The sequence below is a fragment of the Eurosta solidaginis genome, chromosome 1, assembly GCF_040869045.1.
Source record: "Eurosta solidaginis isolate ZX-2024a chromosome 1, ASM4086904v1, whole genome shotgun sequence".
In the NCBI taxonomy this organism is placed as follows: Eukaryota; Metazoa; Arthropoda; class Insecta; order Diptera; family Tephritidae; genus Eurosta; species Eurosta solidaginis.
The window spans coordinates 382382156-382433046 of record NC_090319.1 but is presented as its reverse complement, the minus strand read 5'-3'; the positions used below and the strand labels follow the sequence as shown (position 1 = coordinate 382433046).

Below are 50891 nucleotides of genomic sequence, written 5' to 3'. Positions count from 1 at the left end.
TTTCAAAAGCTTTGATGGGAGTGGAGAGAATGGCATCGCTGGTAAGCATTGCTGCCATCCTTTGCTCTTGTTAGATTCGATATCGAGTGCCGTCCACCATACGGTGACGGCGTAGAAGAGTATGGGTCTCAGCACTGCCGTGTAGATCCAATGGGTGGCTGGATATCCCACCTTTTTCCTGTTGCCGACTTACAAGCGTAGAGAGCCATTGTGGCTTTCGTGGATCGTTTCTCCACATTTCGCTTCCTGTCTCGAATAACTCCCATATATTTCACCTCGGTAGAGAGTTTGATTTCCCTCCCATTTAGGGACGGGAGGGTAAATTCCCGTATAATGCGTTTGCGGGTAAAAATCGGCCTAAATCTCCTCTTCTTCTTGGGGGACAACAATAGTTTTGCTGTGGGAAATATTTGGGTAGTTCACAAGGTTTCCTATTCGCCGTATTTGCTATATTTTAATCAAACTTTATATTGGAACCATAGAAACAACGCAAATCTTAAAGTTTTGCATGAATACGACACCTCTCTGAACTGCCCATTTTTTTCAAAAATGGACGTATGTGTGTCCAATTGGCCTCCAAAATACCCCTCTTATTTATCCAAAGCATTTTAAATTTCAGTTTGACAACAATCCGAGTCCGTTTGCCTCAAACTATTTACAATATATTGTTACGAATATTAACAAAACTAAAGGGTGCTGCTATCTCTAAGCCGATGCTAAACAGTTATATCATGCACATCCATAGATCAATCATTATGTATCTAAATAAACGAAACAATAATTGCGTCTTCACATATGTACCATATACGTATACGAGCAGCGGAGAATCAATGCACAAACACATGCATATATCTGAGATACTCCTGAAAGTATGCAATGAGAGAAGCTATAAAATCGGGCAATTGTAGTTACAGCTGAGAAGTTTGAGAGCTGATGGAAACTAGTACATTCTGGAAGAGCCTAGAAGATACGAACGTTGAAATCAGAGAGTATAAAAAGCAGCAAATGTAGAGGCGCTGGAAGTCAGTTTCATTTAAGCTATCAGTTTGGTTATTAAGCCAGCTAGTTGCAAAGTATAAGTGTTATTGTGAAGTACTTTAATAAAGGCCATTTTTCCAGAATTCAATATTGGAGTTATTTATTCAACAGTTTATTGATACGAACTTAGCAAAAGGGCAAATAAGAGGATTTGCAAGTAAATTAGTTACAATATATAAACTCTTTAAATAAGTTTGTATATATTTTTTAAATGTGGGCGGTGTTACGCCCCCCCCCCCCCCCATTTTTTAAATTTTTATTCGCAATTTCTGAGTAAGTATTTTAAGTAGGAATATATTTTTTGATACAGAGATTCCACAAATAGGGAAATTGATGTGGGTTAAGTAGAGGAAGTGGGAGTACATAGGTGTGGGATTGGGAGGTGAGAAGGAAATGAGGATATAAAGAATAACAGACTTGAGTACTATGGAGAAATGGAGGACAAAGTAACGAGGATGGCACTTACTCTGAATGAAAAATGGAACAGAAAGTCGTTTAGGGGAAGGAGGAAAAAATGCTTATTGAAACCTATACATATAAAAAGCAATTTCTGACGGAAACAGTAAACTGAGGACAATTCACATGGTCCATATCCAGCTCATCCTAGCTTAATTTTAAAAAGATTTACAAGTATCATGGCTTTTACCTGACCTCGCAAGCTAGGCGCAGACATCTTGCCTAGAGAGTTTTAGATGTGCGCACGATTTGAGATTATTTCGGCGGAGCCAAAGCACGCGCACACCTGCTTACCAAAAAGTTTTGCGGAAGACGGAAGGTTTTAATACCGTTGCGAATTTCTGTAAGAACAAAGACTTTTCTCCCTCTTAAGAGGAAGCAGCGACGAAGCACACATATTTTAATGCGTCATCCTGCTCCTTGACTATGACGAGTTACGAAGAGCAACAAGAAGCCGCGTTTGCGATGAATGGGGGTTGCAAAGCTATTCAAATACGGCGACGAGGAGCTGGTAAATCACATGAATCAATTTCTATGCTGAATACCTGTCTTGCTGTTGCAATATAAATGTGATTTGCCGAGTCTGCAAATCAGCCTTTCTAATATCGCATATAAGGTCCTGTGAAGCACATTATGCGTATTGTGACAAATATTAGCAACACTAAGGGATACTATCATCTCTAAGCCGATACTAAGCAGTGACTCGTATGCACATCAACAAATCAATCATTATGTCTACCCATATGTCCATACAAGCAGCGGAGAGTAACGCAGAAACACATGCATATATCTGAGATACTCCCAAAAGTATGCAATCATTTGTACAAGTATCATTCACATATACACGCGCATGGGCTATGAGAGAAGTTATAAAATCGTGCATCTGTAGTTATAGCTGGGAAATTTATAGCTGATAACTGACTATTAAATTCTAGAAATAGAAGCGCCTAGAAATATGTCAACGAGGAAACCAAACAGTATAAAAGGCGGCAACAGTTGAGGCAAGACAATCAGTTTGATTTAAGCAAGCTAGCACTTGCGAATTATAAGTGTTATTGTGAAGTACTTTAATAAAGGCCATTTTGCATTATTGAATAGTGGGGTTATTTATTCAACAGTTTAGTGACTCGAACGTTAATAGAAGGTTGCAAATAAGAGGAATTGCACTAAATTCGTTACAGTATGTTTGACGCCCGTCGTCGACCAAAAACTCCTGCCCGAGTAGTTCGAAACTGTGCCGCGTTTCAGAATGCTAGAAAAAGAATTTAACCGCTTTAAAACAATGAGAGTGTATCGGCAAACTGGAAAATGAGTAGCGAGGGATGGAATTGATGATGAATTAGGAAACGAAGTGCCTACTGTCACTGAAAGGTGAAGCAGTGATATACCTCCAAGAAAATGTTGGCTAAGCTTCCCTTCTAAAATTTAGCGGGACGGTACCATCCGACTTCGAATAGCATTCGCAAAACAAAGTTAATTTGCTGAGAAGCTTTTAATGGCAGAAATACTCTCGCAGGACTTGCCAAACCACTACCGAGGGGCAAGTCCATTTTAGAAAAATAGTCGTAAGTATTTGATTTCACTTTAGTCCAGGTGTTCATCATTCTAATAGTTAGAAGCTGGTGCTTAGACTTTTGTTAAATTTTAGACTTTACGGGTAGAGTAACACAAATATCAAGAAGAACTTGAATCTGGAACCAACGATATAACAGACAAACATACTACCCCCCCTATACCACTGCGGCCACCAATATTGCCGCGGCACGCATACAAATTAATACGGGTGTCATGTAAAAGTGATAACAAAACATCTAATGGTGGACCTATCAGCCTGTAAAAATGGTTGAAATCGTCCTAACATTTACACCTACATATTAACAACAAACAAACATATAATCTATTGAAATAATTAAGAATTGTGGCTTTGAGAGTACTAGTTTTTGTGACTACAAATCTACCAATAAGGTGTGGCTTGACGTGGCGTGTCTATTGGGCTGCCGGTTAAAATGACGACTGCTTACAAATAAATAAACAAATTAAAAGTCATAGCGTGAACATATGGCAGAACGTCCATCAGTATAACGCGTGCTAAAGTAATTTGAACGCAATCGTGAGCAAATCGTTAGCAGCATTGCTATGAAATAGAGTGGATCGTAAAATGAAATACTTAAACACTTGCAGACCTACATATGTATGTATATAAAGAGAATTTGTAAAGCCAAATAATGGTAAAACAAATTACAATAACTAAATGCCATATGAATTTGTAAATGAAGGATGTATAAACTGGTTTTGTGACTGAATAAGGGCGGACCAAATGTCCCATTTCGAAATGAAAGGATCAGAGAAGAATTTTATAAGATGACGATAAATTATTAAACAGCGAAACTTTTTTCTTAAAGAAAACTTGGGTTAAGACAAGGAGATAAGGTTGAGAAAGAAAGAGTGCCCTATAACAATATCTGGCAGCGCAAAGGGTTGTCGACCGTAGATCGATCCAACGGCGGGCAATTGGCATGAAACCGTAGGACCGTGGGAGCAGGACATCAAGGCCTATCTGTCCGGTCAGACGATGCAAACCTAGAAATCATCAACATCTTCATCCCCCCTGCCACCTGTTGCCCCGGTGGATACCGCCCTAATATCAGAGCCTTACTCACTGGAAACAATCGCATTATTTTAGGCGACTTCAATGCCCATCACGATCTATGGCATTCAAATTTGCGGGCGGACAGTAGGGGCGAGATGTTGGCGGATCAAATAGAAGAAACGACGTTCTGCACAATAAACGGAGACGCCCCCACACGTATGGTAGGAAGCTGTCACAGTTCGCCAGATATCTCAATCGTGAGCGCAGAACTCGTAAACTGCGTCAACTGGCAGCCGATGGTATCATTGGCATCCGACCACCTGCCTATACTTGTTTCGCTCGAGCGTACCGCCGACTTCATCGTCACCGAAAAACGCACTTTCATAAACTTTAAAAAAGGAAAGTGGGAAGAATATAAATCCTTTACAGACAACCTCTTTGCTGCCCTCCCTATCCCGACTGATGCCCGCCAAGGGGAGCGTGCCTTCCGCAAGGTGCGAAGCACTGCTACAACAACAACAACAACAACCGTGGAAGCAGGTCGCAAGCGGTTCACTGGGGATCTTACCCAGAGCGAAAAGAAGAGGTAACCTTATAGAAACAGGAACCAAAGGGAGGTAGCACGATGATTCCGGTATTTCCCACAGGGTTGAGGACATGATGAACCAGTCCCTGACTGTGATCTTGGAACAAAAGTCCATGTCACCCATTGGGTAAATATCTGTAAAAAGGGATTTGATTAGTGGCATGGTCAGGACGATGCCGAACGAAAGGGGTAAATCAATTCCAGTCTTACATTCATCGTGATGGCAAAATGGAGTCAAACTGATACGTGAAATAATTTTGCGACATTACAATGGCTGGAAGGATTTATACCAAACCTCCAAATGCAAGACCCAAAGGCACTGTTTGAGGTTGTGGATAGAAGGCTGATATCGCAATGTGAACGCGCTGCTTCTTTGGTACCGCCAGAACCCCAATACGACGACAAGAGATTGGAAGGTACTGCGCGTATCTTAACCTTCGTAGGAGAATCATTATGACATCCTTCAAAAACTAGAAGACTGAAGGAGTGACATAGGTTGAACTGGCCGGTCAGCAAAGACCTCACATATACTGAATGTGTCCATTGTGGTAAGGGAGTATCTTAACCCAAGTAAAAAACTTAGAGTTATACCACTTGTCACCAAATGTTCGTCTTGTTGGGCTTAAGAGAGACACTATCCCAATTGGGAATTATGGCATATCCTAAGCAATGACATAGTCCTAATTTAAAAACATAGGGTTAGGTCACAGCATGAAAAATACTTGGTATTATGTCATGGTCCCGCTCCCAAATGAATACAACCTAATATTTACTTACACATTGTACATTAATTCATGACTCAAGGATCCTTAATAAACAATTCTTCTCACATCATGAATTTATTAGCGTTGCCCTAAGGATGATTTAAATGGGCAAAGCCTTTAGAAAGCCCAAAGAAAGGACGGTCTCAAATTCCAGAAATTTCTAGATAAAAAACTCAGACAGCCCAATGAGAATACCACTGAGGTATTGTCAAAGTAATTCACGAACATCATCACAAAGGCGTTAGTAAATACGTCAATGTATCTTGCACTCTAAGGAGATTCGCTGGCAAAATAAAGCTGCCTTGTTGTAAAAGTCTGGGGAATCCCAGACAATTCGGAGGCAATTATGTAGTATTTAAGTCATCAAAAGTGATTTAATGCGAGATGTACAGAGACGATCTGTGGAGGATATACAAAACGTAGAAAATCAGAGCAACGCGAGCCTCCTGAAAATCTTTCGAGCATCCCTAATATCAGGATATATGTGTGGCTAAGACAGTATGAACTGCAAAGTACCGTAAATAAAGGTAACAGAAAATATTCGTATGAATATAATAGTAAAGTAAAACCAGATAAGAAAGTTCAAATAAAATAAATACAAAAGAGATTTTGAAACCGCCGACCAGGCCCAAAAAGCAGTGCTGGCTGGAGAAGAAATATAACAAGGCCGAATAAAAGAAAAGGGATTAGCATTTTTGGTCAAATAAAAGTTAATAAGTCACTGTGACACAAGCCAAATTGCCTTGTTAGGAAAGCTTTTTCAAAGATGTATGTGCGTGTGAGAAAAAGAAAGAAATTCGTTTAACAAATTAGCATAATTGTTTAATACACAAAACTCAACTTACGTACATGCGAAATGGAATTTGTCAATTCGATTCTAGGTTGGGTGGCGCTATGAATGGTTGACGCGAATTACGTTTCAGACGCCAATCGTAATTTTTCAGGAAAGAAAACTTGTATTATGAAATACACATCAGTGAATTCGGCAGTATTGGTATTTGAACAATGAAAGCGAGACATATTAAAGGGAGCTTACAAAATGTCATTTTGAGCAGAAATTGGCTTTCACAACCTTTTTCGCGTCAGGCATTAAAATTTAAGTAGTAAGTATTTAAACAGTTAGATATGCGTAAATAGTATGACTGCTTTTTCACTTAAATAAAATAGTGTCCACTTTTTGTTGTCCCATTGAGAAAATTAGTTTGTTTTCACTAATTGCCACTTGGCATGCTTCACGACAATAATGGGCTCGGCGGCTAGAAAAAAGTTAGGAGAATTGTTTTGACTTTAGATAAGCGTCTTGGACGATGATAGAAATGTGCCAAAATAGAAGTAAAATGTACAAAGGTTAAGCAAAATGTGAAAAATTATATGACGATTAAATTCATTAGACGTACTTAAGTGAAGTGTAGATGCAAATATTCAAACCAACATGGAAAGGCTGAAGGGAATTGAGAGCTTACAGATTTCCGACAGAAAAAAAAAAGAAAATATAGCTTTTAACGCAAAGTAGCACCTTATGCTGTTGAGAAAAAAAAACTTAACCTTTCGTTCTTCAAGTGGCGCTTAAGGTCAGAAATTCCTCTGGTTAATATTAAAGATGATACCAGCGATTTATGGTCCTGGCCGTGATGCGAACGGTCGAGTATTGAAGGAGGTATACGCGCTGTATGAGCTTTACGCAGATATGACGATAATGCAGCGAATAAAAATCAAAAGTCTGGCTAGGACATGCTATGCGAATGGAAAAAGACTCTCGGCAAAGAAAGTATTTTAGTTGACTCCGCCCTTTGGATGCAAATGAAGGGCTCCTCCATTTGATTTGACCCACCTTGTCGCTCCAATTGGCGTCAGTTATCGCTGAAAAGAGTATAGCTGGCGTAACTTGTTACGAAACGGCCATAATCGCTTAGGCGGTTAAGCGCCATGAATTGATGTTGATAATACTCTCAATACCCTTAGTATACTTTCGTTCCCAATAAAATGCCAAATTTTTTTTTGGAGATGGGGACCTAATGCAAAACGCCCTTGATGGAGCTCATTAGACGCCTCACCCATTTTATCTGTTATTATTAGGAAAGCGATATAAAAAAATAACAGACCTTATTTCTTTGTGGCATACGCTGTGGTCATGCCTACGATTACTCACTTTTATGTGTAACATACGACGACAATGCTCACCATATTCCAAGAACAGTACGAAGCTGACCGCAAAAACTGCGGTTTGGATAAATGAGTTTTCGGTTTATTATAATGTGTGTTATCGACGAGGTATAAACGGGTTATCGATTAGATATAGAAGTGTTACAAGTTTTATATCGATAATAAAGGCTGTGATTATTTATCGACGAGTTATCGGTTTATTAGCGGAATGTTGTAGATTATTTGTGAAAAATTTATCGGTATGTTATCAAAAAAACTACTCATATGTTAACAAAAAAACTATCGTAAAGTTATCAGTTTATAGTCAAAAAAGTATCGAAATGTTGTCCATTATTTATCAAAAATTTATTGATGAGTTATCAAAAGGCTATCGATTTGTCATCAACAATTTACCAATTTCGTTCGCAATGTTTTATCAGCGTGTTATCGACAATTTTTCGAAAAGTTATCAAATTGTTATCAAAAAGATATCGACTTGTTATGAAAAAGTTATCGACATGTTAACGGAGCGTTACCAATACTCACGTCTTTTTTTATGTGATCGATGTTAAAAGAAACTCAGCTTCTATTCATACAATTATATTTACATATATTTGCAGAAACCTGATATCTGTTAGATCCCTAGAGTGGGTCCAAATAAAAAGTTGCAAAAGTTCGCCCCTAAAGTACTAAGAATCATAAAAGTTGTTTAGGTCCTTGAAAATAGATTTTCTTGCAACTTGGTTATTTGTTAGCCGATAGATACCAAAAATTTATACATACTGTATATGTCATTATATTTGTCTTGCTAAGCTCTATAATTGCTACTGGTGCCCTTTTGATCTTTGAAGATGTTTCATTACAGTTTTGCCTACTAAACCAGTTATAGGCCCCTAAAGTATAATTTTCTTTACATCAAACTATGAAAAAATAGCTACGTGAAAACGCTAGTAGAGTTAGGACATTAGAAGAATATATGGACGACCGTCGCAAAGTAAAAATAATCTAATATTCTAATATCTAATGTAATATCTAATATCTAACTAATTTAATCTAATCTAATATATATTATAAATAGGAAAGTTTGGATGTTTGAATGCTTGGATGTTTGGATGTTTGTGTTTCCAGACATTTGTCTTTGTAACTCAATCACGCAAGTACGGCTGGACGGATTTGGATGAAATTTGGCACGCATATAGCCAATAGTCTAGAAGGACTTACTAGCTATATTTTTTGAAAAGGGGGGGGGGGTTCTCGGCCCCTAGAAACAGTTATAATTTATTTATTATATTTTTTCGTCTCTGTGACTGAATCACGCCAGAACGGCTACACGGATTTTGATGAAAATAGGGACAGAGACAATAGTCTACTGGCGAAATTTTTTTCCAACGGGGAAAGGGGGGGAGTGGATCCCACGACCCCTTCGAATAATTACTTTTTAACAATTTTTACACATTATAACGAGTATTGCTTATGCGTTTGTGCCCTGTTTCTCAAAATCATATAAAGCGTCTTGAGTCAGTTCAAAAGCAATTTTTGATATTCGCATTACGTGGCCATAACTGGGACTCAAGTCTCCACCTTCCACCATACAGAAATAGACTTCTTCTTATTAGCTTACCCATCTGGAACACCGGAGAATATTACTGGGGGTATTGTTCATCCAAATGCTCATTATTGGAGAAATTGATTCTGTTGACCTTCTCAGCCGATTGTTTTTTGCAGTTCCTCCCAGGGTTTCCAGACACTACGTTCCTTTTTATTTACCCCTTTGTCGTCGAAACTGTGCTAAAAATAATCCTCTGCTTATCTGGTGCTAGCACTATAATGACTTGTATAGCTGTATAAGTCTTGAATGTACTTTTGCCACTATACGTAATGCAATACTCGCCTATCTAAACTAAGAGATACAAGTTAATTTATCTTTTAAAAGCTGGAATTATTATTTCTTCCGTAGAAAAGAGGCACGATATCGTATAAGGATGGATTGGATACATCGGTACTTCAACCAGTTTGCGCGTTCCCCCTACTGGGCATCCGGCTCCTTTATGAGCACGTCGCGTCAGCCCCCTTATGGGCACCAAGCTACTTTCTGAGCACCTCGCGTAAGCTCCCTTCTGAGCTCCTCACGATGACCCGCCACTGGGGACACATATTAATCCTTAATAACATTACTTTCTGTATAATAGAAATTGTAATGCCTATAATTATATATAATTTACCTTAAATTTTTAGCAGTCGACCGCTTTGTTTTTGAGTCGACTATAATTTTAAATAAATAAATAAATAAATAAATAACTTTACGTATACTGACCTTCACCAATATTACAAACTCAATGGGTGAAATAAGTCGAGGGCTTACAAAGTGAGCAGAGACACCCTCCATCCCCACCCAACCCCCGCCCCCCTCCCCAACCACACTGGTGCACAATCTATAAATTGTTATAACTCAATGTAAATTTTCTCCTAAATCAATAATATTTGGTATCTGGCTCATACAGATCGAGATCCAAACAATTTTGAAAAAACCATCAGTTGTGCTCTCCTTCTCCTCCCGCTATCCGCCCTCCTTCAATTGTTTTTATTAGCACGCTTTTATTAGCTTTACTTGTATGTTTCTATGCAACTCTTCATTCGCTCCAACGCGCCTGCTGCCTTAACAACATGGTTTTATAATTAGCTTCAACTTATTTGTAATCCCGTCAGGGTCATTTCGAGACCATTCCGGGATCTTTTCACGATGGTCTTCGGCATCCGTCCGGGATACCGTCGGGGTCATTTCGGGATCCTTACGGGACTTTTTCGGGATCACTTTGGGACTCTTCTGGGATAATTTCTGAATGGTTTTCGGGATCCGTCCGGTGTCCCGTCGGGGTCAATTCGGGACTTTTCCGTGACTATTTCGGGATCATTTCGGGAACATTTTGGGACTCTTCCGGAATCATTTCTATAGTTTTCTGGATCCGTCCGGGATCCCGTCGGGGTTATTTTGGGACTTTTTCGGGATGATTTTGGAACCCTTCCGGCGTAATTTCTGGATGATTTTCGCGATCCGTCCGAGATCCCGCCAGGGTCATTTTGGGACTTTTTCCGGACTATCTCGGGATCATTTGCGGACCCTTCAGAGATAAATTCTGGATGGTCTTCGGGATCCGTCTGGGATCCCGTCAGGGTAATTTCAGGGCTATTTCGGGACCCCTCCTGGATAATTTCTGGATGATTTTCGGGATCCCGTATGCGTAATTTCGGGACTTTTTCGGGATGATGTTGGTACCCTTCCGGCATCATTTCTGGATGATTTTGGCGATCCGTCCGGGATCCCGCCAGGGTCATTTCGGGACTTTTTCGGGATAGTTTTTGGGATCCATCTGGGATCCCGTCGTTTCGGTATTGTTCCGGGATCATTTCTGGATCCCCTCAGGGTCCTTTCGGGACTATTTCGGGATCATTTGGGGACCCTTACGGCATCTTTTTCGGGACTGTTGGGGATCCTTCCGGGATAATTTCTGGATTATTTTCGGGATCCCGTCAGTGTAATTTCGGGACTTTTTCAAAACTATTTCGGGGTCATTTGTTTGTTTTGTTTGTTTATTCATTATTTTCTTATAATAGTTAACAATTTTCATAATGATATCTCATTATCTCTCATCATTTCGAGACTATTTCGGGATAATTTGGGGTACCTTCCGGCATCACTTCTAGATGGTTTTCGAGATCCGTCAGGGATCCCGTTGGGGTCATTTCCGGGCTTCATTTGGGGATCCTATCGCCATCATTTCTGGATGGTTTTCGGTATCCGTCCGGAATCATGTCGGCGTCATTTCGGGACTATTTCGGGATCATTTGGTGTATCTTCCGGCACCATTTCTAGATGGTTTTCGGTATCCCTCGGGATCCCGTCGGGGTCATTTCGGTACTTTTTCTCAACTAATACGGTATCATTTGGGGACCCTTTCGGCATCATTTCTAGATGGTTTTCGGGATTCGTCCGGGATCCCGTCGGGGTGATTTCGGGAATATTATGGGATCATTTGAGAACCTTTCCGGCATCATATCTGGATGGTTTTCGGTATCCGTCCGGTATCCCGTCGGGGTCATTTCGGGACTTTTTCGGGATCATTTGGGGTCCCTTCCGGAATCTTTTCTGGATGTTTTTCAGGATCCGTTGGAGATCCTGTCGGAGTCATTTCAGGACTTTTTCGGGATCATTTGTGGTACCTTCCGGCATCATTTCTAGATGAGTTTCGGGATTCGTACGAGATCCCGTCGGGGTTACTTCGGGACTTTTCCGCGACTAATACGGGATCATTTGGGAACCCTTTCGGCATCATTTCTGGATAATTTTCGGGTTCCGTCCGGGATCCCGACGGGGTAATTTCGAGACTATTTCGGGATCATTTGGGGTACGGCATCATTTCTGGATGGTTTTCGGTATTCGTCCGGGATCCCGTCGGAGTCATTTCGGGACTATTTCGGGATCATTTTGGGTATTTTCCGGCATCATTTCTGTATGGTTTTCGGGATCCGTCCGAGATCCCGTCGGGGTCATTTCGTGATTTTTTCGGTATCATTTGGGGTCCCTTCCGGCATAATTTCTGGATGGTTTTCGGGATGCATCAGGAATCTCGTCGTGGTCATTTCGGGACTTTTTTGGGAGTAATACGTAATTTGGTAAGCCTTTCGGCATCATTTATGGATGGTCCGGGATCCCGTCGGGGTCATTTCGTGATTTTTGCGGGATCATTTGAGGTCCCTTCGGGCATAATTTCTTGTTAATTTTCGGGATCCGTTCGGGATCCCGTCGGGGTCATTTCGGCACTTTTTTGGGACTATTCCGGGAACTTTTGGAGACCCTTCCGGAGCATTTCTTGATGGTTTTCGGGATCCGTCCGTGATAGCGTAGGGGTCATTTCGTGGCTTCTTCTGGATAATTTCTGGATCATTTGGGGATCCTATCAGGTTATCAGCTCATTTAGTTCTTTTTTTACTCAATTACAAAAAAATGATAAGTAGGCTAACGTGTATAGCCTATATATTTCATTTTCTCCTTGCGTGCGGTTCCACGCGTAAAGGCTAGTGATCTATAAATTTTAAAAATGGGGTGCTAAATAACCAAGTTACAACGAAGAAAATTCGGCCATATTTTTTTTTTTTTTTTAATTTTAACCCAATCCGGTCTTTAGGTCATTTGGTAACGATAAATAAACTTTGTGCCAAAGATCCTTTGGTGGTTATTAATAGTTGCCACAGACGCACATACCTTTGTAACAATATATTACAGTTAAGCAAAAGCGAAAATTCAGGCTATGGAACTTTTATTCATCTTCAAATATTGTAACTTAAATCGGATATTTCCATGAGTTGTAAAAAATATGTAGGTACCTTACGGGTTTATCGATTTTCTCAAAAATTTGTTTACAAAGTATACTTCAATTCATCCACGTTTGCAATTATTGTTAAAAAGATCCGAACACACACACTTTCTTCAAAGAATTTCAGGTTTTTTTATTTCAGAGTGGGTATACATATGTAAATATATGTCAGCAGTATAAAAATATATATAACACACCAGCGCATTCTATTGGAAACGAGATAGATTTAGTAGAAATCTATTTTTCGAAGATAACCTACAGAAAGTTCAAAAATATAAATAAAACGAGTAAGGACGGGACTGTCTTCGGCTGTGAAAAAGACTTCACCTTTCATGTACGAGGCTGATCACTAATCTTATCCCATTCGTAATATCCAAATAATCGGCTGTATAAGATATGAAATATATAGTGAACAGATGTGCATACCTAAGCAATTTTTAAGATAAATACAAAATAAACAAGTAAGGAAGGCTAAGTTCGGGTGTAACCGAACATTACATAGTCAGTTGGGAGCTATGGAGGCAAAGTAAGGGAAAATCACCATGTAGGAAAATGAACCTAGGGTAACCCTGGAATGTGATTGTATGACATGTGTATCAAATGGAAGGTATTAAAGAGTATTTTAAGAGGGCCATAATTCTACAGGTGGACGCCTTTTGGAGATATTGCCATAAAGGTGGACAAGGGGTGACTCTAGAATTTGTTTGTACGATATGGGTTTCAAATTAAAGGTATTAATGAGGGTTTTAAAAGGGAGTGGTGGTAGTTTTATATGTGAAGGCGTTTTCGAGATATCGACCAAAATGTGGACCAGGGTGACCCAGACCTTCATCTGTCGAGTACCGCTAATTTATTTATATATGTAATACCACGAACAGTATTCCTGCCAAGATTCCAAGGACTTTTGATTTCGCCCTGCAGAACTTTTTCATTTTTTTCTACTTAATATGGTAGGTGTCACACCCATTTTACAAAGTTTTTTTTTTAGTTATATTTTGCGTCAATAAACCAATCCAAGTACCATGTTTCATCCCTTTTTTTCGTATTTGGTATAGAATTATGGCATTTTTTTCATTTTTCGTAATTTTCGATATCGAAAAAGTGGGCGTGGTCATAATCGGATTTCGGCCATTTTTTATAGCAATACAGAGTGAGTTCAGATAATTACGTGAACTGAGTTTAGTAAAGATATATCGAATTTTGCTCAAGTTATCGTGTTAACGGCCGAGCGGAAGAACAGACGGTCGACTGTGTATAAAAACTGGGCGTGGCTTCAACCGATTTCGCCCTTTTTCACAGAAAACAGTTATCGTCCTAGAATCTAAGCCCCTACCAAATTTCACAAGGATTGGTAAATTTTTGTTCGACTTATGGCATTAAAAGTATCCTAGACAAATTAAATGAAAAAGGGCGGAGCCACGCCCATTTTGAAATTTTCTTTTATTTTTGTATTTTGTTGCACCATATCATTACTGGAGTTGAATGTTGACATAATTTACTTATATACTGTAAATATATAAACTTTTTTTTTAAATTTGACTTTAAACAAATTTTTTTTTAAGTGGGCGTGGTCGTTCTCCGATTTTGCTAATTTTTATTATGCATACATATAGTAATAGGAGTAAAATTCCTGCCAAATTTCATGATGATATCTTCAACGACTTCCAAATTACAGCTTACAAAACTTCTAAATTACGTTCTTTTAAAAGTGGGCGGTGCCACGCCCATTGTAAACAATTTTACTAATTTTAAATTCTGCGTCATAAGTTCAACTCACCTACCAAGTTTCATCGCTTTATCCGTCTTTGGTAATGAATTATCGCACTTTTTCGATATCGGGCGTGGTTATAGTCCGATATCTGAGATGAGTGCACAGGAACCTACATACCAAACTTCATCAAGATACCTCAAGATTTACTCAAGTTATCGTGTTAATGGACGGACGGACGGACATGGCTCAATCGAATTTTTTTTCGATACTGATGATTTTGATATATGGAAGTCTATATCTATCTCGATTCATTTATACCTGTATAACCAACCGTTACCCAATCATTGTTAATATACTCTGTGAGCTCTGCTAAACTGAGTATAAAAATAGGTAGGTAGTTTGTGTGAGGATGTAAAGTTTCGCATTTTTTGTGGTCTGCATGAAATACATAGCTATGACAATGAGTCACTTATTTCAACAATATATGACATAAACGTAAGCATTCGGTGAAATTTGAAGCCTCTAGCTGTAATTACGCAAAGATTTTTATCTGAACAATCGGTTGTGGGGGATATATGTCATCCATTTTTTCAGACAACAATATGTACAATATACGAAAGCATAAGGTAATGGTTGATGCTTCAATCTGATCAACTGAGGAAGATATGACAAAAATCCTCTTTTCTTAAAAATCGGTTGTATGGGGGATATATGCTATGGACCACACCGGTCGGTTCCGACAACTGTCTAATCGAACACCTAAATACTCCCGCTTACCAAATTATCAAGATATCTCAAAAATTGAAGGACAAGTTTGATTACAAACAGACAGACGGGCATAGCTAAACAACTCAGCTCCTCATCCGGATCATTTCGGTATACTTTTTGGTGGGTCTATCTATTTTCCTTTAAGGACTTACAATTTTGAGATTCGTGACAAAGTTAATATACCATTTCATTTTCATCAAAGGTATAAAAAGCACAGTCGGTCATTCTATTTAAGCTCTGATACCCTACAAAACGCATAGGGTACAAAAGCTTCAGTGAATAAAAATAAAAATTTTATGAGAGATACTTAATAGTAGGTAAATATTTTCTGACATTCGACCTCACATATAAATTCAGGGATTACAAATCAAGTTAAAAATTTCGGAACTTTTTTTTCTGATTTTGAAATAAAAACTCCAAACTTTACACAAAACATGTAAGAAAGTCTAAGTTCGGGTGAAACCGAACATTACATACCCAGCTGTACACATGAAATGCTGTTGTTGTTTGTTTCGGGTTATGGATCCCGAAACATTGAAAATTGCTTAGACAAAAAAGGGGCGGTGCCAGACCCATTTTCAAAAATTGTAGTGTTTTCCAATTTAATGTTATAATTCAATTTAGAAAGTAAAATTCTATTGATACAAAACTCTTTTTCGCTAAGATATAGCTTATCATTTTCGTCTACGACCCTTTTAAAAATCTTTTATATAAAAGTGGACGTGGTCATTAACCGATGTCGTCCGCTTTTTTCTAGAAAAATTTCCTGCTATAGGGAAAATTTGGGTACCCAATTTTATTACGATCCATTAATTTTTCTTCGAGTTATGGCTCCCGAAACACAGAAAATTGCTTAATCATAAAAGGGGCGGTACCACGCCCATCTTTTAAAATTTGAAGTTTTTCCTATTTACTGTTATAAATCCGCTTGGGACATGACATACCATTGATATGAAGCTTTTTTTCCAAAGATATAGCTTATATGATTCGTCCATGACCCTTTCGAAAATCTTTTATATAAATTTGGTGTGGTCCTTAACCGATTTTTAATTTTTTTTCAAAGCATTCCTTATAGTAAAGGACAGACGGACGGACGGACATGGCTCAATCAAATTTTTTTCCGATACTGATGATTTTGATATATGGAAGTCTATATCTATCTCGATTCATTTATACCTGTATAACCAACCGTTACCCAATCATTGTTAATATACTCTGTGTGCAAAGCACGCTGAGTATAAAAAGTGTAAATTTTCAATGTTGCTACGGCCGGGACATGAACCCATGGCGTTTGGTGTGAGTGGCGTATTATGCTACTACCACACTACTCAATACAAAGAGCAACAACTACAAATTAATGTTCAGATTACTCCAAAAATTGTAATACTGTAAAATACAGCAAAAAAAATTTCATATTGCACTATTTTGGTGCTAAATTTGAAAGTACGCCAGAATTAGTTTTGATATTACTCCGAAAAGTATAAACACAGTTAAAATTTTTTGTATGTGTTCAATTGTACATCACTTTCGAAGTTAGAAGAAGGAATTTTCTGAATAAGGATTTGGATTTCCTGCCTAGCTTGAATTGTGATGGATGTCCATATCGTTTGGAAGATTCGTTCGAAAAATTTCCGGATTTTTTCGGGATTTTTTATTTCTTCCTTTGCTTCAGTTCAATTTACTTTAATTTAATTCTAGACGATATAATTTTTTTCCGACGCTATATTGGAAGATAATGAAGCTTCGCATCAGAACTTTAAAAGTTGGCTTTTTTGTGCTTCCTTGAGGTGCACGAGAGCGAGAAATTTTGGAACAGTTATGATGAGACACGACTAACTGAGCTCTGCGTTACTAGAATAACTAATCTCATATATTTGAATAGATTTGATAGTTATAATAATTTGTGTAGAGTTATAATAATTATAATAATTTCGTAGGAGACTTAGACCCTTTCCCAATATTTAAATTTTTCCTACAAACTGGTCAGATTAACGGTTTCCATACCAACATTAAATAGCATGGACTTAAGCAGATGAATGAAAGGCATTTAAATTGCAGAAGCCCAAGACGGAGAATTCGAGAAGTAAGGATCAAACAAGAGTAATTAAATGAGTCATTTCGGATTTCTGATCATAACGCATATCACTAGGTTAGCGACAGAACAATATCTTTTGCTTATTTGGAGATCCCAAAAGAATTCTTTCCAGTGCAAACGCGTTTACGTTTTATGGCTTCTAAAGATTCGTTTTTCGCTCATTCTAATTTCTAATTTTTTTTTAATGTGTGAACAACCGAGATAGAAAAGGTGTTGTAAGTTTGCTCACCACTCGTACAAATATAAAAAATCATATGCACATTAATACAAAATTATTTAACATAAAAGTTTCTCATGAAATAAGCATACCGCTTATACTTGGGTACAATGCAAACAAGTGGCTTAAATTCTTTCTTAATAAAAGCTCAACCGATCAGCGAATTCAGTACGATAATGATTTCTGTTCAAGTGTTTTGTTCTTTAGCGCTATCGGCTACATTTGCGGTGCAAGTTGTGTTGGGTGATCCAATATCAGGTTTAACATCATCTAAACCACCACCACCTCCTTCATGTAGACCAGGTCATATTAATTATTGTGCGAACGTAATAATAGATTTGGTATGGTACCTAAACGAAAAGAACCAGTGCAGTTTTTTTGTGAACAGGTGTTTTTTCAAACAACAAAACTGTGATCTTTGGCAAGAGGATCGCCCCAGTAAGTTTCTTGAATTATATTATATATAACTTAAATTATATTTTATATATTCTACAAATAGTGATTGAAGAGGTATCCAAAGAAGCATGTCAACCTTTTTGCGCAAATGATTGCTCACAAGCACCAAATGAAACCATCTGTGCGTATAGTGACAAAGGATTTTGCACTTTCCCAAGTAAATGTGAATGGTTGAAATATGCCTGTAATACTGGTCAATGTAGGTTTTGTAAAATAAAATTGTGGATCTATTTATTCAGTAAATTAATTCCTTTTTTTCCTTTTTAGTTTGGCTGTGGGTGGATAAAACTCCCTGTAGTATAAATAACCAATCATGCCCAACTTCCAATTCTTCTTCTTCAGAACGTTTCGATAAATTATTATTTAATTTTTGAAATGTTAAATAGTTGTTTTGCCTTAAAAATAATAAATTATCAAGAAGAAATTTTATTTAAGAGGTCGTATAATTTACTGGGACCAATTGTTTTTAATCTGAATTTTCGAATAAATTCGAAACCAATTCAGTAATCTTTTCGGAACTGTTTGGTGAACATATTGAAACGATAGTTTCTCCACTGATATATCATTTCGGAAATATCTCCAGAATATTTAGGATTGATTTAATAACGCTGTAAACACATTCAATCTTTGTGAGGTCTTTATTGGCCGGAGAGTTCAACCTACCGTGATTATATCGGAACCCACCCCGGATTATTCCAGAATAGATTTCAGTATATTTTAGAGATCAACTTCTCACAATGCCGTATTTATTTCGCCACTATTTCCTGATCATTTTAGAACTACTACGGAATTATTTGGAAATAATTTCATGAAAAAATTTCTGGATGGTTATGAAGCTGTTTCCGGATTGCTTTTGCTGGATTTAAGGATTGTTTTCGAAATAATTTAAGGCTTATTTCAGCACAGTTTTGGAATTGCGTTTGTCTTAGTTTTGGGACGTATTCGAAAAAGTTTCGAGTGGCCGAGGTATAGAAGAAGTGGTAGTAGACCAAAGGTGCCCGACTCAAGCGAACAAGCAGCCGAAAATTTCTCTGAAACGCGGTTGCTCCTCGGCAGTCAAGTCCTATGAGCGTATTGCTGCAATGAAAAGGCTATGTCCGTCAATTTGTAGGAATAGTAAAGAGCTGCTCACCTTAAATTGGAAGAGATGCTCTAATGAGAGTGGTTGATACTACAACGTCCTGTACTGTTACAGAAGCAGGAGCTCGAAAGTTGGTCTATATTAAGCAAGCGATGGACGATACGGTGGAAAATACTATGCGCCACTTAAGGAATGAGTGCAATTACTTAATGCCTTGCAAAAGATCTTAGAGAGGTAAACAATTGTGGTTGCAAGAAAAGCCAAGGCAGCCTTTCACAAAGCAACACGTCAAAAATAGGTTTAACTATGTCGGGTTAGATGATATGCTTGACCCGTATCAACTTTTCGTATAAAGGGACTTCCTAAAATATCGACGACTAAAATAAGACGAATTCCCACATATTGTCGCTGGGCGCTAACAAGTAAAATCACTAAACTTTACGAAATACCAAGAAGTGAGGCTGGATAGCAGGCTAACCTTCTCAAAACATTTTCAACAGGCCTTCGAGAAAAATGCGTCCACCGTCTTCGAGAAAAATGTATCCTCGCCGATTAATTGTACGCATAGTCGATCCAAAGCTATATTCTAGAAAGCTGCATGCTACTGTTTCGCTTTCTATACTCTTAATTTGAAGAAGTTCCGTGTCGGTGTGGGCTCTGCTTTCGGTTCTGGCCTCAGTCTGGTTTCGGTCCTCCCTTTTCCTTTCCTTTTTTACATTTCTTTTCTTGATTTTCATTTCCTTTCCCCTATTTTTCTCTCCCTGCATTGTCCACACATTTCACTTACAATCGTGCTTTTCCCATACAGGATGCGAAATTTTCACATGTCTCTTCGGTTCAACCCTTTCGAAACTGCAGTTTCCTTGACCTTCGTTAGAGGATATTGCAGACTATTTTTGGGTGATAACACCTATTGGAAGGGGCGAAGCACTCTTACAAGAAGTAGAAGACGTCTTCCAGCGGGTTAGCGGGTCAGAATATACCCGAGGTAGGTATGCCTTTCGTAAGAGGCGACTAAAGTGCCAGATGCAAGGGGTTGTGTAGCGCAAACTTTTCAGGTTGCCATCGCAATATATAGCTTCTCCAAACCCAATTGTCAACCTCACCTATCCGTGGCGAATCCTGTTTCATTATCAGCGGAAGCTCTGGCGACCCCGAACTTCTCATGGATCTAGGGGGTGGGATGGCGTTATGGCCAAGAAGGTCGCATGTAGTCATAACACATCATACCCGATTTGGTCGGGCTTGGTACCGGAACGTACCGGATCTGCATCCGGCAAAGGACCATCAATATCGGTAACACTCCCCAAAGCCTTCGGGGAGTGTCCTTATCGCTACAACAACAACAACAACAACAAGATATTAGCACATAAAAAAATTGTTGCTTTCATGACTACAAAATTATAAAAATTGGTCATTTATATCTAAACTATATCTTACGGAGGTATTCAGTTTGCCAAAATTAACTAAAACTCCCTATATTAATATATCTATGAAAGTCCTATGATTCTTTTTAGGTTAGGGCTAAAATTTCATTATTTGGAAGCGCTGCAGCTCCTAATAGTGATTTCAGTCCGCAACAGTGATTCAACGTTGATAGAAAAGTGATTATATGATATTTTTTTGGGTTATCACCATTTGTTTTTTGGCACGAGCTTACTGTTGTGAGTTTTGGGAATTGTTTGTATTCCGCACTTCTTGTTATAGTTCTAATCTCTGACCTGTTGAATAAATAACTCGTGTATTCAGTATAGCAAAATATTCTTTATTTACACTATTTTGGCAGCAGTACTACACAATTACAATGCTTGCGTTCGTCAATTATAGCGTTTAAAATCAAACTGATTGATTATTGCTCAGCTTGCGCTGCTTTTATACTCTCTGTTGAATCGTTCGCATATTTCTCCAAGGGTCTAGACTTTTCACGAAGAGCCTGCTCGGATATTATATTTATATTCAGTTGAGCAGAGTTCACAGAGTAAATTAACTTTGATTGGATAACGGTTGGTTGTACAGTTATAAAGGAATCGAGATAGATATAGACTTCCATATATCAAAATCATCAGTATCGAAAAAAAATTTGATTGAGCCATGTCCTTCCGCTCGGCCGTTAACACGATAACTTGAGCAAAAATCGATATATCTTTACTAAGCTCAGTTCACGTATTTATTTGAACTCACTTTGTATTGGTGTAAAAAGTGGCCGAAATCCGACAATGACCACGCTCACTTTTTCGATATCGAAAATTACGAAAAATGAAAAAATGCCATAATTCTATACTAAATACAAAAAAAGGATGAAACATGGTAACTGGATTGGTTTATTGACGCAAAATATAACTTTAGAAAAAATCTTTGTAAAATGGGTGTGACACCTACCATATTAAGTAGAAGAAAATTAAAAAGTTCTGCAAAGCGAAATCAAAAGCCCTTGGAATCTTGGCAGGAATACTGTTCGTGGTATTACATATAAAAATAAATTAGCGGTACCCGACAGATGATGGTCTGGGTCACCCTGGTCCACATTTTGGTCGATATCTCGAAAACGCCTTCACATATACAACTACCACCACGCCCTTTTAAAACCCTCATTAACACCTTTCATTTGATACCCATATCGTACAAACAAATTCTAGAGTCAACCCTGATCCACCTTTATGGCGATATCCCTAAATGGTGTCGACCTATAGAACTATGGCCCTCTCCCTCTTAAAATACTCTTTAATGCCTTTCATTTGATACACATGTCATACAAACACATTCCAGGGTTTCCCTCGGTTCATTTTCCTACATGGTTATTTTCCCTTATGTTGCCACCATAGCTCTCAACTGAGTATGTAATGTTCGGTTACACCCGAACTTAACCTTCCTTACTTGTTTGTACTTAATATGGTAGGTTTCACACCCATTTTACAAAGTTTTTTCTAAAGTTTCATCTTGCGTCAATAGACCAATACAATTACAAAGTTTCATCTCTTTTTTCATATTTGGTACAAAATTATGGCATTTTTTTCATTTTTCGTAATTTTCGATATCGCAAAAGTGGGCGTGGTCATAGTCGTATTTCGGCCATATTTTATACCAAGATAAAGTGAGTTCAAATAAGTACGTGAACTAAGTTAAGTAAAGATATATCGATTTTTGCTGAAGTTATCGTGTTAACGGCCGAGCGGAAGGACAGACGGTCGACTGTGTATAAAAACTGGGCGTGGCTTTAACCGATTTCGTCCATTTTCACAGAAAACAGTTATCGTCATAGATCTATGCACACACCAAATTTCAGAAGGATTGGTAAAATTTAGTTCGACTTATGGCCTTAAAAGTATTCTAGACGAACTAAATGAAAAAGGGCGGAGCCACGCCCATTTTGTGATTTTGTTTTATTTTTGTATTTGGTTGCACCATATCATTACTGGAGTTGAATGTTGACATAATTTACTTATATACTGTACAGATTTTAAATTTTTTGTTAAAATTTGACTTAAAAAATTTTTTTTTTAAAAGTGGGCGTGTTCGTCATCCGAATTTGCTAATTTTTATTTATCGCACATATAGTAGTAGGAGCAACGTTCCTGCCAAATTTCATCATGATATCTTCAACGACTGCCAAATTACAGCTTGCAAAACTTTTAAATTACCTTCTTTTAAAAGTGGGCGGTGCCACGCCCATTTTCCAAAAATTTACTAATTTTCTGTTTTGCGTCATAAGGTCAACACGCCTTCCAAGTTTCATCGCTTTACCCGTCTTTGGTAATGAATTATCGCACTTTTTCGGTTTTTCGAAATTTTCGATTACGTTCATTTTAAATAGCGATCTGAGATGAGTGCCTAGGAACCTACATACCAAATTTCATCAAGATACCTTAAAATTTACTCAAGTTATCGTGTTTACAGACGGACGGACGGACATGGCTAAATGAATTTCTTTTTTCACCCACATCATTTTGATATGTATATAGAAGTCTATATCTATCTCGATTAGTTTATGCCATTACGGATTACCGTTATGCGAACAAAGTTAATATACTCTGTGAGCTCTGCTCAGCTGAGCATAAAAATGGGATGCCAAATAACTAAGTTACAACAAATAAAGTCGGCTGTATTTGGAAGGATCGGAAAAAAATTCCAAGCTCCTCTCAATATACCCATGCTTAAAATTAAAGGGCAGACTTTTGCCCCAATCCCGTCTTTAGGTCAATTAGAAACGAACAAAGTTTATTTGTGCCAAAGAGCCTTTGGTGGTTATTAATTGTTGTCACATATGCATATACATTCCGAATTCATACTAAAAAAGTAATTTGCTTAGCTGAATGTTGTTATACTGACAAAATACCGGGAGTCGTTCAAACGGTGAACTTTTAGCCCGGATCAAAGTGTAGCACAGTTCGTAGCATCAGCGAAATGTCACCCTGTGAAATGCAGCTTAATGACGTGTTGACAGAGTGACTTTGTTAGCTGTTTCATTTATCATTATCCTGACAAAATACTGGGAATCCTTCAAACGGTTAAGCACTTACACCAACAACAGGAGAAAGTAGAACATAAGCTGTGGCCACAAGAAATAACAGCCAAAGTCATTTGTAAGCGTTTTTTATGGCAAAACAGCTTAAGTAATAATATAATTTGCAGAAAAAAGCCAAACTGTATATAATAGCTGTTTTTTTTACTTTTCTATACTACGCGGCGTTTACGCTTAAACTTTATATGGATGCTTAGCGACAAACTTTAAATACACCTCTCAAATTGCTGCGCATAAATAAAATTTGTCCTACTAAATTTCAATACGCATTATACTCAGATGTAACTGAAATATGTGTCTTTGTTTCACCCTCTACACTAATTCTATGTATTCTATGTGCTATGTGTGTCCACAATTCATCGCAACTGATTCAGCTATATGTTATACCCTATGGCCATCAGAGCGTTGCGACTACGCTTTTCGGTACACCGTGTTGCTGTAGCTAGTTGTTTAACCACAGCCGCTAGATGGGTCTCCTAAGCATTATCTAAGCGAAGATACGCGTTTTTTTACACGCGCAAACGAAACGTATGTGTTAAAAAACTCGGCTATAAACAAATATGCATAGCAAGAGGCAACACTTTTTACTATTATTTTTACTTATTTGCGTTTACAATTCTTTATTTTTCAGTTTTGCCTTTTTCTACACAACAGCTGTTGTGTGGTTATTTCGATGTAACCACCTACTTTTGTGGGTAAAAAATTATGCGGCTATTTTCGTGGGTATAATACCAAAAGCTATTATATACAGTTTGGCTTTTTTCTGCAAATTATATTATTACTTAAGCTGTTTTGCCATAAAAAACGCTTACAAATGACTTTGGCTGTTATTTCTTGTGGCCACAGCTTATGTTCTACTTTCTACTGTTGTTGGTGTAAGTGCTTAACCGTTTGAAGGATTCCCAGTATTTAGTCAGGATAATGATAAATGAAACAGCTAACAAAGTCACTCTGTCAACACGTCATTAAGCTGCATTTCACAGGGTGACATTTCGCTGATGCTACCGGACTGTGCTACAGTTTGATCCGGGCTAAAAGTTCATCGTTTGAACGACATCCGGTATTTTGTCAGTATAACAACATTCAGCTAAGCAAATTACTTTTTTAGTATGAATTCGGAATGTATATGCATATGTGGCAACAATTAATAACCACCAAAGGGTCTTTGGCACAAATAAACTTTGTTCGTTTCTAATTGACCTAAAGACGGGATTGGGGCAAAAGTCTGCCCTTTAATTTTAGGACAAAATTTATGCGCAGCAATTTCAGAGGTGTATTTATAGTTTGTCCCTTAGCAGTCAATATAAAGTTTAAGCGTAAACGGATATACGCGTGTTAAAAAACACGGCTAATATTTTCCGTCTTTCAGTGAGTTTTACAGCTACGGCTCACGCTCAATTCTCACGGGAATGCTCTGGATCATTGAGAGACTTGAGAAGCAGATGTCGTGAAATTTTCGCACACGTGAAATGTGATAGGCAGATGTCGCCACTGTTTTTTCATTTAACTCATACGGCGAAAGGCTAAGCGGCGACATCTATTTTTGAAAAAGTAGGTATATTAAAGGCCGCGTTGCCAACCTAAAAAGAAGTAATTAACAAATTATCTGGCTCACAAATTGAACCAAACTTCTATCTGGATTTATCTGGCTCAAATCGTTGTTGTTGCATTTACATGCAAAATTATTTATCTGGCTCAAGATAGCTATTAGGTACTTGCACAGAATAAATTACAATATACCTATGTAGAAACTTATCATGCATAATATGCATATACACATCGTCCCGTTTATTCGTTAACCTCGTATCTACAAGTGAGATATTTTCGGTAAAGCGAGCACGGTTGCCACACCATGTTTTCATTTGGGACCAAAATTCATCAAAAAAAGGACCAAATTTTTGTTTTATTTTATTAGTATAAAATTCAAAATTTTAGGATGTTTCCATATAAAATTTTACTAAACATAATGAAGACTTTCCTTTAGTTCAAGCTGAACAAACAAATATATGTGCATGCAACCAAAAATGGTACTATATTTTGACATAGGATAAGTTTTTGTCTTTCACCAACCAAACGTTGTGAACTTAGTTTTGGTCACAAAGCTCTTGGTTCTAGCATTATGTTGTTGATTGCAATGAAATAAAATGTATAGTGCAGTTAGGTTTTAGTAAGAAACGGTTCAAAACTTGCGTTCTGGTGTTGCCGAACTATGTATGTGGAAAACTCAGTAAATCATAAATGAAACTAGGCAATTTTGTTAATGCTATCTTTATAGATGCTTACTTTTTCCCTTAACGTTTAAACTTCATATTAGAGCCTAGATACAGTAAGTGTGAGTTCTGATTCCAGGCCTCAGGGGTTTTGCTAGCACCTACGCGAATAATTTTATAGAAAACATTTCTTCCGAAATCAAATCTCTTTTGCATTTGCTTCCTTCTGTCTTCGAGTTAAAATATTTCTTGTGCCAAGATACTTAGTTTTCAATTACCTTGCGTGGTTTAACACCACAATAGTCCTGGAATTCATTGAACTCATTGAGCTGGGTGAGAAAGATTTAAATATCAACGTGCCAAACGAAAAGTAATGTATAGAATTTCTTTGTATAAGTTTTGAAAGTGTTAGGCTCACGTCAGAGTGCTCGCTATAAGCTATGCTAGGCGAGAAGCAATTTTTATTTTCATATATTTAACATAGTGTTGTATAACCGATCGAAATATCTAGCCGTTATTAATATTATTTTAAAACAAGGGTTTTTTTTGATTAGTCGGTTATTTCATCAACAATTAACGGCAATGTGTTTGCCAACACTTTTCTTTTTAATGCCTGACATAAATTATATCCTAGGTGAAATGTTATTGTTCTGGTACATTTTATGGACTGAGCAATTTTTTATGGTGAGAGTTCCATTAAAGTAAATTCAAAATTATATGTGGGCTAACGAAAGTGTGGCAAATTTTTGGGCAATATTGTGAATTTTTACCTGAGTGAAAAACAAAGAAAAGTACCAATCGTGGCTACTGCCTAAAAAGGACCAAAATTGAAGAAAAGGGACCAGCGGGCTAAATGGTGTTGGAAGGGACCATTTTTGTTCCAAATGGACCAAAGTGGCAAACGTGAAAGCGAAGAAAACTACCTTTCAAATTTCTCCACAGACACTGGTGCGTTTTTCGGTGATGACAGCGTTACCACTTGGGCCAGAATAGCGGATAAAAGAACTGGTAACGATATTCGGTTACATAGTGTTCTGGGTACTATTTTACCGGTAACGCTCAGAATCGGGACGTAATTCTATGTATTCTATGTGTGCCCACAATTCATCGCAACTGATTCAGCTATATGTTATACCCTATGACCATCAGAGTGTGGCGTCTCCGCTTTTCGGCACACCCTGTGCTGTAGCTGTAGTTATTTACCCACTGCCGCTAGATGGGTCTCCCAAGCATTATCTAAGCGAGGATAGGCGTTTTTTCCACGCGCAAACGTAAACGTATACGCGTGTGAAAAAAAACACGGCTAATGTTAAATATGTCCTAAATATACATACACATATTACTTACTTCTTTACTTAATTGACGCTTAACCGTTTAAGCGCTTGTGGCCGTTCAACAAGGGGCGCCAGTCACTTCTTTTCTGAGGTAACTGGCGCCAATTGGTTGCACCAGAAGGTATTTAAATCGCTTTCCACTTCGTCATTCCAGCGAAGTAGGCGCCGTCCTCTTCCTCTGCTTCCATAGGCGGGTTCCGATAAAAATACTTTCTTAGCCGGTCCATCATCTCTCGTTCGCTTAGCCAGCAGAGCCGCTGCGTTTTAATTCGCTGGACTATCTTGATGTCTGTGTTGGGATTTTTAACTACATTCCGAAACTCACTAAAAAGCAGATATTATTGACAGCCAAACAAGCACATCGCTGCGTGAATGAATGACATACAAACTATGTATGGAAAGAGCACTTGTAGTTGTATTTATTTTTGAATGAATGTAGGTCTCATAAATACTTGTTTGTATTTTATGGTATAATGATGATGATTAGGCGTATTTCTGTTGCTGTTTTTGCCGCGAATTTGACTTTCATGCGTTGAAATGCAATTAATTGGGGTTTGTTTGTATGTTCTTATGGACCCAGCATGAATTATGTGAGTTTAACTACTATGATGATAAGTATATAACAGCATCCTTGCTACAGATACTGTTGTCCTGCTGCCTTACTCTACAAGTGAAACGTGCGACTTGAGTGTAATACCTGGATGCGCATGTGTGATATGTGATGTGAATTTGTTTTAGGCGGTATAGCCTCATTGACAACAACCTGTGTCTAAAGCAGGACAGAGGGACCATAATTGTAAAATTAAAGAAAAAAAAACTTTTTTAAAAATAAGCTTTTATTATTTTGGTTAATAAAATTAACTAAAAAGTAAACAATAAATTGACTCTAAAGAAATATAACACTTTATAAGTTCATTGTAAGCTTAAACGATAATTAGGCTTTTTCGTCTGCGACAAAAAAATCTATATTGTACATAATTATATATTTTTAACATTAAAACTTTACACCTAAATTATTAAAGCTTAGAGTTTATATCACAGTCCAAATTGTTCTAATAAAAAACGCGTTAAATTTTGATGGTATAATTAAGAACATTTAGGATCTCATTTTCTTGCTATCGCAATGTAACACTCTTTTATTAGAACAATTAGGACTGTGATATAAACTCTAAGCTTTAATAATTTAGGTGTAAAGTTTTAATGTTAAAAATATATAATTATGTACAATATAGATTTTTTTGTCGCAGACGAAAAAGCCTAATTATCGTTTAAGCTTACAATGAACTTATAAAGTGTTATATTTCTTTAGAGTCAATTTATTGTTTACTTTTTAGTTAATTTTATTAACCAAAATAATAAAAGCTTATTTTTAAAAAAGTTTTTTTTTCTTTAATTTTATTTTTTACTTTTTAGGTCGTTTTATTAACAAGTAATAGAAACTTGTTCTTAGAAAAGCCTTTTTCTTAAATTTAATTTAAATATGAATTTTTTTTTTAATTTTTAGTAGGGTAAATTATTATGGCTTTGGCCGTGTAAATTATTATGGTGTATTTGTATATTTTAGATTTAATGCAAAATTAATATGTGTGTGTTTGAGCGGCCAAATAATAACAGTAGTATTGCTAAAGTGCTGCTTAGTTGATGGAATGTCGCTAATTTCCTAGCGATGATCAGCAGATTGTCAATATTTCGTTCAACGGACGCGCGAAATTGCCACATCTGCTCAAATTTTACAAGATTTTCCATTCTTGATTTAACTTAAGCTGTTATGCCAATATTTTTCAGCCAGCTCTTTTCAAATAGGTAATTTTTCCAAAAGCAAAATATATTACAGAAAAAATTACATAGTTAAACAGCCTTAAAAATTCAGCTATGTTGGTTATACACAGAAATACAACAGAGGGTTGTGTCTCCACTTTTCGCAAGCTTTGAGATTCACCACGCGTGACACGCGTGATTCACCACGTCCAAATATCACAATCCACGGATAGGTACTTGTATGGGACTTAGGCTGTTATGCCAAAGTAAATACAAATCTTTACCGATAACTGTGTTATCGATTAATTTATCGAATTCTAACAAAGTAATATTGCATTGTCATCGGAGTTATACACGTGTGCAAAATTTCAGCTCAATCGGACACCGGGAAGTGTATCCCGAGAGCGCGAGTGAGGTGGGAAAACAGTCTTTGACTGGTGGGGTGACATAAGATTAACGGCCAAAAGGTCCATTGACGTTATGAACACTTCAAATGTCCATAAGCTTTATTGGCCTTATGACCACTTCAGGGCCAGTTGCATACGTGAACTAAACATATTTCTGTGGACCAAAGTAAAGTGAATATTAACAAGAAATTGATTTTATATGCGTTTGAAGCGAAACAGCCAAATTCCGCATTTTACTTTTTTGGACTTGTTATAACAGCGCTCATTTATTTTAGTTGTAGTATCCAATTACGCCCCGCACCATCTTCTAATGGTAATTATGTGTGTAGAAGCGCTTGGAGGGACTCTTCTCAAGAATACTATTTTACCCAACGAAAATACTTTCCCAAAGCTAGCTGATTCGCAGGAGCAATCGTAGTTTGCCCAAAAAACTTTCATTGGAATTTTTTTATCCTAGTTTCCTATGCTCATCCCAACTAGTTTGCTTTTCGCCGCCCTTGCAAACTAAAAATCGGAATAACCTGTCTTTTCGGAAGACTTAGCTTCTTATTCCACCATTGTTATCTGGTTCGATACCTCTATCACTTCTTCAGTAACAACCTTCCGAGATTTCCCAAGTTGCCAATATTAAAACTCCTCGAGTTTGATCAAGTCAGTCTGCCGAAGCCAATATATACATGATTTGAGAAGGATAGACCTTCCCACTCTGCTGCATATACCGTGTTCAAGACTCAGCATGATATCACTACCCCTGTAAGAAAGCCACACATTGTGGTGTGCAGTGTACATTTGCGCCCATTTCAAAACTCTTCTGCTAGGACTTCTTGATAGGCGTTGTCCAAAAAATAGGTATGACGAAATGGCGCCGAAATCAGGGGAGGCGGTGACATAAGGTCAACACCCATAACATGAATTGACCTTATTACCACTTCAAATGGCCAGATGGTCAATTGATGTTATACCACATGAAATGGTCACAACGTCAAATTTCAACTCTTTTCTCATGTAGCCAAAAGGTCTTTTATTTTGTTTCGCACCTCCATGTATTAAAATATTAAATATTAACAATTGTTGAGTTACAGGTACGTTTTATTGTTGTTGCTATTATTTTGCTCAATCGAATGAAAATATAAATATTCTTTTACATCTAATTATCAGACATGTCGCTCTTTTCCATTCTAGGGAAATATCGAAAAATCTGGGTCCGAAGTGGTCATAAGGCCAATAAAGCTTATGGACATTTGAAGTGTTCATAACGTCAATGGACCTTTTGGCCGTTAATCTTATGTCACCCCACCAGTCAAAGACTGTTTTGCCACGTCACTCGCGCTCTCGGGACTGCCGGAGTTGGAGCGTTACCTCTTTTGGACTTCCTCTGATAAAACGTAGATCCAACTTTATCCCTTCCCTCTACTTTCCCTTCTTACTTGCAGCTTTCGAGATAGTTGCCTTTTTACAATTATGGTCACTCTGTCCTGCTTTAGACATAGTTTCTTGTCAATGAAGCTATACAGCCTAAAGGTTGAGTTAAGTTAAAATCCTGATAATCAAAATGCATTTAAAACTTTTAGCGAAAGAGGCCAAAAAACAACCCTCGCCGAAAATGAACAATACAAATTTGTTAGTACTTAACGTCAACAACCAAAATGCAAGTACGAATCTCATATTTCAGAAATCATCACCAGCACTAAATATAAAACACTCACAGCCCACCCTAAAAGGTAATTACGCCAACACTACATATCTAAACATACACACATACACTCGCAAATTGTATCAACATTTAAAAGTAAAATCAAAGCAATAACCCTTAGCAACAATGTAATGCAATAAAAACGTAGTAAAGGAAATTAACTACTAAAGTTGCTGTTCGCCTAGTGCACTAAGGTTGTTTCCAGTTACGACGTAATTGTAATGCGGCGTGTGTGACAGCGACAACCACAGTAGACACAAAGTAATACCAAATATATACAAATTTGTTTTCATAAATTGTGTCAAAATCAGTTAAAAATGTTGGATGTATGGATGGGTGTGTGCGTAAAGATTTAAGAATAAAGCATAGCGTAAGGCGTTAAAGCAGGACATTGTATTTTACAAGAGAATAGTCCAGCCCATTGTAACTGTGAACAGTAAGGAGGGAAAAATTAGTAGCTAAGGCAATATGGCTTGCGCTACTGAAGGTGTGTATATCCTTAAAATCTGTTGAAAAATTTAACTTTTTATTTTTATATTTTCAGCAGTTAATTTAAACTTTTTGGTTCAGTTTTAAAATAATTTTGAATAAAATTTAAAAACGTAGTAAACAAAAACGACTTAAAATTTATGTTCAAATTTGTAAACGTGTATACTTCTTTGATACCTCTGAACGCAGAGCGAAAATCTCTCACCAAACTCCAGCATACAGGTTTACGCCGATCACTTTATCGGCTGCGGCGGCGTATGCTCTATTATATACCGGAGGTGGCGGTTTTGTTTGTATGTATTTAAGGAAATCAGCGTTTTTGCTATTTCGGAAAGATCCGGGGGTTTTCCCTAAAATCTCGCAGATCATTCAAACATTTTCAGGGTAGCTCCTTTGCGAAGGAATTTTCCCTCGTTCACTTACTCCAGATAGGTTTCAAAACCAACCCCGGTCTTTCGAATTGGTACTGCTGCGTCTGCTGAAAAGAAATAGAGATATATAAAATGGTCACACTTTTGCCTGTAGATCTCGTGCGGAGCGTAGTTTAAACTGGGGTTGAATCCTAATAATCGTCGCGTCATTTGTGGCTCCTTGGCGGTCACGCACAAATGCCACTTACGGTTGCTTTTAATGATATAGTAATACTCATAACTCTCGTGGCACAGGGCGCATCCACTGTTTTCGAGCTACAATTCCCGATGTTCGAACAGTAGCAATCCCGACCACCTGTCGCTACCACGCCTCCTTATCCCTACACTATATGCCAGCACAGAATCTATAAGACTGAGACTTCGTTCGAACTCATATGTACCTTCGTCGACGTCACTTTCCTTGAAGCTCTAGATTTAGCTCCGAAGGCTTTCTAGCGGAAGCTTTTGTTGCGCTATGCTGCCGAGCTACACCAAAGAAACACCTAGAAACGTTAGAGAGTGACTATTCGGCCAAGGAAATCATAAGCAGTCTAAATGGATGTCATTGCGTAACTCATGGGTGAAAATCGAAAAATCTTCGGCGCATCTATATAATTAAAATTTTACAAGAACTCTGGATGAAATTTTTAAAATGTAGACCAAAGTTTGCAGACGTTTGTGCTGACAACATTGATTTCAATAGTCTTCGTTAAATCAAAACGATATTTTAGAATGAAAGTCGACCAATTTTAAGTTGAAAGATGTTAACTGCTATTCTCCCACCTTATGAAATAAGACTCATTATGGATGACCGCGTAGCTTCAGTTTTCAGACTAATTCGACTGTCCACTACGTTAGGCTAGTAGCACACACGGTCATTAGTTCGACTGTATTGGGAAAGCTTTTGCTTCACCACTTTGAGTGTTCTTGCGAAGGACAAAGCCTCGCCAGGTAAATATATGTGCCTACGTATTCACATTTGTAAAACGAGCCGTAACGTGTAGGTGATATTTAAACTTGGTTGATAGGCTATAATCAATGTGATTCACTCCAAGTGACTAGCTTTGGATAGGGCCGCCAACTTTAGGAAATGTCAAACCGGGTGACTTGGGCGTTGAGGGATGAAGTGTGAAAATCAAAATTAACATTTCAGACGCTATTGTATAGTTTCGCAAATAGACATAAGATGTTTGAATGTAAGCCCAAGTGATTTTTCAAACCCTTCTCATACGTAAATAAATCCTCAACTTAAGTATGAGGTAAGAATCATTTCAAAGGAGAATTTAAACCACTGGAGCCTACTAAAGGATTTTGCATCACTGATTTCGCTTATTCTTTCAGCTAATCGCAATATTAAATTATATTAAATTTTTTAAAAAAATCGGCAGCTTTTTTGGGTAATTTGTTTTTTAACAATTTGAGGACAATTTGAAACAATGTTCGCCTTTGGTCATTTTATTTGAATTCGTTGTCAATTATTAATTTAAAAAAAAATATGCAAAGTGAGCATATAAATTTATTGTATAACTTTTCGTTTAGTGTTTTGTTGTAATAACTTGGTGAATTGGGCGATGCAAAGTCCGCTTGTTTCTTTTAAATAACTTTTGAACAGTTAAAGCATTAAATTTCTCAATTAGTTTCTTATAACTGGCAGTGATGCGCATCCGTTGATAACACTTTCGACCATATCCGACCAATTTTCGACATGAACAAGAAATGGCCTAACAGTCTTTTTAAACGAGTAGAAAATATAGTAACGCACCGGACGCCGCCACCGCGCCGATATTTTTGACATTCGGCGTCGGCGGCGTTTATCGGCGGCGTATATCTCTACTCCAGCAGTAGGCCTGTGTCTCCAGCGCCTTCCCAGTTATCGCCCTACGGTAAGCCTTACGTCGTCTATCCTCAATACTCTGAAAAGACTGCAGAAGATTGGGAATAATTTGCATATTGAAAGACTTTCCGATTCTCAAAATGCGTACTCCAAAGGCTAATCCATTGAGAGCACTCCAAGCTACCACCACTAAGATAGCGAAATACCTTCAAGGACTTCATTCTAGGCATTTTTCTCGACATAGAGGGAGCATTTAATAATGAAATGACTTCCTGATCCGAAATAAAAAAACCTTGCAGGCCTGTGTAATCCAAACTCATATTTCCACCCTGCCCAATATAAAATTATGTTACTTTTGAAAAAAGCTTTTTGTAAAACCAAATCAAACAGCTGTACACTCTTCGCTGATTTTATTTCACGCGTCACTGTATAATGGCATACATTAACCATTTATGCAAATTCGGGTTTATGTATTTGTGTACACCCATACACACACACACTGCTCTCTGGTATCCTTTTTCATAGCCAAACCCATTTTGTATGCTCTCGCTGGTATTTTCTCTCCCTGTGAGAAGACACGCCACTCCAGCAGTTCCCCTAACCACACACACTCTGCATAAATGTACACACCCCTTAATACAACAAAAAGCGTGACTAAACGCTAAACGCAACCAATATCCTTCACCTTCGGAATTTTTTCAACGAATAAATGCAACACAACGAACTAATAATTTCTGGTTGCCTGGTATTCCTTGGGCGTTACCTTAAGAAGGGTTAAACTCCACTGATGGACACGTGTCTAATTTTAAATTCACTTCATTCATTTGGCATATTAACAGTGCAGCGCGTAACATTTCTTCAGCTATGAGCTATGATTAGCTATTCATCAGCAAATTGAATTTGAATGAAACAAAAAAGCCAATCTTTCATACTTTTGTAGGTATGTATGTACGTGTGTCGCAATGGCAGTGTTGAGCGTAGCCAAGACTCTTTTGTTGTACTTCAACAGTTCTTTATCCAATGAATGACTTTGTTGCATGCATAATGCGATTACGTATTTCATGCTATAAGAATATACTGAGGCGTAGGGGCAGGATTTTGCCATATTTAATGCATAGGAAGTGAGAGCGTAACAAATATTGAATGAATTCACTGCAGCAATCCAGATTTTCTCTTGAGTTTTGTGTTTGTCATACTCGTTTGTGCCAGCCTATTTTATTCAAAGGTATTATGCCAGTGGCGTAGTTAAGAGTAGGGTGACCATGGAAAAGCACTATGCGAATGCAAATGACTCTTCTACGTATTCGATTTTTGACAATGTTTACAAAATATAGCACTTGTGTTCTGAAGCAGATGGGCGTTATTTTTTTTTCAAAGAAGCAATGTCGTCGGTCACAAGCTTCGCAAGACCCTTTGTACATCTGAAGCCAAGAAGAAAACTATAAAAAATTGTGTAATAGTGCACTGTGCGAACTGTGCCGAAATCTATAGTGTCCAAGTATGCGACCAAATGACTTATTTGCATACTCCTATTTTCGCGACTTAGGAGAACTTCCAATTCAGCGTGTAGGACAGTGCCTATTGAATGATTTTTAGCCAGAAGCAAGGGACACTGCCAAGATGAATCAGAACCATATGCAGTATTCATCTGCACCTGAAGAAGTATAGTCCCAAGATCAATAATGATGTCATGCTAGAAATAGGAGAGATAGGAACGAACCGCCAGGAAAACTTTAAGTCAAAATTGCTATAAGAAGACGTGCATAGGTGTAACGACGAAGGGGTGTGACCACATCACGGTTCGGGTCTACAAACAGACTTTCAGCACTGCAAAGTGTCGTCAAAAGAACTCCTCATGACCCTTAAGGGTTCGCTGTTGCTCTTAGCCAGTAGCTACGGTTCCCGGGAAGTTTTACAGCCTCGGAGCTAATTCGGCGTCTATTACGCAAAAACTAAAGGTAGAGTAAGAGCTGCAGTTATGGCAAGGGAACAGAGGTATATACACATTTGTTGACCATGTTATAGAAAATTTTCGACAGAAAACTTGTAAAATCCAAAGAGTTACTTGCCAATGTAAAGAGGCTCGACGAATCCAACAATATTATAACCAACACTTAAATAAACTCGTACAATAAATTCTGCTCTGTAAGCAGTACAAACGCAATGGCCTGTGGTGACACTGCAAATTTGTTTAGTTTGAGTAAAAAGCTAGTTCTGTTTCTCTGCAAGCATGGTCATAAAAACCTTGAGAGCTGGAAATCATTCCGTTTGGTTCACGGCAAGTCCGTTGCCTTTACTTACTTACTTAATTGGCGCTTAACCGTTTAAACGGTTATTGCCGTCCAACAAGGCACGCCAGTTGCTCCTTCTCTCTGCCAACCGGCGCCAGTTGGTCACACCAAGTGAGTTTAAATATTTGTTCACCTGGTGCTTCCAGCAGAGAGGCGGCCGCCCTCTTCCTCTGCTTCCATAGGCGGGTTCCGATTATAAAAACCTTCTTAGACGGAGCGTCATCTTTCATTCGCATAACATGGCCTAGCCAGCGCAGCCGCTGCGTTTTAATTCTCTGGACTATGTTGATGTCTGCGTATAGCTCGTACAGCTGATCGTTAAATCTTCTTCGGTAATCGCCACAGCCAACGCGTAGAGGTCCATAAATCTTTCGAAGAACTTTTCTCTCGAAAACTCCCAGAGCCGATTCATCTGATGTTGTGAAGGTCCATGCTTCTGCCCCATATAGCAGGACGGGAACGATAAGTGACTTGTAGAGTATGATTTTCGTTTGTCGAGAGAGGACTTTACTTTTCGAAAGTCCGTTGCCCGATCTAATATTATATTCCTCGATTTTTTTAATGATATAATCCATCCATGGTTGTACAGAGCTGTCCGCATCGTTTATGTCCATTTCGTAACCTTTCCTGGCCATCTTATCTGCAAATACATCCCGTTCAATATCGCCTCCAAATATCGTTACATTGGTATCTGAGACCATGCTGCCGCTGTTCTTTCAATGCCATAGATCTCCATTGGGTATATGGAAGCCGGTGCGACTGTTTTTTCTTTGTAAAACTTGAGCATAAAATTCCAAACGTTGCCGGACGGACTTGTTTATTTTTCACATATTCTTCATGATCATGGCCGCATGATATGACCCCTTTCTCCCCAAAGCTGGTGAGCCACTGAAAACAAGGCCTCACCCCGAAACTTCTTTACATACACACAAGCACACTTTGCACCCTCTACAGCTCACATACACAAGAGCGACCACACCCAAATGGCAGGAGCGCAAACCGGTACTGATACTTTTACACAAACATAGGCGCATAGGACGTAACTGCTATATTCTATATGCATGTAGTTATCTTAATTGTAAAAGCGTGTTAGTAACGATATCACTGATTTGAAAAAAGTCCTAACGCAATTTATAAAATTTTGCTCAAAACAATGTGGAAAGTTGTACTTTGATGAAATGCATGAAATTAGTCAAAGATTATATTTTTTATTCCTTTTAAGTTAGGACTTTTTGCAACTCAGTTGCGATGGCAGTTATCGGGTTTTGCATTTCAGTTGACGAAAGTGTTTCAATATTCCGCCAACAGCGCATGACTCGAGTTTCACTTTCATGTTACTCAATAAAGCAACAAGCCAAATGGAATGCAATTTCGGTGTTTGCTGCGAATGCTGAAAGCCTGTCAACAAATTTCAAATGGAATTGTAGCGGGCTATACCGGAATCTCTGCTTCTGGGCTTACTAGTTCATCGCATAGCCCCCGTGTATAGGTTGTATAGAGTAGTGGTGCCGCGAGTGGTTGATTTTACGCGAGGAACGCCCTTGCAGGCGTTTGGAAATACGTACCAATTCCTTAATGATTTGTAATGTGGTAGTCATTTTTGGTGTGAGAAGGGGAAAAAAGCTATGCAGGTTCATAACATATGGAAGGGATGAATATCCTGAGACAAAATTTCGAAATGCAGTGAGCTGCGGAAACAAAAAATCAGTGGTGAATTCGTACCCGAAGACCGGCGCCATCTACCCGTCGGAAATCAAAAAGTAGTTTACCGTAAGATGTCGGAAGGCGTAGTAAGGCATTCATTGAAAAATTAGTAAATAGCAAGCAGCATTGCGAGACATCTGTGTAGGAACTGGCTGGTGGTTGTTGCTACAACAGTGGCTTTCAAAGTGTGTTCAGCTGTGTTGGTACAAACTTTAGCTGTTATGCCATAATATTTGTGCCAGCAAAAAGTCTAAATATAGTTAGTCATAGTGATGTAAAATGCAAGATGTATAATAAATTTAAGATGTAAATAAAATTACTTCGAATAGCTCAAATAAACAGCTTTCTTCAATCAACATTGAGTTAGGTGGGTGGGTATTACAACTGGAAACCAGATTTTGGTTCATCATTTCACGGTTTTAGGAGAATGTTCTGAAAGTCAAAATAACTTAAGCTGTTATGTCGCTATATTTGCGTATTGTTGATGTTCGTTCAGGTTCAATTTGGTTGTTTTCACAAAACAAAATAAAAATAATTCGATTAACTAGTTTTCTTGAGCTTGAATTACAATCGGAAATTTAAATTTCGCTTTAGCTATTCGGATTTGGTTCATCATTCCACTTTATTCAATTTCAGTACTACTTTGGTTGTTTTAACAATAAATTATATGTAAATTCTCTGGCTATTAAGTCTTCAAAATATATCTGATAGATATAAGCACGGGTAACCCGAGTATTTATACACACGCATATATTCACCAATTCAAGTTGTGCGCTCCCCGCTTTTGGAGGTTATAAACAACTCACTCTAGCCATCTTAAGGAGCGATAGCGTTGCATACCATTAACTAAGCTCCATTGTACTATCCCCCGAGTCGAAGGATGGAAGTGGATTTCTTGGTTCGTTCCGCAACATTGTTCACGGCTGAGTTGTAAGAGGCAGGTGGAGAAAGATTTGATCTCCCTTGGTGCCCCCAATTAGAGTCAGTTAACGCGAAACAGGGATAGTGACAAAGCACTGCTACAACAACAACAACAACAACAACGTCTTTACCTCGCTGTAGACGTTTTCCCAAATGAGCTACGAACAGCTAATGGCATAGTTAGGGATTGATTCGCCACATCATGCGCTTTCTCGCGTACATCCGGAATCCTAGGGGTATCTCTAATTAGAGTCTACTATAAGCCTTAGTTTTGGTGCTACCTCTATTTGACATCGCACCCATTTCGTTCGTCCTCTGTGTTGTTGGCATAATACCACTTTTCTCTCACCTATGTATTAATTGTAAGATTTTCGGTAGTTGCATTCTCGCTGTTACAGTATCTCTGTATTGTCAATGCGAATGGTGTGAGTCACGGCCTGGGACTGGGTCCTTTTCTCCCTTTTATTAAACAATCACTGCCTATGCATTCCTCTCACAGCCTCTTCCTCTTGTACCCGTACCGCTTGCATTATCGGAGGTTTTTCGAAGCTCTTGTCGGTGAACTGCTTTGAGCTCAGCCACTAAATTGGTTGAAACTTCCACCAAACACCGGAAAATTCTTAATGCTCTGCGATACTGTAAGAAGTGTCTATTAGGTTATCTGCCTAATCTGTCTCTTCACTTCCTTTATCTGTCTTTCCCTCATCTTCGCTCTCCACGACTGTCTCATCGTTTGTAGCGAGTTAATCTTCCCGTTTTCCCTATCATTCCCTCCTTATATTGCTCAACTTTTGAGTGGTCCATCTTGCTTGTACAATCAACTTTCCCGATAAAGCAGCATCAGAGCTTTATTATTAAATTTGGCGAAGAAAAACTGTCCGCCACAGCAGAGTCTCATGTTTAGCTCCTCCCGAGGCGGTCCGGTATCGAACTTCCGACGCCTTTTTTGTAGCGGAGAGCACTAATCCACTCCGTCACATAGGTACTGTAGCGCTTGAAGCTCGGGAAAGCCCCTGCACCAACGACAAGTTGCCTTTGCTTATCTGACAGCATTAAATTAACTTGCCCAAAAAAACTTTAAAACAAATGTGTGAGTATATCTTAAATGTCTAAATTGAGCGATTTCCCGACAACATTCGGGAATTTTCGCAGGTTTGTGCTTGGCAGTAGACTGTAGCTCCAGAAATGATTTGAGGAATAAGGATGCTCGCTTGGAAAATTATTCTAAAGGGTTTTGCAAAAATTTTAAGTGAATGCTTTTTCGCACAGGCAATGAGAGCATATTTTTGCTATGGAGAGAGACTATTGTACACCGCCAACTCTCCTTCAACAGATGCTGCGGAAAAGAATTGGTCGACACTGGTCGACAACAAAGGCAGGCTGCTGACGACTATAAACCAACTGAATGGTTGATCGTGTGCTTCTCGCCTCCAATACTCTTATCCGATCTACAAAACACTAATTGGAGAAAGATGAAGTTCTGCCTAAACTCTGCACTTAGAACTTCCTTATGAAATGTTCTACGTAGTGGGACGTAAGTGATTTACGTTAAAGAGAGTAATGTGATATTCAACGTGGAGTTCATGACAAACAACTGTTTGATGGGGTTCATCTGTTATGTGGAAGAACTAACACTTGTAACAGATACTGGTTAATGGTCCAACCATGTTGTAACTAATATCGTCAGAGGACTTTAACGGCATACTTTGGGTAATAATGACAGTTTGAGAGAAACTCCGAATTAAATTGACATATTATGTATGCATTTATTGCCGTCAATAGAGTTTTTAGGAGACAATAAGTGAAGCCATTGGCCAGAAATCATTTGGACTCACGTAGGAATATAAGTTGTCCAGTAGTTTCGGCGTAACTAATTACTATTATTATTATTAGGCCTGGAAGCAGATCTATTGTGCATGACCTTTCAGCCTAATTTTGTATGTGGAGGATTTTGATGTATCTATTTACCTCTTCAGGCTTTTTACTCCATATCACATAGGGATTAAGAGTCAAACCACCTAGATGGGAGAGTCTCTGCCAGTGTCAGAGCAACGCATTTGCAGAAAATGTGAACCGGCGTTTCATCCTCCACCTCACAACACCGACAAATCTGAGTATCGGATAGATTTAATTTAGTTAGTTGATATCGTAGACCTCAGTGTCCCATATAGTACCCAATAAAAGTTATTAGGTCCTCCCTAAATTATTGGGTTTGGCTGATATTTTCGTTGCCGGAAGTATATACAATTTGGCCTATCTTTGCCCTGGGCAGTTAATCCAGTGACGTCTGAATTGTTTAGTTTCCCAGTTACTTATAGTTTCCCTGGTGTGTGCTTTTGTGAGTCCACAACAGGGCTCTGGACCATGTAATGCTGCCATAGTACGCTGTTTTGCTAAGTAATTTGCATTTACTAGCCTCATGTCCCTTATGTACGGGAACCCATCCTAACAAAACCTTGTTTTTGGCCCCTAAGACATTAAGGATTTCAGTGCAGTCATCCACTAGTTTAGATGTAACTGCGTAGGGTTGCAAAGCACGCAGGGCCACCTGGCTGTCCAACAAAATGTAGATGCTCTTCGAGAATGAGCCTCTCCGCAGACATTCTCTACCGCAGAATTTTATTGTAAGCATTTTAGCCTGAAATGAGGTTGGGTGGCATTCCATTAGAATCGATTTCTTGAAGTTCGGCCCATAGATGCCAGCTCCCATAGATGTCAGGGTCATTATAAGGATTCCCTGTTTCCCAGTGTGTCCTGTCCACAATGTACACTTCAAGGTTCCGTGAGAACTGAATGAAATAATAAATTTCCTTTCTCGTCCCCACAAAGTTGGCGCATCTGGACGACATTGATCGTGCAGCTCATTTAACTAGTCGCTGTCGTGTTTATCCAAAAATAAGCCAATGTACATATGTATGCCTCATAAATATAAGATAATGAATACTCCCGAACATGCAGTCGCCCAAATGTCAACCAATAGAGTCTTGCACAAGTTCAATATATTTTTAGTTTTTGAAAAATTATTAACTTTACAGAAATATTTCTTGTACTTCGTGCAATCGGCAGATTGAATAGCTTAAAGGGCAATTTCCATGCTGACATCCCTAGAGATCCTGTTGATATGGCCCAATGCCGTCAGTTGATGATGCGCTTGCTAAGTCAACTCCGTCAATTTCTTGCAAGTTGTTAAGTTGGCGGCATTGCTTGTATTCTAATTAGTTGAGTTCCATACTAACCGAACCGTAAGCAAGACCACATACAGACATTTCGACAGTTGTTCACTTTATCATTCGAAAAAAAAAATCTGTCATGGAGGTCGCCAATATTACAGAAGTAAATTTAAATATATGTATGTGTGTGTGTGCATTGAAGTAAATGAGTAATTAACATTCACTTTTGAGAAAGTTAATATTTCATAATTGAGCAATTTATTGTCGCCTCTTTGACAAGATCAAAGACAGGAACCGGCGCTGCGCTACTCGGAAGTTCAGACGCGGTAATTGAAGTTTTTTGCATATGCTAAAAAGCAGCTGGAAGCTAACAGAGATTTCGACACAAAAGAAGTGCAGACACTGAAACCGAACACACATTCTGCAATCGCGGTTCATGGTTTGTACTTTGAAACAGTAATTGCCTGGAAGCGGAATTGAACCACAATTAATTGGACTTGCCCTTTTTAGGTCAGGTTAGGTTGAGAGATCGTACGTAAGAATTTCCCTCGCTTTCCTGAGTGAATGCCAGGTGGAGGCACATTCAAGACTTTCTTATAAATCTCTATCAAATCGCTTACTCTCCCGTATGAACTTTAGCAGGGGCGAAAGGTTCACGTCCCTAGCAGTCGCAAAACTATCGGAAAAGTGTGTGTTCATATATACTATCTTTTTGCCAGTAGTCTTGGGCATCTAAGAAAGGAAATGAATCGACTGCCCTTCTTCCTCGTGCTTAGAACTTCAGCAATGGAAATGTGTGGGTATACGCTAGTGCTGAAACATGTTTGATGCAATATCATAATGAACTGTGATGTCGTCCGTGAATAGTCTCACTACAGGTTTCTAAAGCTCCCTTTTTGGAGCCTTTATTGACCAACTTTTCTGCATTTTTGTTCTCAGTAAAGATAGACGAAGGCTTGGTCAAATTAATAATGTTTTTAAGGCAACGCGTATGTCAACAAAGGCATTGTAATGCTCGCTGGAGCCATTCTATTCTAGAGCAATCTAACTGCTCTTTCGTTGGGTCGACCTCGACTTGGAGGTCACATCCAGAGTTCCTCCTCCCAACTCTTCACCGAAGGGAACTCTACAATCTGTATCTTAAGACGTATTGCATTTACTCCTAATCACCATTGATAGACTCGGCTATGGTGAAACATCCGGCTAAAAGTATTTCGCTACCGTCCAAGAAGTATTATATGCTCAACGTTTGTGGAAGTCGCTAAAGGATCCCATTACAGGTGGCTAGCGGAGCTCCGAATTGCACACAGTCTTCTACGACAGTTTTAGTTCTATCCAAGACAGCTAGGAGATCCGCGTTATAGGTGCCCGGGATACTGCAATCGCTGGAACCCAGATGTTCGCAGTATCAAAATAGACCGAATCAATCGCAAGCGATCACGCATTTTCAGACTAATCCGTATTATAAACCAGTTAGCTTAGGGCTTTAACAGCCATTTGGCACATCGGGTAGATATTCTTCTAACATAGCATCCCAACCACAGAATCCTCAATCGCTGTAACCGCTTTTAAAATGCTACAGTAATTGGATAGTTTGAACTTGTGGCGAAATCGGAGGGTATAAAAAGATAGTGGACTTAGTCTGTGTTTTTTTATCGGCACAAAAACGGAACTTGTCCTGTTTACAGGAAATAAAAAAATCCCTCCTTGCGCTTACCAAGCCTAAACGGCACAACGGAAAATCTTTTTTATGAAGTCATATATCTTGACATGATTCCATACTAACGTATAGGACAAAAGGTGGAAGCCGCTGGATAAAAAGAGCAATCAACATAGGATTGGAAAGATGCAAAGGCTGGCATGTCTGGGAATATCAGGCTCAAATGAAATTTTTCACTTGATACCTTTACAAGTGTATGTGCATGTCTATACCTAAAAGAATCCCACATGGAAGTCAATCGAATACGGACACGCGGCGATATTGAATGATATGGCAAGGGGATAATTAAACGGGATCATAACTAACCTAACTTTTGTCACGGACTATATCATGGAAGTTGTTGAATCCCAGGGACAAATAAAAACAATAAAAAATAACATATTTTTTATGGTAGAAATGGGAGGAAGGCCTACACAGTGGTAGGGACATTACAATCTACACAGGCGGCTCGAATGTGGAAAAGGGAACTGGAGATGGACTGTAATCACAGTCACACCCACTTCCTGACTAATGCAGTGCCTTTTAGGTGGAGTTCTATGCCATAGAGGGAGCAGCCAGACTGTTCCAGGACAGCGCGGTCTCAGACATCAATGTGACCATGTTCGGGGACGAAGGGAACTAGCTTCCTTCTCAAGCTACGGGTGTGATCACAGTTAATTGCGCTATTGCATCGATGCTCCGACGATGGCGCATACCAACTTCGCAGAATCTTTCAAGCTAAACCAGGACTGCAGACAATACGACTCAGATATCTGAGCGCAAGGTTTTTCGATAGCCTGGCAGGGGTTGGGAATGTGCAAATTCCTAAGCAAATTCTCTCAACCCAATATAGCCCGGAACCAGCTCCGGGATTAAAAAACTCACGTGGGATTCCAAGGTTAGCCGGGGCTTTGCTACATTTTTAGGGATATTGTCATCCTCAGTCTGTCATAGTCGGGTGGCCGAATATTTATTCCGTAGTCAATCGTTGTGGTATTGGACTAGTCATATTTCCACCAGCTAACAAAGAAGACAAGTGTTCCCTCGATAAATGAAGCCCCCTTGTTATAAACCTTCCCGTCATTCCATTCCAAATCAAAACTGGTTCTATTGCTCAAGAATGAATGCAATAGGAAGACCTTTTAGCGAGCTAGCGAGTACTAAGAAAAATATTATGAGGGTTTTTATGAGCCTCGCAATTCTCAACAAATGTTTCAAGTTACATAGTAAACTACATAACTAAGTACAAATGTTTGTGGTCATAAATAAGTCTCGGTTGCACCTAAAACACATTGGACGCACCCACAAATTCAGTATCCCATAAGAGCAGATTTGGAGCGCTCGGTAATGATATATGGGGCTAAGTGAAATTTGCTGCAGCTACTTATTAAGTGAGACCGATTTGTTTAGGGAAGAATCATATGTATCTGGAGGCATATGTGCCGATGTGCATATGTATGTATATATGTGTGTACATTGTTAGTCTTAATATGCCACGCTCTATTGCGTTCATGGACTAACCATCCATCTGGCCAACTCTACAAAATTTCAGATTTTTTTTTTAATACAGATTTACATAATTAGTTTTGATTGCCTATGTAAAATTCAGTGAGGGTCCGTTCGAATACCGAGTAAATACGTAAATATATTTACATTAGGCCGGGTCGATTTGTGGGGAGGCAAAAAAATCGCCCATTGTTATGTGAAAATCATATTCTAGGGATCAAAATAAGAAACCTTGCCGATGGAATCCTACCTCTAAAACGAATTCTGGTGTCCCCCAATTGGGGGCGAACTTTTGGGTAGGGACAAATTTTGAAAAATCCCACCCACTTTGACCCATTTAGAGTGCTCCAATCGAGTCCAAATGTATGACCGACCCCCACTAACTTTGGAGGCCCGACCCACCGATGCCAATGGCACACCCCCTGGAACGCCCCTGGGGGTTCACCATACAAACATTTCAAAAAATCGTCGGTTTTGCACTTTCTTTTTTGGAGTTTATTTTTCTCTTTAGAAATTTATTTAGTCAGAACATAGGTAAATGAAAAATGAACGTAATAGAAAAGAAACTAAAAAAAATTATTAGAAATTAGCGTTTTTACAACCCTTTTAAAACCAAGGCATCACAGTGATGCATTTGCATGTCGTAAACATAGTTGTGTGGGTTTTTTATTCAACCGTTTTAAAAAATTAAGGTATTACTGTGACACAATTGCAGATCGTAAAATTGCTTGTGTTGTTTTTTTTAAGCCACCACAAGACACTGCAGGTAGAAATGAAATTACCATTTCATTCTTATTACCTCGTCTCGTAGACCATATATAACGCAACAGTTTTTGTGAATGCATTAAGTCGTTGTGAAGAACTCAAAGTGTGAAGTGCTAATTTCAGAAAAAAAAATATTTCAAAAAAAATAAGAAGTGAAGTGACCATTCCAAATCAAAAAGTTTACAATGAATCCACCATCCTCTACACCGCAAGATGAAGCAACTACATCAACAACTATCGAAAACCCAATGAGTCATATACCCAAGCATGATGTTACTGTTTTTGGTGTGTCTACTGAATTAACTGATCTTAATTTACCAACCCATCTGGATATCTTGAGATATTATTTTTACTTAAGCGAACGTGCTGAAACAGAACAAAAAAGTTTTCTCATAAATCATACACTATTCAAGTACAAGATAAGTTGATTGGAATTTGGGAAAAACTTGGTATGGAAATAATGCTGAAAAAAGTGTATTTAATAAATTGAATAAATTGCTTGACAAGTATCAAGAGCAAATCAAGAGAAGAAACAACACCCAACAATTTACAGAGAATGTAAAATCTCTGGAAACAATTTTTTATATTGGAACATGTAAATGCGATTGGAAGGCAGCTCCATGTGCACGCGGCTGGTTTCCCGAACGCCTCAAAGAGTTCATGCACGATCAACATAATCAGAGAAGACTAACAATGGATGCATTTATGATGGAAACTGAAGAGCAAGGAGCAACGTCTATGTCATCAATGCCAACATACCATGCAGATGCATCACAGTGATGCCTTGGTTTTAAAAGGGTTGTAAAAACGCTAATTTCTAATAATTTTTTTTAGTTTCTTTTCTATTACTAAGTTAAATTCATTTTTTCATTTACATATGTTCTGACTAAATAAATTACTAAAGAGAAAAATAAACTCCAAAAAAGAAAAAAACATAGGCATTTCGCTGATTTTTTCATGTAAAGTGCAAAACCGACGATTTTTTGAAATCTTGGTATGGTGAACCCCCAGGGGGGTTCCAGGGGGTGTGCCACTGGCATCGGTGGGTCGGGCCTCCAAAGTTAGTGGGGGTCGGTCATACATTTGGACTCGATTGGAGCACTCTAAATGGGTCAAAGTGGAATTTTTCAAAATTTGCCCCTACCCAAAAGTTCGACCCAAATTGGGGGAGACCAGAATTCGTTTTAGAGGTATGGTTCCTTCGGCAAAGTTTCTTATTATGATCCCTAGAATACGATTTTCACAGAGCAATGAGCGATTTTTAATCGACCCGCCCTAATTTATATATATACATATGCACTTTTTAAAAGAATATGATCAACGATGATTTAGTGTGACACATTACACGTATAAATACATATCTACATAGCGCCTTTCTTCGACACTTCAAATAACTAAAATTGTGGAAATCTAACTTATTGGAATTTTAATTTATTTTCAATGCTGAATTTGAAAATAAATAACTATGTGTATACATATGTATATACATATATATATATATCCATAAATGAGCCTGAAAAGAGCTCGCCCCCAGTAGATATTCCTTGAAAACTTCAATAGGGCAATATGTTGTAGGAGGAGGGTTCATCATTTGTCTACTCCAACAACTAGAATTTCGCTGCCGTTGATTTGCTTGTCGACAATTATTTGTTGTGGCAGTGTGACAAATTTGAAGTCATCATTAATTTTAAGCTGAAATGTCGTAAAAATATTATACGGCAAATGTTGCATTTAAAACCTCTGCATGCATTTGAATTTGTATGTTTGTGTGTGTGCGTGATCGTGCGCACATTGTTGCCACTGCAACGCTGTCATTACCAGCAAATTACAATCAAATTTCAAGCGCGAATATTTACCTCAAGTTTATGGCGAACGTATAATTGCATACCCGTTTAAGTGCTATTTATAACAGCTCATACGTAGTACGTTCTATATACAAATTTCTTGCTGCACATATGTTCAACAATTGCAAACATGTGGCAACAATGGCAAACTGGCAATTGTCAATTGCATCGGATTCTGCTCTGCAACATTTTACAATTTGAAACAATTATTTTGTACAATTGTTGTTGCGATTGTTGTCATTCTGTTGCAATTAGTTGTATGTTATTATGTACGTTTATAATTTTTTACTTCATTAAATTTTATATTTGCGTAAATTTTACGAGGTGTTGACTGAATTACGATCGCCTTGAGCGTAGAGGTGCATTCATTTTGTGCTAGAATCCAGCGCTTTTTTAAGTACCGAAAATGTTGGCTGAATTTACGGGATTTTTCGTAATCATAAAACATACTTTTCAAAACAATCATCTTTGCACGTAATTCTGCAAAAGTAGGCATTGTAATAGAGGTCTCGATAATCGACTATACGAATAATCGATTAGTCGACTAGCAAAAGTTCTTTAGTAAAATAACCGATTATCACTAATCGACTTGTTGTTCCTTGTCCCCGAATAATAGCAGATAGTCGAATACATGCTTTGTTGAAATCGAATACCAGCTAGCCGATTTTCAATCAATGCAAAACTTGCTACTTGACGTATCGATTAGCCGAATATTCGATTGCAACCGAGGACCCTGCAGTGCGACCAACTCTTCCCCCTGGCTACCAGTTCATATAGATCGAAGTCTTAGCAATTACCGAGAGGTGAGCAGCTGCACCCTTTCATCCCCCAATTCTGGATAATTTCAGGTTACTAGGAGATCAATTCCCGACTATTAGAAGACTATTTGGAATCATATCGGGAGCATTTTTGGAACAATTTTGGAACTATTTGGCAAACATTTCAGAATTGCGTTCGGTACCAATTTAGTCTTTGCTTTAGGGATCCACCCCTGATTGTTTGGCGTATTCGCAATTCGGGATCAATTGGACTCATGAATTTCTGAATTTTTTTATGAATATTTCAGAAAAACTAAGGACGAGTATGGGAACATTTCAGCAGTACTTCGAGAGCATTTCGTAGCTATATGATTGCTCTACGGACCAATTTGCCCACCTGAAATAGGCATTGCCTTAGGGATGCATTCATTAGTTGGGAACTGTTTGATTCGTAAATATTTCAAGGCGATTTTCTGCAATTCTTGAATATTTCAGAATAGTTTAAAAACGGTTTAGGGAATAATTCAGCGCTGTTTCGGGGCCATTTCGGAACTATCTGGGAATCCTTTTTGGATAATTTCGAGACTTTCTCCGAACTACTTAGGTATTGTTTTCGAGATCGATGAAGGGCTTTTGGAGCTCAATTAGGAGATCATTTTGGGGGCAGTTTTGGTTAATTTGGGACTATTTCGGGATAAGTTGTGGACCATTTCCAGGTCTATTCGGGTTTTGCTTCCTAAAGTTGATATGAGAAAAGCGGATTAAAAACGATTTGTTATTGCTGAGTTATCGGTTTGTTATGGACGCGTTATGGGCGTGTTATCCATTTCTTATCGACGAGTTGTAGACGAGTAATCGATTTGTTATCGAAGATCTATAAATTTGCCATCCATAACAATGCTAACTGATGAGTTAGCGAATCACTATCGACAATTTACTTAGTATTTATCAACAACTTTTTTTGTTTTATCTGCCTATTGATAAAGGAAAAAATAATTTTTAAATTACAGAAAACCCAAAAAACAATTGTTATAAAATATATATTATGTTATCGATAGTTTATCGATTTAGTATCTTAAAGTACCAATTATTTATTAAGAGTTATCGATATGTTATCAAAAAGTTAAAGATTTGGTATCAAAACGTTACTGTTCTCTTCTCGGAGTTTTGACAAATTTCGCGTGTTATCGATTTGTTATTCACGACTCATCGACTTTCTGTGAGACAAACACCGATATATCTTCAATATAAAATCGCTGGCACCTCTGTAACCTGTCGATAACAAATCGACAAGAAACAAATAATAAACCCATGACTCAGCGATAACAAGCCGGTAAGAAATCGATACTTACTAACAATGCGCGCCAGTCGCCTCTTCGCTCTGCCAAGTGGCGCCAATTGGTCACACCAAGGGAGTTTAAAATCGGTTTTCACCTGGTGCTTCTAGCGGAGTGAGGGCCGCCCCTCTTCCTCTGCTTCCATAGACGGATTGCGATAAAAAAACTTTCTTAGCCAGAGCGTCATCTTTAATTCGCATGTAGCTTGTACAGCTCATCATTAAATCTTCTTCGGTACACGCCATCGCCAACGCGTAGTGGTTTATAAATCTTTCGAAGAACTTTTCTCTCGAACACTACCAGAGCCGCTTCATCTGCTGTTGTCATGGTCCATGCTTCTACCCCATATAGCAGGACCGGTACGATAAGTGACTTGTAGGGCATGATTTTCGAGAAAGGACTTTACTTTTCAATTGCGTACCTAGTGCAAAGTAGTATATATGGGCAAGAGTGATTCTTCGCTGGATTTCAGAGCTGATGTTGTTGTTAATGTTCATGCTGGTTCCCAGATAAACGAAATCTTTTGCTATTTCGAAATTATGACTGCCAACAGTAGCGTGGTTGCCAAGGCGCATATGCGCTGACTCTTTGCTCGATGACAGTGGGTACATCGCTTTGACCTCATTCACCATCAAACCCGTTTACATATTGGCAATCAGGCCAATTAATTAATGACACTATTGTGTAACTCGTTCGTTCCCTACAAGGTGCAATTAAATATTTTTAAGTAAGAGATATGTATGTACGTATGTCTTATTTCCGTCTGTCGGACAAATTAAATTTTACTCAAAAATAATTTCTATAGGACTTTTTAATATATCGCTGCATTTCTGTGCAAATTTGTGCAAAACGTAATTTTTTCTCAATAATTTTGTTCATATTTGCTGTAATTTTTATTGCATTTGTGCAATCGTCACCAAGGCAGGAAACATCTGAATTTTATAAGCCTTCAAGGCATATGAGTAA

At 38.3% G+C, this 50891-nt stretch overlaps 1 protein-coding gene across 1 annotated transcript; it reads left to right on the top strand.

Annotated features, from left to right (window-relative positions):
* The first annotated feature begins 17892 nt into the window (after positions 1-17892).
* Positions 17893-18624, top strand: LOC137245350 (uncharacterized). The gene is made up of 3 exons (XM_067775863.1): positions 17893-18177; positions 18239-18394; positions 18463-18624. The coding sequence occupies exons 1-3, from the start codon at positions 17916-17918 to the stop codon at positions 18567-18569; spliced, it is 525 nt and encodes a 174-aa protein (XP_067631964.1). The 5' UTR covers positions 17893-17915; the 3' UTR covers positions 18570-18624.
* The last annotated feature ends 32267 nt before the right edge of the window (positions 18625-50891 follow it).

Bases quoted from the DNA above. Each gene is read 5' to 3' on its own strand.
- LOC137245350 (XM_067775863.1), top strand. From the start codon at position 17,916: ATGATTTCTGTTCAAGTGTTTTGTTCTTTAGCGCTATCGGCTACATTT. The intron at 18,178-18,238 runs GTAAGTTTCTTG...TTCTACAAATAG, and splicing joins TTGGCAAGAGGATCGCCCCA to TGATTGAAGAGGTATCCAAA. The intron at 18,395-18,462 runs GTAGGTTTTGTA...TTTCCTTTTTAG, and splicing joins TGCCTGTAATACTGGTCAAT to TTTGGCTGTGGGTGGATAAA.